Genomic DNA, 72,089 nt, shown 5'->3' on the forward strand with positions numbered 1-72,089 from the left:
GAGCTGATTTAAGTTATAGCTACAGGGCTATCTCATGTGTTTTTTGCCTGTGCAAATCTAAACACAGAGCATGTGCCAAATGATTCCTACAGAGCAGTTCCCTTATATATACCCCTTGTGTAGCTGAAGTGCTGCTTTATCTAGAAGAGAGAGGTTTCCACAAAGACGCACAGTAAAAAGATTCCCCAGACTGTAAATCTGCTTAATGGTGGCTACTTGTTCCCTCAATAAAATAAACTACTGTTATAGTATATATTTGGTACAGTATTAGCAGATAAACAGCTTTTTTGTTTTCTTTCTTTTTTTCTGAAAGGTTGTTTAAGAAAAAGAAAGAATAGCAGAGAGCAGACGTATGTTGTGCCTTTTCATTAAGTCATTTATTTCTCTCTCCCTCTCACTGCCTGTTGTTTCCTGCACCTTCCTGCAGTTTTTATTCTGGGTCACTATTAGGACCCTTTTTTGTGGTTTTAAAAAATTAAGTATAACATTCCTACTGTATTCAGTTTGGAAGTTAATGGGACATCTCTAAGGGATCATATTAATTATTGGCATTTTCAAGTATTGCACCTGAAATTGCTTATCATACGGTCACAGTGCATTAAAAGGCTACTCTAGGCATGCTGATTATTGAAAACTCAATTTTCGCATGTGGATACTTGTTTTCCATAGCACGTTTAGTGAGTTAGTCTTCACTTCTTGGTTGTAGGAAAAATCTTACCTTGTTGTCAGTGTTGCAAGCCCTTGCTTGTAGAAGGATCAGCAGTAGGTAAGAAAACAGCATCACGGGCTTTCTTGAAAACTGAAAATATCATCCAAGACAGAACAAATAGAGTAACTGCAGCAATACCGCACTCCATTTTAACTAAGATAGTAGATACTGTCTTATTCATATACTCCTCTCTCTCTGAGTTTATTTTCTTTTCTGAGGCTACTTAGTAATTCCTTCAGCTTAATGAGCTACCATTTTGGCAACCACTAAGCAACTTTGATTTAGTGATGTGACATTCTTAAAAAGAAGCAGTCGTAAACGTGCTGAGAGAGCTGGCTGCTTGCTCTCTGGCACCATAGCAGGTACTGGCTTCAGATAAAAACACTTGCTTTGGTACTGACAAGAAACTCCACGTTGTTTCTGTGTTAGTCGTACTGTATGTCAACCTCTGTCAGGGTGGAAGTGTTGGCTGTCATCATATGACATTAGCCTAATATGCAGGATCTGATCCAGAATTCAGAGAGGCATTACACAGGCTGATTACCTGGAACAGAGATCAAAGAGTAGGCAGATTTTTACTATGAAGAATCTCCATGATGACTTCCTTCAAATATTGTCTCACTTAAGTTTCTTAATTGCCTTTTAAATGGTTATCCTAATTATAGTACAGATGACTGAAATGAATACACACTTAGGATCTGTAAATTTCTCATGATAGCAGTTTGAGTTAACAAAATTATCTTTTCTTTTCTTTCTGTTTGATTTATAAAAGAATACAGATTTCTGTATTCCTTTTTTTCAATATCAAAAATGTAAAAATAAAAATGAAAATTCCTATTATTCCTGCAGATTGGAAAAGAAAAAAAAAATCTATCCTTTACTTTTTACAAGTGCTGGAGAACTATCCATATATGGTATGTATGAATAGTTGTTCAAGAATTTCCCCTCTTTTATTTTTTGGTATTTTTTTAAGCCTATGATTCATTTTTCACTCTGCGTACTTTAGCTTAATTTTCTGCATGCTTCCTTTCCTTATCTGCTCCTTCCTCCCACACTGCCTGTCTTCTCTTCAGTGCTCTTCCCTCTGTATGCATCTCCCGTACATAATCACCCACTCTTTGCGTAAAGGTTGAATTTCCTCACAGACAGACAATTAAACAAACAAACAAACAAACAAGGGAACTCTAAGAAGAAAGAAGGGAAAACATTAGCTCTTAACTCTTTCATACTTCCACAGTTTATCTCCCCTTGTAATTTCTCCCTCTTTAGAAAAATCCTGTATAGTACCCTTACTTAAATGTGTGTAAATTTATTCACTTGTGGGGACTGACAGAAAAGGGAGATTTTAAATTCAGAATGTTTTCCAAGCAAAAGGAAAGTATATATATGTAAGAAATTCACTTCATGTTTTCAGTCTAATTGAATTTGTTAATCTTTTAAATATTGAAACCATACTTCTTGATGCTTGGAACACAAGCTTCCCTTGATGATACAGTTAAATCTGAAGGCTTATCCTTGGGAACAAAAACTACATTGATTTCTAAATAATGAATTTATAGTACTGAAGACTATTATTATACATTTCCAGAAACTAACATGTCTCAACATTTTTTATTGATTTCTTCTGATACAATTGTAATCAGATTGTTTGTTTGTTAAACCTCATTCACAACCCAATGTAGGCAATGACTATGGAACAGAAGGAGAATAGAAATGACTGAAATAAGTGGTGGGAACAACTAGCTACCTGTTTCATTAAGTACCATCAGAAATCTGGGGTATTTCTACACATGTTCCTTAGCGTAGGAAACAGATTTTGCTACATTGGCAAAATTGTTTGGGGGGTGGGGGGAAGTGTTTATTTTTTATTATTATTTATTTATTTATATATTTTTTGTCATATAGATCTTGAAGTTTAAATCTTTCCATTGTTTTTGGACTACTCCATTTGAGAACATTCTGAAGTGTGACTATTAAAACATTCAGTTAATTATTTGATGGCTTTAACAGGGAATAAATATTATGCTAGCACCCTAATTTTTACCTTTGATGTCAGCTAATGGGAGAGCAGAGTTTCAGGTACTTGTATCTGAAGGCCGAAGTGTTTCTTGGTCTTGACTACAGGAGATGCTCTTCGGACTCGACCTTCTCATTGCAATGATGAACATCTGATCTGCATGATATTGTATTCTCTACATTGAATTCAAGGAACCCTAAAGGTACTTTCTTTTCTTTACTTATGGAATTATATAATATGCAGATTCAGAGCCGTGATGAATTGGTAATTGACATATGTTTGAAGGATGCTGTAATTGGGGCATATTTTGAATTAATTGTTGTAGCTTGGAAAAAAATAATATTTTAAGACAAAAAAAATAGTTCTAGTATTGTAACATAATTTTGCTTAGGTTTTGGCTAAAGACAAACTTTATTTTAAAAGAAAAAATAAATAAAATAAGCTCAGCCAAGGAGAATTTAAGCTCCGTGAAATTAATAGGAGTAACACTAGAAAGCTAAATAAATATTTTCTTAAAATCCCCATCTCAGAAGAAATTCCTGCATAAGTTTCAGTGCCAGCAAGAACGAAACAATTGTACAGAATAGGTGTGCACTATTCTGTTGCTCAGAAGGATCTCCAGTGAAGTTGATTAAGGTGTATATAGTCCAATGTTTCCAGCCATGCATATAATTTTCGTATCTTGCTCTCCTCAGATTAAATATTAAGCCTATATTTTGCCTTGCAGTAAACCCTATTCATAACAGAAGAGATCAAAAACAAATTTTGCGTATGCATTTAACCGTATAACTTCCTATTCATTTTTACTAACTGGAATGACAACAGACTGATAGCATGATATTTCTGATATTTGCTAGCATTTTCTGTAACGAAGGAGGACAATCTTTCCCAGACATTTTGTTTTACACCTAAAAAAAAATCCCAGATTTTTCTAGCTCCCCAGACACATTCTTACCAGCAAGAAAGATATGGCTAAAGAATAAATTATAATTGTTCACCTTTGTGGGGATATGAATAACATGCATATTAGATTTCTCATGCAAAGAGATGCCAAGAAGTTTTTGTGTTCCTGGAGATTTCAGTAGTCTGCAGAGATAAGGGCCATTGATTTGATTTGTTATCTCTTGTGCACTTTTGAAGGGAATCATGATTCCTAGTTTTTAATATTCTTTTTTCCCATGGAATATGGAGAGGCCATGTCAACATATCTAAAACAATATATATGTATATTGTGTGTGTGTGTGTATTTTAAAGCTTTCAGTATTTTTTCTTAAACTATTTGTATTTCAAAGGCTTGATCTAAAACCAAATGAAGTCATATATTCCCAGTGTTTTCAGTGTGCTTTGGATTGTCTATTCTATTTTATATTAACTAAATGTGCATTTATTTATTTTTTCAGTTAGGGTGCAGCTCTCAAAAGATCTGCAATAAGATTTAATTACTAGAAATAAATAGTAACTCTTAATTTGGAATATGTGACTTGAAAGTCATGTTTCACCTTTAAGAAATAAAATATTTGTGTGTTCAGTTGAGCAGTGAGACAGTAATTCTCATCTACTTACATGGGAGTAGCCCTTTAGCAATCTCACATATTGTATGAAAAGGATATCTTGTTTGTATGAAAAGACATGTTTATGCCTGTTTTTTCATAACATTTAACTGGATTTTAAATCTCTCTGCTAACTCACATTGCTATGGTAGCATTCAGTATCAGTCCATGCACTAACTTTTTGGACTGACACCAACATAAAGAGTAAAATGTTAAATATCATAAAAGACATTTGGATAATTTGAGGTGCAACATGAAGCTGAGTGAATTTTAGGTTTTCAGCCAGGCAATTTGCAAATAAGTTCCATTTTCCCCAAATCATTTGCAAATATAGACAGAATTTGCCAAATAATATTTGTAGACTGAAGGAGTCTGTCTAGAGGGATAGGAGGACGGGGAAAAAGAAAGGAAAAGGAGAGAGGAAAAGAAATGCTTTACAAAAACTGCAGTTATATCCTTGCAGAATGTTCTTGGTGAATGACCCATGTCTGCTTGTGCCAGTACCTCTGGCCAGGCAAAGAGGCCTTCCTTTCCTTACCTGCAAGTTCCTGGGATACCTTGGGGACCCAGTGATTCAGCAGAGCCTTTACCACCCATGCTGTCAGTAAGACACAGTTGTTCACTAAATACATTAAAAAAAATGCAAATGACTATAAGAATATATATAAAATGCATTTGGGAGATGTAAGTACATCACCTTATGCCTTGTTATACTCCATTGTGCCCCCAGTGCAGCAATATGAAGTTGCTGTGCATCTTGGCATATGAAATTTCTACCCTTTGTTGTTTTATTCCTATGATTAGGTTGCTGGTTTGAAAGCAACATTTTGTATTTAGATTCTTATTTTTCTTTTGCTTTGCCATGATGTTACATTTAATGCATCTTTTATAACGAGTACATTGTTGTTCTGGAAACCCCATCACCACTCTTAACAGGGTACAACATAATCATTCTGTTTTGTTTTAGAGGAATTATTTTTTGTTGTTGTTGTTGTTTTTATATATTTTTATTTTCCCACCTCTGCTCATTTTTCTTGCTTCTCTGCCCCTACCCAACAAAGATTCACTGTAATAGAAAACAGGCTCGGTAATAACTGCCTGTTATGTTTTTCTTAATGTAGTGTGCAAAATATGACAAGGGTGAACGTTAGTAGATGTAGCAACAATCAGAATGTTTCTTTTATTCTAGCTGCTGTATCCTGTATATGAAATGGTTGGAAAATATGTTAAACAAGCAGGGAAAGTAAGTCATAAATCTAAAGGTTGGAAATTTCAATTGTACATTTTTTTCCTGAATATGGAAAAGGATAGTGGTGGAATGCTGTAGTATCTAAGATTAATGCATTAAAAACAAACAACAACAACAAAACCACAATCACTAATGTATTAAGTTTGATGAATACTCATGGTATAAATAATTCTTTCAATATGCACTGCAATATCTCTTTATCTGCATCATATTGAAAACTGATTGTGATTGCTAGCTCCTTCATCTGGATGCTATTTTAACTAAGAAACCTTAGTTTTAATTTAATTCAATTTAAAACATTTCCAGCTTACTGCTAAAAAACTGTACTAACAAACCATTCAAGTCTGACACACATTTTACAAACTGCAATTACTGTGAAAACATGGTTTAATTTATACCATTACTATACATTTACTTTAAATGTTAATCTGTCACAACAACACATGTATTTATTACATTTTCTGTAGGAATATGATATATTTCCAATCTATATACATAACCTATAAAACAGTTGCTGTCATCCATATACCCTCCTATCTTAGCTTTGATTCATATATATGAGAAGTATCTTCATGCCGATTCTCTTGGCCTTGCTAATCCGAATATATTCGTTCTGGATGCATTCATTTACTGGGCTATCTTTAGTATTCCAAGAAAAGCTGCAGAGTAGTGTATATTCGTTGTTTCAGTTCTATAACTGTATTTGTTTATTTGTAAATCAATATATTTCAAGCCTCAAACTGAGGTCCACGGTGTTGGACCAAGAATCAAAGAATCAAGAATCAAATAATTCCCTGGCTTCTGTTTTGACAGGAACTCCAGGTTTTCTTGCAGACCTTTGCATCACATCTACTCTGGAAAGAAAAGAAATCTCTGTAGGTGAGAAACATGCAACTATATTAGACAAAGCTGCCAAGTAGGCTGACTTAAAAGTCAGTGTCAAGTGTAAATTTAATATACAGGAGGTGACACAGTTGGTATATTTAAATTAGACTTTGAGAACCTGCTTTCCAAAATACCAAGAACTCAGGGCAGAACAATTATCATGATCATATGCATCTAGAATAGATAGATATATTTACTTTGTAAATTAAAAAATGTGTGTAATTGCATAATTGTTTTAACAATAAATGTCCTGCAGTGTATTTGCATATGAAATCTCATATGTGATATATGTTTTTGTGGAAGGAATTGGAAAAAATATGTCCGGAGTTCCATGAAATAATATGTAATCTTCTAGGTTTTGAAGAATAATCTATTACTTCTGCTGAAAAAAAATGCAAGGTTGTTTAAAATGACAGTTTATAAATGTATTTATATTACTAGGTTCCCTTTGTCCTATAGCTCCTATTAATTTATGTCAAGGAGCCAGTCACAGTCCTGCTTCCAAATAGTACTTTTTCAGCATTGCTTTCTGTTGTGTTGTTGGTGCAAGGTGTTTATAGATGTCCTGGCAGCAGATGATGAACATTGTTTTACACCAGTCTTCATTTGACACCTATCTCTGACACATCACTTACCCTGAAAAGAGCTGGGCACTGAACATGAACTTACATTAATAAAACTTTAGAGCATTCACAAAGTAATGAATTTAATCCAGCTCTTTTTAATAGCCAAAAGTTTCCTTTGCTCCGTGTGCCACTTAAAATGTGCTAAACATCAGCCAATATCATTGAGAATTTTTTTTTTTTTTTCCACTTTTCCTGCATGGTCATATATATTCAGTATACATATCTGCATGTTCCGAATGCAATAGCTGACTTATCAATGACATGCAAACTTGATGGAGTTCCTTCATAACTTACATTTCAACACTATAGAAGAATAATATATCTCACAGTTAACATTGTCCACACAGTTGACTTTGGAATCTTTACATTTCTTCAGTGCAGGGAGAAGAAACTTTATTTTTCTAACAGGACAATAAAATAACCTACCCAAATGGAATATTTTAGGTTATGCAGTACTACTTCTGTTTGGTGCTGAATTTTAACTTTCCTTTTAAAGCTTTTCTCCTGAGATGCATCAATGAGTTATTTCCTCTGCTCATCTCTTCAAGAAATAGAAAATGTAAGGCATAAAATGTATTGCCTCAAAGGAAAATTTTCTGTGAATTGCTTTACAGGATACCAGACTGTGAATGTCTAGTCTTGCAGTCGTAACAGCCCTATTTAAAACCTGTAGAACTATCTCTTTCCTTCTCTTCAATTTCCACACTTTCTTTTAGACATTCATAATTAACAACAAATCTCAGATTTGATTTCTTCGTAATCCTTGCCAGAGGCTGTATGGGAGACACTCACTTCACAATCCTGCTGATCAGAGCTGGGTAAATGAGTACTTCTAGCAGGAAGACTTGTGATGTTATATCTTTGAAAAGGTTCAGAAAAGGCTTTTATTTGAGAATAAAGACAGAGGATAGACACTAGCCTGGAAACTTTGAAAAAGATGGGCCTACCTGTCGATCTCTAATTTATTATGTTGCAAAGATTGAAATGTTTTCCCTTGAGCCTTACCCCACAGAGTTAGTATTTATAGGGCATTATGTGAGGTGACCTGTTATGACATGCGGTAAGCATGATGGAAGGGGAAAAATAAACTTCAGTGTAATATAACACTGGGGGGAGCAAGAAGGGGTTGTTCTTCATTGTCAGGCAGATGGAGCAAAGTTCAAACACACCAAAAAATATCAGATTGGTTTCAGAAGTTGGGAATAAATTTCTAGCTGGTGTTTGCACCCAGACAAAAGAAATCTTGATGGATAACTGTTTCATGAATAGGCATGAAGTGCTACAAAGCAACCTTACTTTCTCTTTTCCCTATCAATAAAGGGAGTATTCCCACTCCCAGCTTATGTGTTACTTCTAGACATGCACCAATCTTTCCTGCAGCATCTGTTAGGGACTTGCTTTGAAGATAACAATTAAAAATTTGAAAAGCTGAATTTTTAAATACAGGTGAAATGTAAAATTTATATGGAAGGCTCAGAATGGGGGAGCTTACCAATATCTAAGGGTCTATGTGGCTAAATAAGAAAGAGAATATTTGGGAGTGGAGTGCATGGACTTCAGCACCTAAGTCCTTCTTTGTCCTTTTCTTTGAGGCCCTTAAATCCTTCACTGAAATGATAATAGGAGCTCATCTATCATTTTTTTTTTTTGGGGGGGGAGGAGGAATTCATGGGGATAAATACATTTAGAAAGAGCAAACTGTTAAGGATCTACAATCCAAGAGTCCTGCTAGCTATCTGTAGAGAAATGTTTTGTCTGTGGTATCAATGATTTAGTCCAAGAGAGCTTTGCATCTGGCTATTGACATCTTTCATGGTGACAATCAGCAGAAGAAGCATTCTAATCTGTTAAACAGCTTTTAGAAGAGATAGAAAACAATGGCGTGACTTACACGTAATTAAATAACATTTGAGAGCTGTTTTTTACTGCTGCTGTTTGATCCTCTTTGTTCTAAAAACAAAACAAACTTGCATAGGAAAATAAATGACCCCCCCCCCCTCCACCACCACAAAAAACAGAACATAAAAATTCACCTTCTGTCTGTTAGCTTGCATCTCTTGAATTTCCTTTCCCTGCAGTCTTGCTGCTGGTAAGTTACAGTGGCAGATCAGTGTCTTATCAGACATTCAGCAAATTTTTAGCAGCCTTATGTTGTTTAAAGCATTCCTTTCAGGTTGCAGGCTCAGGGTAGTATAGCAAAAAGGTGGATTTATCTTCACTGGCTCTTATTAGAAGGAAGTCAGGCAAGAAAGCACAGGGAAGAGGAGATGAATAATGCACCAGGGAAGTAACAATAGTTATAATCAAAGGGTCACAGCGTGTATTGTCAGAACTAGTCAAACGTAGTGGAGATGAAGATGCCACCTAATTTTGGACTCTGCATTCATTCTGCGGGGACACATTTCTCCACCAGGTTAGCAAAGGCACCACAGTGGAGTTTTGCGTGTGGCAGATCCAGTTATCATGCTGAAATTAATTTCTCCCATTTGCCTTATAGTCTTTGATATGCTAACTCCAAACGGTGGTGGCAGTCTCTTCCCATAAAAATAACCTTTCAAAACCGATTCTTGGCAACATCAGAGTTCAACACACCATCCCTGTTTTTACAGGACTTGATGTAGTCTTGCTGATTTACAGTCCAATCAGGAACACTTGGATGAGTTTTGATTAAACTTTTGTGGCTTAAATCACTATTTCTTTTCTAATTGCTGTTTCAGTGTGGTTACTTTTGAGAGTGAATTTAGAATATAGACTGAAATGAACCTTGGCATAGTATACACATCTTTCCAGAACAAGGACTTGTACATGGTTATCACCCTCTTTGTCATTGTGTGACTAAATCAGACTTGATCTCTTGACATGGCTCAGTCTCCTCTCAACCTCTAATTATATCTGTTGTTGTTCTTCCTTCAATCTGCAGCAATATGTTAATATCTTTTAGTAGCTGAGCCATTATGCCTAATTAAGGGATTGCAAATAAATAGGGGTGGACAGTTCCAAACATACAATAGCTGTGGATAAATAGAGAGGGACAGCTCTCAACATATGGTAATGAATGCAGCCATAAGGCCTAAAGTATGTATTTTAACTGCCAAATTTTATGAGCAGCTTCCAACTGGTTTCATTTGGCCTCAGCTATATGTCTGACAATCATTGTAAACACAGTTTTTGTGCCATATCATTTTTGTGCTCAATGGCTAGAATTTATGCATGCAAAGTTAATTTGCACTGCTGACTGGGACTTTTCAGAGAAGAAATATTTTACGCATGAGAAGTTGCATGTTTAGTGTGGTTGTTCACAGTACTATTACTTTCCAGACTAACACAAATGTAAACACTATTAATAACTGATACCAAGTCTCAACATTCTCTATATCTTTTTAAAGATTATTTAGTAACGTTCAAGAAATATTTGATTATCCAGTCTTTATCATTTGTAGTTTGATGCAAAATAACCACAGTGGCATCTCAACAGAGAAAAACTATCCTGGGAAGAATTGAATATGCATGGCCTCTTTAATAATTTAATTCCATGTTATATTCTAACGTAAACGAAGGGCAAGAATTTCTGCTCTTAGCCCAAGTGGCTGTAAAAGAAAAGAGCAGCTCAAAAGTGAGCCAGCACTTTCAAGGCCGATGTCTAGCATCTAGGGTTATCCTGGAGATGGGATCTTCCTAGGAAGAAAGGGAACATGTGAAACTTGTGTTTATTGTTCTCAGTATTGCTAGGGAAGGGAAACTTACAAAGGCTGAGAGAAGAGCTGCCAACATGGGGAGGCTGCCCCATCTCTCCAGGCATTAGCATGCCCCAGTGGCAGTTGCAAGCTCTAAGGGTCCTACAAAGAAGAAAAGGGGATCTCTTGGAAAATATACCATTCCTAAATCCCATTGCTCTCTCCTTTTGTATAGACATGTAGAAAGCCTGTCACTTAATTCATTCTCCTACCCCAAATAAAGATCAGCTTAAACCTTAAGTTGGACCTAGTTGTTATTATCTCTGTATGATTGTACTGCCAGTTAACTATTGTTTGCACTTATTTCAGATCAAAAAGGATGACTAACGCTATTTTTATCATTAAACACACAGTTTTCATGCTAACAATAGTGTTTAACTGTGCTAAGCAATTGCATCTGTTTGATTGACTTTTTTTTAAAGCCGTTTTTGTACTTTAAAACCCTTTCTCACCAAATACAGAATTAATAAAACTTGTTCTTAAGGCTTTTCAAGCAGAATATGCTGCACTGATATCGGCCAAATAAGCCTACTGTGCTACATAGTCTGAGTGTCATCATAATCAATCACGAAAGAAATCCAGAAGAGTTAACACGAAGGTTCAGAAAAAAACTTTTTCTTTCTTTTTAAAACTACAATACTTTTTGCTATCTTGATAAGGAGGCTAAAGTTTCCAGGAGAAACAAGAAATACAAAAATGCTATGGTATAGAGACTATATTCTCTTTGTGCAAGGAGTTTTTAAAGTTATTTTTAAAGAAAACATTAAAAACTCCATCTATGTGAAGGATCATTTTTGCTGCATTTTAAATACTACAATTGTGGTACCTGAATACCTTGAAATGCACTCATTACATGAAGTATTCTTTATAACTGGCAACATGTAAGGTAAATTAGTATAATGAAAGCAGATGCAATTTCTTTAATTATACTATTGCAAATCTTAAATGCATTCAGATAAAGAATGAATATGATTTGCATCTGTGAAACCAAGTTCAGGATTTCTCATGAGGCGAATTTGAAACTAATGCAATCCAGTTAATTGGAAAAGCAGAGGTTAGTTTTGGCTACTGTGTGGAAATGTGTTGTCCCCTTCTTTTCAAGTGTCAGACAGAAGAAGCTGGGCCATTCCTCTTTCTTGCTACTACAAATTATTTGTTTATGCCCTTTATAATTACCATTTCTAACTTCCACCTGTCATCTCTGAAATGTAATCTGAATTCAGGAGCCTAAAATTCATTTTTCCTTGTCTATTTTTATGTGCTCTTTTCATTGTCCTGGGGAACTGCATCCCCTAGACAAAAGGAGAGGAAGATGTGACTGTGAGGTGCAAGTGGTGATGAGAGCTCATGCAGAAACTGGAGGTCCAACCTTACACATTTCCAGTCAACTGGCATTTTTACCATGTGTCTCAATCATGAGAGATGGTGGATGGCATGCTATGGTGATTCACTTGATATAATGCTCTCCTTGCGAAAATGTATACTTTAAGCTCTTTAGTTCTGTTTGTCTTCATAATAAGGCTGGCTTGGGCCTTATAGATTGATAGGTTTCCTTGTACCTGCAAGATATGCAGAGTTGGAATGAAACTGCCCCCCCATTACAGTCAATGAGTAAAACTGAGGTTATAACCTGAGTGAAACTCAGGTTTCATTTTGCTTTTTTAATTGGAAAAGAGTATAGATGTGCAATAGTTGTCACCAAAAAAAAGTCCTAACTTACCCTACTGCCATAACTACAGATTTGATTTTTTGTTGTTGTTGTTGTTTCATTGTAAGCTAGAAGAAAATTGCTTTTATCTATTTATTTGGTGGTAAGCATTGCTTGGCAAAGAGTTTTCATGAACATATTATTGGTGATATGTTTTCACTAATGTATTTTTGCTTGTTCCTTTGAGGAGATGCCACATATATCTCATAACTGGTCACATCAGTCACATGGTGGTTATGGTTTTCCTAACTGTTTTAACTAGCATATGAAAGAAACATAAATAAATGGGCCATGACTGCAGAAAAAGGGTGGAAGAAAATCTTTCTGAAGGAACATACAACAAATGGCTTTATACCTTGCCTGTAAATAAAATATTTTTTATTATGTTGTTTTGCTTTTAAAAAACAAACAAACAAACAAATCAACACCCCCCACCCCCACCCCACTCCCAATTGAGAGAGAAAGAGAGAGAGAATAAGTGAGATTTATTGTCTGTCAAGCCAAATTTATGGTCATTTTGTCTTGCTGTTTGCACATTAATTATGTTTCTGCTTGTTATTTGCCTGGATGTTAGTCAGTATAACTAACCAGTATTTTTGTTGAGTTCATCCTTTTGTCAATGATTTATTAACCACAAGGAAAACAAGTTTGGAAGACCCCAGTGAACTTTCTAAATATAGTACTTTTTTCACCTTTTTTTTTAACTAGAAATAGCAAAAGAAAGATTAAAAGTATCTTTTGACTGATTTCTAACATTCTTGGCAATTTCTCTTAAGTTCATGGTGTTCAAAAATTTGTTTTTGAAGGCTGTTGCCGGTGTGATGGCTTGGAAACATCATCTTTTCTGCAGAGAAGCAGAGGTTGGAAGAGAGGTTTTTCAGATATACGTCAAGCTTTTTTATGTCAGACAGTATCATTTTATTTGCATATCTCTGCTAACAATAGCTCTCAATGTACAGAGAATTTTCCTTAAGATGTACTTTTTATCAAGATTGATATTAAAATCCTCAGAGGTGCTGGGATTTAGGAACAAATTAAACAGAAATACAATGATATTACCATTTGGTTTGCTCTGTAGAGGACAACTCCAGAACTTATTCTAAAATAAATATTTTGTTTTCCAAACAATATTTATGTTTGTGTGCAAATAGAATCTTTCAAGAGGTTAGTATCACTTAATTATATACAAGTGCTTAAGACTTTTGGAAAATTGAATTAAAGTTTCTAATATTTGTAATGCATTATAAATTACATCCAAATTCATATAACTATTTTTCTATTATGACACTGTTGCAAATACATTCTCATGATACTGTGTATGCATATATTTGAGAAGCATTATTCTTTCCACTTTAAGGCCTTGATTAAGATCATAAGAGTACCTGACAGCTCCTTTTAGCACCTCTAGTAGATGGATCTAAGAAAATATAGGCTTTGCTACATGCATCCATAAAATTGTAGCATTGGCACTCTGCAAAAGGTTATGGATGTTTTCTCATATTATATTTATTATGCTTATATCCTGAAGCTACAATCCAGGGTGCAGCGTTGACCCTCACCAATAACTGTGCTGAAAGTGGTATGGGTTCCACTTCACACCAAACACATACTATAGTGGCAGCAGGCCAAAGTGTTCAAAGGGTGTTATTTTTAACCAGATTCTGGATTTTGTTGTTTTATGTTGTTATTAACAATTCATGAAGCACTTATTGAAACTAATAAACTGATTGCAAGCTAGAAAAATGAATTGATTAATATGAAATGTAAAATGGAATAGTGATGAGCTCATTTCCATTGTAAATAATGGAAAATAAGTCCAATAACTCTCTGCTCTTTGGACTGCAAATGAAATGAACTTACCTACAAATCAGTCCATAATAGTTAGCCATAACTGACTTACAGTTTTTTTTAAGCCAAAGCTAACAAAGAAGTCACGTTTTGAATATAATTTTTGGCAGCTTGTACACCAGCAAACCACAAATTTAAAAGCGGTTATGTTTAATCGTAATTCTGCTTTCAACGTGTGGATCATCTTAATTTGGAATTTTCCCTACATCTTTATACATCGTAATACAATTTTATGGTAAATCTGAAGAAAAGACAGGTGATGTAGCATAAGGTCCTTTCCCCCCTCCTAATGATGCTGGACTTCCTTTTGACCTTTGCTGATAGTCTTTTCAGCAGGAAAGCACAAAAATGTATGCATCTTTTCTTTACTATAATAATTCAGTCAAGACATGATAGTCATAGAATCATCTAGGTTGAAAAGACCTTCAGGATGATCAAGTCCAGCAGCTATCAACCTGACCTGCCAAGTCCCATCACTAAACCACATTCCTTAGTGTCATGTCCACAAGTCTCTTAAATGCCTCCAGGGATGGGGATTCACCACTTCACTGGGCAGCCTGTTCCAACACTTGATCACCCTCTCCATGAAGAAATTCTTCCTAATGTCCAATCTAAACCTCTCTGGTGCAATTTGAGGCTATTTCCTCACATCCTATCACTTGTCACCTGAGAAACTGACACCCTCCTCACTGCAACCTCCTTTCAGGTAGTTGTAGAGAACGATGAGGTCTTCCTTCAACTTCTTTTTCTCCAGAATAAAAAACCTCAGTTCCCTCTGTCACTCTTCATAAGTCTTTTATTCTAGTCCCTTCACCAACTTGGTTGCTCTGATCTGACCATGCCCAAGGAACTCAATATCCTTCATGCAGTGAGGGGCACAAAACTAAACACAATATTCAAGGTGTGGTCTCACCAATGATGTGTACAAGGGGACAATCGCTTCCCTAGTCCTGCTGGAAAATTAATAGATCCTTTCTCTATTCAGTGACAACAAAATTAAGCTAGTTAAGAGTGGAAGAGAAATACATTGGCAGAACTGAAAATCTCTGGAAGACAGTTAACAAGAAAATAATTCCAGATTATTGAAAATTCTGAGATGCAGACTCGCGGTGTTACATATTGTGAGTGCTAGTGTAATAAGACATAGTGGAACATAAAAAAGAGCAAAATCATTTTGGTTTAATACCTTTTATTCTAGAGGATGACTGCTTTCTATTCTGAAAGTTCCTATATTAGACCAACAAGAGCAATGTTGAAAATTAGTCTACTTCATGAGTGTTTGCAGTAGAGCTGCATAAAAGAAATCTGTTTCAGTTGCATTAATCTTCTGCTTGACTAGACTTTCCACTAGGTTATATACCAAAGTACACTTATCCTATTTATCAGTTTGTATTTGGTTTGTGGCTTTGGTGGAAGTTTGGTTTTTTGTTGCTCCAAACTAAGTTGATTATACATAGCTCTTCAAATTAAGAACTTTTTCTCATACTAGTTTAACAAGTTTTATTTGTAGAACAGTTACTTCTCAGTAAATAACAGTCAATCAGGCCTAAGTGGGGAGAAAAAAAAATAATAATAAAAGCCCTTCAGTGAAAATGTTTAAATATTCAATCAATTCAGTAAAATTCAGATGGGGTTGAATTATAACCTGGCCATCCACAAGACATTTAGTATTCTATATCTCTGGATTACTTATGTCATATACAAAATAGTTCCAAAACAGCTATTTCATATTTTCTTGCTCCTACATGGATTTAATCAAGATTAATTATAGCATAAATCTCTCAGTGCTGACCTATTTAAATTCAACAGGACATGTTTTCAAGGCACAAGGCCAAAATCACAAGCCACCATAAGTTCCTTTTTTTCTCTTCTCTAAGATACATGAATTTCCATAGAAGTGCCACTGATGTGAGGTCTCTGGTGAGTTGGTATCTCACTGTATACACACCTCAATTGATCTGTATGTACTATAAACAAATGGAATGACACATTGAATGTCAGTTTGTATGTTTAGTAGATACTACACATGTTGTTATTAAATAACATTAAATATTTGTAATATCTTCATTTCATTTAAAAAACATGGCACATGGCCACTGAAATGCTGCATGGGCTACTCGTTATGGTTTATATTATCTAGAATTTAAAATGAAATCTGGTGTCAGTAGCCAATTTAATTAACGGGATCTTTTTCATAACTAATAGATGCTTTTTCTTCGGCACTTTCTTTACTGGATTCAAGTTCCTCTGATGACTCATGGAAATAATTGTGGTAGTGGGGATCACTAAATAGACACAGAGCACTGTGTTTGCCAAATGCTTTCCTTAAAGCAAAAAGAATTCCATATGTAACTACAAAGATTGGGCATTTCTCAGATTACAAGAGAAATACTTTGCTCCAAGGCAGCTTCATGGGACACCATCTGGCTTCACAATTCTTCAGAAGTGAGATTTTCCTTGAATAAAATGTACCCAATCAACCTCTCTGAAAATTGTATAATGTAAAAATCCTTCGTTAATTCATTCATTCAGCATTCTTCAGTAGTCCAGGTGAGCCTGTGTGCTAAACCTAGAAATCCTTTCATGCTAGAAATGTATTTTACTTGATTTTAGTGCTTGGGGCTTGGGTTAAACACAAGTCTTTTTTTTTTTTTTTTTTCTTTTTAAAACCTTAACATCCATTTCTTTCAAGGAAGTGATTTCATAAATAGCAAATTACTTTTTTTTTTTTTTAATGTTTTACTTTTAGTAAAAGTTTTCTTTCAGCTTCCACTGCCCTTTGGTCTAACATGGAAGTTTAAGAACTCAAATCTTTGCAGCCCAACTGAAAGCATTTTAAATATTCCTTTCCACGCAATCTATGATATAATACATCTCTATTTAATACAGATAAATGATATCAAGTATGCCCTAAATTGTGATCTTTGCATTTTAAGCTATGACCCAGAGATTTTTGTATTAATTTTTAATGAAGGTTCTGGAGCTGGAGCACACGTGGTACTGGACAATGGGTGACTTCATAATTCAGAGCAAATTTATTCTGAGTACAGTCAGGAATAAATTGGAATAAAAGTTCTAATCTGTCTTCACGTAGATGCAAAGTTTACTCTCAGACATCTGGTTGCAGACATTGAAGCAGTTTTCTATTTTAAGTGTGAGTAGATGTCAGATTGATTATCACTGGGTCTTCTTAAGGTTGAAGGTCTTGCTTTTTAAACCAAAATGGATGGAGGACAGGGTGAGACCTTCCTATTATACATAACACCTTATGAATTCTGATACAGGAATATCAGTACCAACCATAAATTTATTTTAATCTTGTATATAAAATTTATTTATTACTTTATCCACAGCATAGCATTTACTTCTCATAGAAACTATTACACCAAAGAAGTACTTTGCCTAGAAATGATATGAAAACAGAGTCTCAGAAATGTCTGACCATCGTTCATCCCTCTCGCACAGGTAAGAGATGCCATGAAACTCCCTCAAGGGAGGTTTCCCTAAATCAGCATCTGACAAAAAGAGCAGTAGTTTGTGCTCTCAGGAGGTTTTTTTTTTGCAAATCTTGGAGATAGCCAAAATAAATGTTTTACAGGAAAAATGTGACATATGGGGATTTCCAAAACTGCAAGATAGGCTACCATATACTAGTAATTGTAGCATCTCAGCATCATCTCAGAAATTACAGAGAAAAAAAGTCCATGGGCTTAATCCTAAAACATCACTTCTCTGCCATTGTGTTGCAGATTTCTCTTAGAAATTTATGAAATCTATGTGATTTATGTCTTATATGTTTTTCAAAGAAATCAGGCATTAAATTTTTAAAAATCAGGCATTGATCACAGAAATTAACCAATGTGATCTGGAAGAGACAGAAATATAGTAAAGCATGATACCTTCCACATTCTTGATAAATTTTAGCTGAATGTTAACTATTACTACCAAAACTTAGGCCTGATGTTATTTTTCTGAATTCTGACTTTCCTAACTGAGCTCTAAACTTCCACGGTAAACAGAAATTGCAGAGAGAGAAAACAAGCAGTATTGCTATTACATTTGTACTGCTTCTGTCCCTGAATTCCAGCGAGGCCCTGTCACGGCCTCAGTGCTGGTGGTTGTTACTATGGCAATTTGTCCCTCTGTGTGAAGAGGAGGGGACCAGCCCCGCTTCTGCAGGAGTAGGGCTTCTCCGTGCTTCTGTCAATGCTGTCTCCCTCAGATAATTTAATGTGCACGCAGTAACTATTACAGCAGTGGCATGTGATTATTATGTGTATGACATTAGTGCTTAAGTGAGATTGTGGTAGGCACACTTCTTGCCAATTAGAAGAGACTGTTTCTGTACAAAAGAGCTCACAACCTAAACAAAAGAAGCAAAGAGGGATGAACGAGCACTCATATCTTAATTTTGCAGGTGGAAACCAGGAAGAGAGCTTGTCATTTGCTCACGATAGCTTGTGAAGCCCATGATACAGGCAGGAACCCAGGTCTCCTCAGTCTCAGACCAGCACTGCAGATTTAAGATCATTCTTCCTCATTTTCAAAGTTGTTTCATAACTGCCTGCACTAACTTTCTGATTCAGAAACCTCAAGTGATGTTCCCATCAAGGAAAAAAAAAAAAAAAAAAAAGGCTGTTTCTTTTAGCTTTTTGTATGTGATGCCTTAAAACATTAGGCATGCCCTGGCCCACATTCATACCCTGCTCATGCTAATGAAAATCAGGAAAGTATATTCAGGTCAGCAAAGTGAAAGCAGTGTAAAACATATGAGATTAGTCTTTTGCTACTAGGCCTTGATAGCCCAGCAAGTTTTTCTCAGTACCAATACACAGTTTTAATTTGATTTCATTCAACAATGCTAATAAAAGAACACTCCAAGGCGAGAATTTAAAATGATTAATTACAATACTTTAAAAGATGAAAAAGAATCTGTGTGTGTCAGTCAACCTCATGGGGCAAGGAATAATGAAAATGAAATGCACACAGGAATGAGTTTTCTATTGTCAATGATAAAAGTGATAATCGCCTCGAGTCAAAGCAAAATGACAGATGAAAGAAACCTACAGAACATCACCTAAGGGAGCTCCTGAGGCCGGCACTTGGTACCACATATACACATGCTAGACTGATATTTAATGAAGCTCTGATTGACTTCGTAATGAATGCTGAAGGCTCTCTGGAGCATCAAACATCATTTATTTTTGTTTTGTGGGGGATGGGGTTGAGTGGGGAGGTGTGTGGGGGGATCTTTTATTACAAGTTTTCAGGTCTTTAAATGAATGAATTTAAAAGAGGGGGAACATCCCTTTATGAAGCAAAGAAAATTTACCTGAAATGTGAATTTGTAACATTTTTATATATGTAAAATGGAAGAGGAATTACTGCAGGGATAGCCTAAAGTGTTAACGAGCAAAATTAGACTGTTTTTGAAGTCTCTATTATTTATGCTAGCCAGGGATTGTCTGACCCTGGTGATATAAGGAGTAGGCAATGAATTTCTAAATCATGTCTGCATGGTCTGTGGTCAAGCAGCTGAAGGTGAAAAAGAAATTGAAATAGATTCTCACCAATGATTTAGTAGGGATGTAGTGATTTTACTGTATAAATGTGTCTTCTGTGGACCTTTGGGACTGTAGAACAAGATCAAGACGGTAAATAACAGTTCAAGTTATATATTGGGAGTAGTTCTGAAGCCCATAGCACTGACAGGCAGCATTTCCTGTATTTTTTGATCTTAAACAAGTTATCTATGTGCCTTTTGTGGCTCTCCAGAGACATTTTTTGAAGTTAACATCACTACATCAGCTTTTGTCCAACTGATGGATGGCCCAAATTATGTCAGATTTGCCTCTCTGTTCTCCCCCATTTCTTTCCAGCATACTAATGTAATTGCTGCTAGAATCAATTTAGGTGTAATATGGCTTAATACTGCCCCAATCAGCAACTGGTGTTATTTGCATCTGTAAGGCCCCAAATGTGTCATCCTCTAGAGATGTTATAATAAATTCTTATCTCAGTTTCTTGCTACCTTGCCCGGGCATGCAGTGTGCTAAAGACCCAAATAAAAAGGATTCTGGAAAAAAATATATTGGCAAGTATCAACCCATGTTTATTAAAATGGGAAAAAATATTCCTGTATAAAGGAAGAAAACATTGTGAGAGGGATAAGGTCTTCCTTATAAACAAAGGTATTTTTCTACTGTTCAGCTGCTTGAAGTAATAGGAAGAGTGGGAAGAAAGTGCGATATTAGGTTGTTATCTTAGTCTTCAGAAGAAGCAGCAAAATTTTGTTTTCTTTTGTTAATGGAGGAGAGGCTTTATAGTAGTTTATATGGGAATCATTACACCATTGGTCCTTTCTGATATTTATTTTGTGAATTAAAAGTAAAGCTAATGAAAACCAGAAACAATTTCAGGAGAGAAAACAGTCCCTCAACATTTAAAGCCATAAAACAAGAGTATTTGGGGAACAAATAATCAAATATTGCAAGCTCTTTTTCAATGTTAATTGTCACAAGGGAAGGAAATAGAAAGTTATAATTTCTATTGCTTACAATTTATTAATAACATATTCTTGAAACTCAGTAATTCAGTACAAATTGTTCCAAACTGGTCAGAAATAACATTTTTCCAAAAATTATTCAGATGGAGTGGAGAATATTCTGGTGGTCACATATATACTGTGTGGTATAGTTACACCAAGTACAACCTACTAGATCACGATTTGTTGAACGTATCACAGAAGAAGCATGACATCTTCAGTAAGATCCATACTGCCACAAGTATTTAATCTACAGGAATACTTCTATCAGGGATGTTAAGAAATGTTAAGGGGAAAATAAAATATTAAATGAGCAGTCATTTTTGATCATTTCCTAACTGAAAGATTTTCATAATTTGTGTTTATTGTCAAAGTTTCTAGGAAAAAATCTCAAATCCGAGTGTAAATGAGGTAAATTCTAACGTGCTATTGTTGTTGTTTCTCTGGTTCTTGTAAATAAAGAAAAGTGACGAATAATGAAACTTATCCCAGAATAGGTCTGTTGTAAAACCAGAACCTGAGGCCAGGGAAGAAGGTTTGAGAGGTCACATCATTATTCTTTTCCCTAAGCCTAAACATGAAATGCTTTCCACATACGATCAATTTAGCTGAATACATAATGTTTATTAAAAAGAGAAAAATATTCACGTTTTAAACTTCTCTCTGGTTCTAGGTAATTTCTAAAAGAACAACCATCACCAGTTGTTCCCCTCCAAGGTATATCTATTGTGTTTTAATGAAACATTCTTAGCTGGACTGAAATAGCTCTTCTCTTCATCTTCATTTAACATAATGTGTCCTTTGAACAATGAACATATCTACACATACAGAATGTGTCAAAGGTTCATCGAGGAACTGTCTTTTGTAAGGAAAAAAAAAAAAGATCAACCATGGGGTTGTAGTTTAGTCTTAAAGGAGAAAAAATATTTGTGTGCTTCTGTCATGTCTGGTGACTTACTAGGTAAAGGGAAGCAGTGACTCTTGGTTCACAAAACCAGTGGTAGAGAAGTTCCTGTTTACACATTTGAAAGCTGCTTAGTTACAATGGTTCTGGTGGAGAAAAGGAAGGAAAGGGAAGGTCTAGCATATTATCTGATACAAATTCATTCTTGTCTAATGACAATTTTACCCAACCTGGAGGCTCATTAAAGGAGGTGCAGTGGAACTGGAGGCCCAATTTGACTGGTGGGATAAGAGCAGCAAGGAAATGCAGGATAAAAAGTGTGATACTAGTAGTAATCATGACTGGTTTTTGGTGAAAAGAGCCAACAGTTGCCAAAAATAGGATTTTGCAGACTCCATTTTTGCTGTTGCCATAACTTTTCTGTTGGTCCTCTGACCACCATATTAACTAAGAGGAGTAACTAGAAACAACTTCCCCCCATAAACAGTTTACTAAACTACTACTGTATTTTAATGTTGTCAAGGTGTTAGACAAGGGAAAGGATTAATCCACCATTTTCCCTGCAAAGACTAATTAGACACAGATCAGGAGAGTGTCAGTAAATGTATTTACTTGCCATTATTTATTTTTTTCTCAGCAAATTTTTAAAAGCAGAATTCATGCCAGCCATATTTTATGTCTTTAGAATTGCTTTTCCTCCCTTTACTAATAGTTTTTTTTAGTTGCTGTTCTCACTAAATGTTGCAGCTTTATACTGCTGAGACACTCCAGATAAAATATTTTTGAATTTCCTGCCAAACCTATTAAGACTTTTCTGAGTGAATGCCAGCTCTTCAGAGGTTGAACTTTGGGTTTTCACTTGCTTCAGCTAATAGATTTACCTACTGTGCACATAGGACATACAAAAACAACAAAAAGTCATCCATATCATTTTATAAGAAATCTTCTTGTATGACTTAAGTAGAAATAATTTTTAACATTCTTCTAAAAAAGGCATATTTTCCTTTAGCAAATATTACACTTATAGGTGCACCACACTACGCTGCTGGATCTCAAAATACTATACACACAGGTCTTCTGAATTGCTCTATGTCATCCTGAAAACTCATGAACATTTCTAAACATTGAACCTCTTTGAAAAATGATGTAGAGTGAAGGGAAAAAAAATAAAAAATCAGAGTAGCTGCCATAACATGTATATCCTTTACTTCTGGCTTACAAAACATTTGCACAGAACTGCTATGGATCCTATATCTTCTTCCAGCCCACCCTGGCCAGTGCCTCTTACGTCTCCTCACATGGACAATGGTGCAAGCATGATACCAATTCATCAGCATTTGAGAGCCCTTCTAGAGAAAGCATCCAGCATCCACTCCTTAAACTTTTTTTTTTCTTTTTTTCTTTTTTTTTTCCCCACCCATCTCTGAGGTCTGGACGTTTTAGTTTTTCAGTTACACTGGGCACTGGCTGGAACTACAGTAAATTTTACCCTTCTGATTAATCACTCAGCATTGGATTTCCTATTTTCCTATTATAAGCAATGTGGGATCCTTCCATTCCTATCCCAAGTCCTGATAGTTTACCAAATAACATTTTTTTTCCACAGTTCTTTCCCACATCACTCTGAAAGCATGAATAAATACATTAAACTGTGTGTAAATTAGGGCAGTGCAACAAATACACAAGAATAGTTTTCAGGTGTTGAAGAAATGTATACATTTCCCTTTTAGCCCTGACACATTAATGAAGCACCTTCCTTTCCATCAGACTTAATTCTCTCTCTGTTTGGAAGCGTAAGTCCTATTTCAGATAGAATATGGGATAATTGAATATATATTTGTGCCAAGATTTCTTTTGTGTAATTACATTACTGCATAATTTTATGCTCCATAGCTAGGAAAGCATGTATGGCTTCCTTGAACACTTCACCTGTCACCGTGAGAATTTCACTCTTTTCCTGAACAAGCACAGCCTTTATATAAAGTAAACATAAATGAACCAATCCAGGGCGGAAAGTTCCTGAGGCCAGAATAAAACTAACAAAATGTCACCAGTATTTTAAGATGGAGATCCCAGGAATGCATCGCCTGTGGTATGTGATGTATGTTCAAAGGCATGTAATGTTATTTTGTTTAGCCAGAACAGCCTCCCTGTGCCTGGATGCGCTCTGTAACAGACATCTTAATGCCTTGCCTTGCTCCTGCCAATGAAGCTGTGAGTGGGGTTTCCTCAGAGCAGTGATGCTTTCCAGCTTCCCCACTGCAGGCCCATGCCCAGGTGAGACCAACCCCATGGAAGCACCTGTGATGGTTTCCAATACACCTCCTCCCCTCTGGAAAAAAGAGGTTGCTCTGAGCATGACCCCTCCTGCCTGCTGACAGCAAGTGCTGGTTCAACACAGATGCCTGGAGAAGAATTAGTGAAAAGCTTTGTACAAGACTGCAGGGCAAATTCAGGCTCATGGGTAAGTTTATTATGTTCATTTCTTCTGGCATGCAACCATTTATTTATTTATTTATTTCCTTTTTCTGGTATTCTTCTAGTGTTGCATAACTTCTGCTGGAGGCAGTGACTAAACTCACAAGTAAAAAAGCATTCTTCCTGAGAGAAGATGATATGCAAAACCAATATACAATATTTGGAGTACTACCGGGAGGGGCTACAGTGTACCATAATGTGTAATTTATCAACCGGGATGATGCAGTACAGCCTCCTGTAAATTTTTCATCTGAGATATATTACATTCTGAAGCTTTCTTTTCACTTTGGAATAAGTGTTGATTTTAAGAAACAAAATAGATGTCTGAAGAGCAGAGCCTTCAGTCTGACCCTCTGAAAAAGTAGGGACAAATAATAAGCTCAGGGAAAGTGGATTTCTGCATGTATATGTGAATTAAGGAAGCAAGGAAAATATTTGTAAGGCTGTCAAATCAATATAAGATCTTAAATTAGAGTGATACTCAGAAAACAATGGTGATATGTATTACAGTGCTTGCCTTGCAGTGAGTTTCTGTATACATTTGTTCAGTTTGTAAATAAATATTAGCTTTTTTTTTGTTCTCTCTAAGAGCTTTTCCTGCTTTGACTGAATCATGACATTCAGACTGGAGTCATGTTTTCTCTGGCGGCAGCAGCACTGAGATTTCTGAAGCAGATGCTCTGTGATCTTCAGCCACACCTGGATATCCTCTGTCATCAGGTAAAGCCCATACTGCTGAGGAAATCACATTGCCAACAGCCACTTTCTTCAGGGTGGAGCTAATGAACCTTGGAAAACTAGATGCTGGTTCAGAAAAGGAGTGGAGGGAAGTATCTGGGCATTGTGAAGGGGATCGGGTAGCAGTGCAAGGGCTGAGGTGCTCCAGCAGGCACAGAGTTTGTGAGCTGAACTCCACCCATCTTTCACAGGTCAGGAAGAACCTTGGTCCTTTGTGTGCTGCACAGAGTCCTGCTTGCACAGAGAGGAAATGAAGCCCTAGGAGGTTGTTTTCTAATATTCCTAATTTGGTATGTGTTCAGGGAGCTGCATCACTCCTATTTTATGTCAAAATCAAACGTTTATTTGATATTGCTTTTTAATTGTATTTGAATTGCTAAATGTCCTGTGATATGCTTTGTTAAGAATACTGCACATTAATATTAATATTGTTGTTAGCAACAATAATGATCAAAGCTTTTTTCTCAAAATAACCATGCATACTACATTATTCAAACATGAGTATAAAATTGCACATGTAAATACATGCTCCAACTGCAGTGCATGATATTACTTGTCCCCGACACCTCCAGAAAGACAGAAGTAAATTGTGAATGGTATCTTTGATACCCTTACAGCATTGTGATGCTTTGGGAAAGAGCAGAAATACAAATGCTTTCACAAAAGTTTACATTTCAGACTAAAATGAAATAAAGTAATTTACAATCCTCCCCATCACCTTTGCAAGGTGGGAAAAGATCATACATATACAGGCATATATAAAATTACAAAATATATGTCTGCATCCAGTGGGATGTAGAGCAAGAAAAGCCTCATGAGGATCAATATTCTATGCAGGCAAATTGATGCATATGAACAGAGAAGCTGCTCATTTTTTAGGTCTCCTAAGGGAACAAGTTTTAGATAATTATATGACAAAAAGACCTTTTCGGATCTATGAAAAAACACTCCAAAATGTCAAATGCATAGAAGCCATGTTTCACCTGTAATGATACAAGCACCACATTCTGTAACCTTTCTAGAACAGATTTACTAAACACATTAGCTTAATTTTACAGCACTGTAAACGTCTATTGTATTGTACTGTTAGGGAGCTGTGCTAAACAAATACTGGTGTCCTGCTGTATGTCAGAATATTCTGGGATGCTTCAGGACTTTTCATGGAAATAAAACAGTAGGCAGAGCATATTTGGAGAATGCCAGAGAACAGCCAACCCAGGAGTAATTTTAAAGAAAGGTTGACCAAAATTTCTTAAAAATTAGAATTAAAAAATTAAAAACAAAACAACAACCAAAAAAAAACCAAAACAACAAAAACACCTGGAAGGAGTTGGGCATTTTGGGATAGTATTTTCCTAAACATTAGTCTGCTCTCTCTTGGTCTGGGGCTTTCATGTGATGGTGATAAAAGGCAAAGTAGTGCCTGGTTTGCAGAATCCCAAGCAGACCAGTGGGCCGAGCTCAGGTACAGCAGAAGCAGAAGTTCACACAACATCGCTGTCAGAGAGGTATAGCATTTTCAGATTTGGCTTGCAGAACAGGGCAGCAGTTCATTAGAGGGTTTAAAACCAGCTGGTTTTGGCTTAGGTCTATCAATTCATGCACTCCCCAACTATCCTGAACATATTGTCAAAGATTTTATGAAGAAAGATATTAAGAGGGTTCATATACTCAAGGTGCAAAGCAAAGTCACATTATCTAGAAAGCATACTGAAGCAGATAAAATTAAATATATATTTTCCATAGCATAGAATAGGAGTTACAGTGCTTAATAAATCTGTATACCACATTTGGGGATGTAGATACTGACCTTACATATTTATTGTATGTACAGGGTGTATTCCTTTTCAGATAAAGCCTTTAGTATCAGCCTCCTAAGGAATACAAAATTTTGACTTCAGTGCATAATAAGATGTCTGTGGCCTGAGTTCTAGTTCTGTGTAATACAGAAGGTATAATTCTGATTTACATTGGTAACTTTCCTTTTAGACGTGCTTGAACAACTGGCAGAGGTTGGTGACAGTTTCATATCTGATGAGCATATATGCAAGTGAACCATGGGGATACCTGACCATAGGCATGGCTATGGAAAATTGTAAGCCATATCCCTTAACTGCTGCAGCACAAATATGCAACTAAACATAGTCACAGATACTAGGAGCTCAAGTACAATTTCCTTACTCTCAGTGTTATGGAGCTGTTATGGATCTATGCTGCCCACCACCCCTGCCTGCATTATGCCTCTCAGCTGCCTAATAACAGGAGAGTAACCTGTATGGGCTAAATCTATCAGTTACATTAGGTGTATGATGGATTTGAGTGTGTGTATGAAATGTAGAAATGGAGATTACATGAGAGAATGATTAGCAGTAATTCAGAAATAACCTCGTTTTCTTGACTTTGGTTTCATGCTAGGACTGTTCTGTCCTGAATTCCCTCCTATCCAGTTCCCATTGAAAGGAAGTTATTATTTTAAAGTTAAGAAATTTTATTTGACAAACACGATGAAGTATAAATTGCATGGCATCAGTGTGAGTCTGTGAATAACTTATTATGTAGGTGATGTTGTGCTGAGTCATTGCTGAGTATCATGGTTTGTTTGTTTGTTTTCCTGGAGAAGAGAAAGACCTTAAATGCTATTCCTATTTTAATTTTGATTTTAATATTAATTATTTTATTTTGCTTTATTTTATTTCATTGTTTTTATTTTTCTTCATGTAACATGGAGGACAAATGCTCTTTTCCCTGTCTTAGGAACAACTAGCAACTTCTCTTTCCTGCCTCAGTGTTTACACAAGTCAGAGGAGGAACATATTTAAAATAGCTTTAGCTTTATTATTTAGAGATCTATATCAGTAAGACTGTCTGTCTTCTTTTAACATATTTCTTTCTGAGTTCATACTCACGTGATACCAAGCTAATGTGCAATTGCAGATATGCCAGTTGCTTTTGTTTTCCTCTTCTATCCACCAGCACTGCAGAAGTCTGTGGAGTTGGGGCAAGAAAACAAAGCAGACCTGTCTGACCACTTGGAAACTTTCTACTTGTGAATATAGCTGCCAATTCTGACACAGCCAGGGAGAAAGACAACTTCAAAATGTGTTATGTCTGGCTGGGATGAGAGCCAGATTATTAACAGGATGACTTGTTTTGTGAGAGTAAGTGAAAAATTCAATACCACCTATGCTTTCAGTCCCCCTTCTCAGTTCTGATGCCTGGAGTCTTTGAACTGATATTTGATTATTTATGAATGTATAATAACCAAATAGCGGCACTGAATTGAGAGACATTATCTTCACAGTTGACATAGAGGCTCCACAACTGCCCATTTCTCCACTTTTTTAAATACACTTGAATGACAAGCTGCTGATAAAAATAAATACTTTGTGACAAGAGAAGAAATATGACTTGAGGGTGTCAGTGTTGGAATGAATATCACAGAGGTCTTCCACCGCAGTTGTTAAATGTGGAATGGCATCTAAAACTGCACAGCTCAATAAATTGCCATTATATAGGCTATATTTGTAATCAGGGGATGCTATCTCTAGTCTTATAGCTGAGTACATGTATGAGGACAAAATATTTCTAATATCTGAAATGTACTGCATCTAAGCCTCAGCTTTCAGACAACAATGGATTACTTTCAAACAGTATGTCTTCCTAAATCAATGTTTTTCTTTGTTGGTTTATTTTCACACTGTATATCTAACGCTTCATTATTAAGATGTACTTTCTGTGTTTTTTTTTTTTTTTTTTAATTAATTTCATGTAGGAAATGGCAGATTTAAGTTTTTTTGTTTTTTGTTTTTGTTTTTTTTTTTCATTTTGTATGAGTGTTCTGTAAATGGTAAGTGTATGTATACCAGGATGGGAACACAAGTGGCACCACAAGTCAAAAATGATGCTGGGTAGCAAAATTTGCCTTCTATTTGCCATTTAGTTTTCATTTCACAAATTTATACCTAATGATGTTGCATCCTTTGTATAAATAATCAATAATTAATTTATTTTCCTTGGTGGAAGACAATGAATTCCTAGTAATATGTAACATTTTCTAAACTGTTTTTTGTCCATATCATTTCTTTCATCTTTAACAGCCCCTTTCCACCAACTACTAAACTTTCTTCATAGTTTGTGTTTGTTTTGGAAACACTTGCCCCTTGGTCTGATTAATTACTTTGTATACAATGCCAAAGCTTTTTAATCCTCCACTCTTCACCCTTTTACTTAGATTACATTGTTTAAAATTTTAATGAAGATTTATTAATGGTTTTAGGAGGTGTTCTTTTATTTATTTATTTATAGAAATTGCATTATGTCTTTCATAAAATTTGAAGAGACTTATATGGGATTTGCATTATTAATGTTATTATTATCAGTATCATCATTATTAATTCTACCTATTTACTTTTGCTGGTATACTTTTTTTTTTTTCATTTGAATCCTCAACTCACAAAACATTAAAAATACATTGCAATGCATGAATGGCAGGAAAATTGATATGGCAGCGGGTGTCTAGGGCCTTATGCTTTTTCTTTTAAAAGTTACATATGGAAAGAAATATCACCTACATTTACATCTTCTTTAAATGAAAATTCATAATCTAGATGTAGAAAAGTGAGTGAATTAAAGTTTGTAATCTTATATTGCATGCTGAAATTTCATAGTTGAATCTGTGAGTTATGCTAATAAAAAGAAACCCTGCAAAGCGATAATAAATACTTCCAGTGAAACCCATTAGAAATGAAAACAGAAATATAAACAGAAATCTTGCTGACCAGTTTTTTCTTTTCACTTTCTGCCTGCTCTTGAAGTCTGGTATTGCAAAAATATGCAAAGTATAATTTTGTACTATATATTTGGTCCCAGAAGCACACTGCAAACATCTAGCTCTAAAATTACAATGATGTTTACACTACAGATTTCTTTGCTCTCTCTTTTACATCCTATGTCCTGGAACACAAGGCTTGATGGCCAATATAAATATAAACCATATAGTTTAACTGCAGAGGCTATTCTTACTCATAGAAATGCCTAATACTTCCCTCCTGTACCCACTCATAATTCCCTTAACTATGTCAATAATATCCTGTGTCAGGAAGCTTGCAAGTTCATTACACATTGTGCCTGATTCTGGCAAACGATAATTAGTTTAAAATTTCAAATGAAAAGGAAGGAGCAACTAAAAATTCCAAAAACAAATGCAAACCAAAAATGGATCAATATAATACTTCTCTTATTTCCTACCAAATGATTCTCTATTTCTTCGTGCATTGCAAGGTTGCTGATGCTTAAGTAGTATTTTGGTGCTCGCTCAGGAAATTTGCTGCACAAAAGTCAAATACGACCTAAGTATTATTAATAATTTGTTGTGGTGTTTGGCAACATATGTTTGGCAAAGAACAGGAGTAATAAGCTTTGAAGTGTATGCATGTTTTGAGAGGGGATTTTTCACAGGTGCTGAAGCTGCATGGGTCTCAGATGTTCTTAAAGATCTAAGACAACAGAATATCTCTCCAAACCGTTAAAGTTTGAAAAGCAAGTGAACAGATGTTCAGTCCTTTCATTTAATATTTCAAGCAGCTGTGTAACTTCACTGTGTTGAAATTTTTTTTCCCCTTCTCTCCCCCCCCCCCAACATTTAAAAACTAAACTGGGTTTAAGGTCAAGCCTGATGACAGCCTGAGCTGGTTCTGACAGCTGTTTAAATGTTTGTGACATCTGCCTCAGAAGCTGGAATGTGTGTCTCTCTTCTGCCTGAACTGCTGCGCAACGGTTTTGTCATGCCTCCAGGCGGTTTCCTCTGGTGAACAACTCAAGGCGCAGGGAGCTGCTAAAAGTCCTGAGATGTCGGTTGCACACTCTTAACTGCTTCGTGATCTTTTCATCAGGATGGGCAAGAATACAGAGTTTAAACCCTTTATTAGAAACTTGGAGGAAAAGCAAAAGTTCTTGAAGATATTCCTTAACATGTTTGAGGCACATTTTGCTTCGTTTGAAGAGATCTGTCACCACATTCCTGACGATAGGTGGCTAATTCCGCAGGGTACTCAGTCACAACATGACATTGTCCTTTCTTCATTCAAAAGCCTGTAACTAAACAACTTCTCAAACGGCATCTCCCCATAAGGTTTGCAGCATGAGCAGACGACTGCAGAAATTCTGGCAGCTTGCTGATTATTCCCTAACATTGGGCTCATCTGTTTCTGTATTTAATTCTCAAATAAGTCTTAAGAAGGCAGACTTCAACATAGTCAGGAAATCAGCAGACAAAACCTCACAGAAGAACCTTAAGAGGAAGAAGGCCTGGAGAGACCTAGCACCTCCTTAAAAGCTCATTACTAAATTCAAACCACCTAGTGCATGGGAAGGATGGAAAGCTCCACAGAAACAAATTGGTTAAATTGTGATCTGAAATTCATTTCTTGTCTTCTTTCAGACAGCTCCCACTGACAGCTTGTGTAATGCTGACATTAAAGGATATATTTCTTTCAGGGTGTTTAGCAAATTGCCACTTAAGGTTGGGCTTTGTGCTGATCATCTGCTTCTGTGTTACACTGCAGGATAGCTTTCTCAATGCAACATATGAACTTTTTTATTTTTATTTTTTTAAGTGGAGAAAACCTTTGACTATCTTTCTATGCACTTGTATGAATGATGTCTTACTTGCTGGGGTGTTGCAATTTGACACAGGATAGTAGAGAGAGCTACCATTATTTATAGCAGTGTCTTGTTGTTCCCAAATCCGTGACCTAGTGTCTCATGCTACAGGGGAGCAATAAAAAGTATATCATCTGCAATGAGAAATCATCCCGAAATACTTACTTCAACAGTATGAAGTATCTAAGGAAGGACTTATACAATGTTTTGTTTTCTGTTTTGTCCTGTGAAGATTTCATGTATGATATGGTCAAAGCTTTGCTGTCCTCTTGTTTGTTTTCCTGATGAAATTGTTTGTCCAGTGTCATTGATTTGTGTTACCGTGAACTGGATCTTATCTGTCCCAAACTCAGTATTTTCTCTGTGAGCCCCTGTCATCACTTCTCTCAGCACCGATGTGTTTCATCAGAATTGATGCTGCTATTCCTATGTCATCAGTTATTTTCTGGATTCCTGCAAGGTTTCCAAGTAGTCTTTGTTCTTTAGCTGAAACACTTCGTTCACTGACCTTACTTCAAAAGGTAAGCAGAGAAATGTGTTTCTGCCCCAGGGTGTACTGAAAGCGTACAGTTAATATCATTCTTCATGTAATCTGATTTGTCAGTATCCATCCCTCCTACTGGGATTACTTTTAGCAGGCCAGTTGGCTTTGACCATTTGCTATCACAACTTAGCTTTCCTGAAACTGCTGGAACTCAGGTATGTTCAAGTTTACCATTTTTTGTCTGTTGTGATGCTGTTAACACACAGACCGAATATTTTTGTCTATACTCCCCTGTTTCCTTACCTGCTGCTTTGAAGAGGTCTGTTACTGCAAAAGTACAGTTGTGCCTGGCACAGATGTCTGATGAATGCATATATATGTGGTGCTCCTTAAGGGAGACTACTAATTCCTGGAAGACTTTTGGGTGTGGTCAGTGTTCTGTGAAGTTTAATGTCTGCTTTGCCTTAAAACCTTGTGTTTGAGATACACTGGTCTCTGAGATACTCCCAAAGGGTCAAAGATCAGCTTTTCTTCAGCCATTGGCCTTGTTCAGGTGACTTCAGAGTTTTACCTGGGACTCCATTACAGCAGAGGTAGTTCATTTGGTTTCTTTATCTGGAGTGGGATATGGAGTCTATTTTAAAAGCTGAAACTCAGCTGCTATGGTTAGCTTTGAGTACATTTCTTGGAGTACTTTCTGCATGTGCTGTAGAGTTTGTCCTATTTTATGATACTGCACCCACAAGAGATTAGTCACATCTGAGTTCAGCCAGGGATTTGTGGCTTTTTCCCTGGGGTGTATTTGTTGCTTTGAAAAGCAAGAACAGTGGTTACACATGCTGGATTTGTGACAGAAAATTTGAACAAACTTGTGGTAATGTTTCTATCCATGTGTGAGGCATGCAGGTTTTTCTACTGTGACTCAAGGGCCCCTGGGCCCACATGGTTCTGCCTATGCAAATTTCAGACTACAGTGCAGACCTGATCTCTGTTTGTGTGGCACTTCAGTTCTGCAGATTATGTCTTTCTGCACGCCCAGATCAGCCTTCCTCAGACACCTTTACGCAAGTGATTTATCAGTGACACTGAACACAGTTTTATCTCTAAGCATGTAATTGTCAGTATTTTCTGATTCAAAATTTCAGGCTTTTTGCCCCAGATCTGTTACTTTCTTCCTATCTGCTCTTCTTGGTACTGGTGAGACCAGAACTGATATAATTCAAACACAGCCTTTTGTTTGTTTGGTTGGTTGGTTTTTTGTTTTGTTTTGTTTTTCTTTCATAGATCACAGTATTTCTAAAGCATTGTTAAGGCATCCTCTGGACTGGGATTATTTTCAGTTTGTTGCTTTGATAATGTGATCTAAATCCCAGAATCTCCTGATCTAGTGAGTTCAGCACAATGGCTACCTTCAAGTGCTACCCTGTTTATCAGCTTTTGCCAACTTGTTCAACGTGGGTATGTGGGATGCAGAAAGGGAGGTGACTTATCTCTCCTGCTGCTCCATACTTTTCCTCTGTTTTGCTTTTCAGGTTATCTGCACTGTTTTTTTTTTGCTTACATTCATACTTTTACTGTCCTACAAAAAACATAACAGAGCTGCTCTCTGACCTGCCTCTGGTCACTATATTGCCTTCTCTTCCTCAGGAACATGGACATTGGTAGCACTAATATGCAGTCTGATCTAAAACTCCATTTTAGAGTAATAACAATGGCTCCTATGGAGACTCCAACTAAGCAGTCCCTTATCTGCTATCAGACTCAGGAGACATGTGACATCCCTGCTGGGGATTATACCTAAGTACATCTAGAGAGACCATACCAGCATAAAAAGCTAATCCTCCTTGACCTACAGGCTACACCTCAAAGGATAACCATGTCACTAATGCTTAAAGCAGGCATAAGCACCTTCTGGAAATTAACTTACTTTAGATTAGGAACAATTTGGTAGAACAAATCTACATTTAGTGATGTCACACATCACTGAAGTTTCCTTGGTCTGCTACTAACAGAATTGTCATAAGCAGGAAACATCCATAAATAAATGTAAACACATTTGTGTGAAATAGTCCTGTAAAGTTGCGTTGGATTTCTTGCTGTTGGTTTTCTCCCAGTGTTCCAGTACTACAACATGTCCTTAAAGAAAAACTGACATTTAACAGTTGAGGCTGGAAAGTCAACACAAGCATATATAGAAACACATTCTTGCCTTCTCTCATAGCATCACTCAGTAACATAAAGAAAAACAATCAGCAAATAATAGATAGAATATACAAAAACTGGAAGTGGATTCAGGTTTTTCAGATGTAGTTAGGGCACTAGTCCTACCACCACCCACTAAATACTGGGTTTTGTATGACAATGTGATCAACTAATTTCAGCTCAATAGCTTTTTTAATTGTTAAGTATTTATGAGTATATTTCCTCTATGGAAATATCAGGTCTATGAAATATCTGCTGGTTATCCCAGGACAGTTTACTCATTCTGTCCCTACTTACTCATTTTTAGTTGTAAATTTGTACAAAACTTAACTAAAATCCACTGCCTTCTTCCCCAGCTGTAGTGGCTGTAAACACCACAAACATCATCATTAGAAGATCGTTAAAGAAACTAGACAAGATTGAATGAGGTTGTGGCCCATATTAAAATATGGTTGTTGCAAAGCTGTAGAAAGTCTGGTTCAAAGGGTCATCTCTGAGGTGAGATGCTGAATATCATCATTTTTTCCTATCAGTCCAAGATACGGCACTCTGGGTTTTGTTAAATTGTTCCCATGCTCTGTAATTCATTCTACAGCAAAGCTATTGTCATAATGCTGTTGACATAATACTGTAATGATGATATCTACCAAGAACTGTGTTGTTTACCAAGACAGAAGTGTCGTTGATTTCTGCTTTCTTATCATGATGACCCCAAACCCTCTAATGCTGTGTTCACCATCAGAATAGGATGTTAGAAGAAGAAGCAATGCTAATATGCAAGTGCATACAGTATCCCTGTTTCTTCATTCTTTTGCACAACTTCTGTTACCCATTTCTAACCAACTGCTAAGATACATCAACTATTTCTAATAGTGCCACCTGGTGAAACCTACAGTAATGTTATAGTATATGTTTGCTATACTTCTGAAATAAATATATTACTTTCTCTGGTGCTTGCTTATCAGTTTGTATTCAGAAAACACTTTAAATTTTTCAGTTTAAATTAGGTGACATTTTACAGCTTTTACAATTAAATTTTGGCTTGCAACTATTAAATTTACTCTATTTCCGATATCAAATTATTTGAAGTGATTCCATCTTTTTTTTTTTTTTTTTTTTAATGAGTGCCAGGTATTTATAATTATGCAATGGGGAATATACATATATAAAATAAGTATGCAAAGATTTTTTTTCCTACCCTGTGTACCTCTAACTAAAAGCAGACTGCAGCTAAAGCCTCTGAATTTATCGCAACAGCATGTATTCCAACTATGTGAATGGGTCCCTCTAAATGATCCATTTTTTTCAAGTCCTCAAACAGGGGCTAAGTTCCACAGTTAAGAATCAGGTCAAAGAGAGTAATGTCTTTCCAATAAAATAGTGCAATTTTCCCTAGTTGCAATAATAACAGTTTAAGACATAATGTGAATTGTATGGTTCTGAAAACCATGACTATAATCTCCAGACAAATTAAGGGATAGTACTTCTGTGAGTAATTCAGTAGCTGATACTTGCTCTTTTATTCAAAATAAATGTAAAATGAGCCTACCCCAAATTTTAAAAAGAAATACTTCTGATTTTTTTTCTCATTCCTACTTCAATGTTACATGGCAATCTAGAAGAAGATTTCTCTACAGCTATATTGTAAGGCATGTATACTTAGAAAAGATTTATCTCCCTTTTGGTTACTACTGGGCAAAAAGTGAAATAACGTATTCACAAACATGATTGCTAAATCCAGCAATTTGATTCAACCATGTTTGTACTGGACCTCCTTTACTTTTCCATGTACTTTGAGGAAGCTGTCTTTTGTTAAAATAAATGTTTAGGTAAGAACTGTTCATGTAAATATGGCTGTATTAGCACACCAAGAGGAGTGTTTATATGCAAACAAGCACATACAAACAAGTATGTATATGAGAAGCACTTTTAATCTCCTTTTCACTCTTTTTCAATGCAAATACAAGAATGAAATGAAAATTGTCTGTAAAATAGAAATAAATCTGATTGTTCTTTTCATATTTGTTAGTCCAAAACCTAGAGCTAACATACATATTTAAATGTCATTCAAAGCCCAGAATTTAAAAGTCGTGTTACTTTCCATGGGATTTAAGTCATCTAGTGGATGAAATACATTTTATGTCTGGGTGTGACAAAAGACAAAAAGTGCACTACAGTTCTCAAATAATAAAGCGGATATTCTGAATGGTAGAGTCATGAGCCCAGTACGTTTGAGAATTGCTACTTGAATAACCATGAAAAATTAAAATGTTTATATGGAAAGTGTAGGCAATTCATAGACAAACTGCTACCTGCAAAAAGACAGATAAGCATAACAAATATTCATAAAGTGGCCATGTTGAATACTGATGTCCAATAGCAATAGTTTAAGACTTTTTTATTTTATATTTAGACAGAGTTTATATTTAGAGTCTGAGTTCTATTCTTGCACCTGTAATTACAAATTTGGAAAAATACAGAACATAATTTTGTAGTGCTAGGACACAAAATCAGTGAGCAATATTGCCCATTTGTTGCAAAAAAGATATGCAGAAATACCAATTGGTGGTAACAGAGCTCCATGATTATTTCCAGAACAGATTTTCAGCTCCCCCTTCAGAGAGAATTTTTTGGTGCTTATGCTAGCTCACATTAGAATTTGGTGATTTGGAAAATCCTTGAATTAGGAAAGAAACCGCTTAATTAATGCATGGATTGATTTATACAAAGAATACTTCAGGCACTTTTTATGTACATAAAAAAATATTGTTAAGCAGTACAAGCTCAAGGTATGTGAGTCAACATCTGGAAGACTTATTTAAACTTAATTATGATTTTATTTAATAAATAATAAACTGTAGGCAGTTGTGCAGTTTTAGGAAATAACAGAGTAAAAACTTTTTCTGATGTAGCTATACTTTAGGGTAAAACTGAGCCATCATATCAATAAGAATTACACCTTCATATTTCAAAGATCTACTTGTTAAATCTTTGTAAAAGTAGATATTATACTGAAATCATCAGAGAAAAACTATGCATTGTAATGGAAATGTTGATGAAAATACGCCCATTTTAAAATTGTATGTTTTATATTAGAATGCAATCTAATTAAGTTCACATATGATAGATGATAGATGCTTTCTGAATTGAGGCAATTCCCTACCCAAAGAATTAGCATAAATTTTTACCTCTGAGGTGAGCTGGAATGATAAAGAACATTAAAGCTGCTGATGGGCTTAGCTATTTTTTTGTTGAACACTATCAGAAAACGAATAATAATATAACAAAACTGAAAAAAATAATCACACATGCGGAAGTCCCTCACTAATTTTGTTCCAGAAAGTACAGAATGTTGCTGTGCATTGTTTTCCATTCTGCTTTATGTATATGTTGAAAAGGAAAGATTCTGTTTTTTTTTTTTTTTTTTTTTTTTTTTCCTTCCTTTTGTTGTGTCACTTGCTATTAGATACTTCACTCTGGTGATTTGAAATGCATTTGGAGAAACTGTTTTCTGTAGATCTGTATGCATATGCTTGCACAGAGGGAAATGTATGTAAATGAGGAAGTATTTGCACTGATTATAGCAATTAAATCAAAAATACAGAGGAGAAGAAGAGTTAAACTGCATATGACATTGCTGTGAAAAGATTACGGTGTCAAAAGGGAAGGACATAAATTACAGTATGCCTACATAACTTAAGAAAAAGCAAGCCCATTATTATTGATAGTTTCTGGTTTTCACACAGATGCACAGACACATGCATACACATATTATAACATATTTTACAGCTTGAAACCAACAAATAAATTCCAAAAATACATTGTGTAAATCTGACTGCAAAAAATGAGTCTAGAAAGCAAATGTCCCACTTGTAGGATTGTGGTTTTGGCTTTTTATACATGATATATTTTTTTCAAAAATACCAAGTTATTTTCATTTATAGACCTATTAATGGTACCAAAGTTGTTTAAAAACCAGCCAGTTAAAACGTAAATATTTTTGATCTAGAAATCAGGAAAATCTTAGTGTTTGACAGAAAGAGCCATCCAGTTCAAATTGTTTTATTCCTGTATTTCCTCTTTCTATCCACTGCAAATGTCCCCAGTCTATCTGACACAAATCTGGAAGATATTCCTATCTTGCCTTTTTGCCCTTAACAGTAAAAGCTAAATCTCTGAGCCAACGTATGTGTCCAAGTTGAGAGTCCATGGCTGTTAAAGCCATAATACCTAACTGAGTTTTACTTTTTGCTCTACTTAATTAGAATTATCTGAGAAATAAGAATATCATGTCCGGAAATACAGAGACCTATCTGGAGTGTAAGGTAATTCATCTCATATTTTCAGTTGAAAACCTTCCTCAAATTTTCAAAATGAACTTGAGCAAGACAAATATTTTTGAAAGTAAATTATTTGTCAAAAGTAAATAACGCCATTGTGATTGACACTATTTAAATGACTACTTTGTTAAAGAATCTATTTCTCATGCCTAATATTGTGTTAGAAACTTCCATTCACCTATAGAGTCTAACAAAAGAGAATGTCAAATAAATTTAAGAGCAAAGTATATTGAGCATTTCCTCCTAATTATTTTCTTTTCAGTACATCAGAGTACATACACTTTAAAAGAGAAAGAAATCATGATGGCTTCTACTGTAGTGGGAAAAGGGAATAGCCATAGACTAATCACAGAACAAGGAAACAGAGAACTTATTTTCAACAGTTGATCCATTTTAAATGTAAGCTCACCTGCAAACTTTACATGCAATAAGAAGTGGAAAATTCTGACTCAGAATGTATCTCTGCATAGATAGGCAGACAGACAGACAGACAGTGATAGACTCCCGATCCATCCCCATCGATTTCCCTCCCAAATAGCTAAAATATACACTATGGAAAAATCACATTGATTTTTCTGTACTTTGGGTAAGAATATACCTTTTGCAAAAGAAATATGTGGGAAGAGAACATTTTTAATTGGTAGAAAGGAGCAAAATAAAAATTGTAAATACTTACTGTACTGTGCACTTTCACAAGCTGCTATGGGCAGTGCAGATACTATGGTACTAGTTTATACTTCTTCTTGAGCTCCAAAGTACTTTAGTACTAGAAGCATAACCATCTGTAAATTTTAAAGGTCACAAAGGAAGAATATAGGACACATTTAAAATGGAAACTCATCTTCAATGTCTAGTAGGTCTTCATGTCAATTTGGGGATCTGGGACACAAACAACGGAGATACAATTTTTACAGTGAAGAAAGAGAGCTCTAGAGCAACCCTTTCTTGACTTAGATGACTTAATCTCAATCCATAGCACAGTGGCTAGAAGATTTAGATAAATGAGGCACCAGTCTTCAGCTATTCTGTGAAAAGTTAGCTCTGGTATTAAGGCTCATATTATGGTTACATGCAGAGAGAATTTATTGAACCAAAATTCCAGTAGTGCAGATATAATATTGAAGCTGACATATACATTAGCTTTGTGTTATTGATGTTGTGACTTCTATTTCTTTGCACCTTAAATGCAATATGAATAGCACATAGAAATTCAGCTGGCATCAAGTTTCCCAAATTGATCACAAGCTAAAAATCTAAATCTTAATTTATTTTTCAAGGTTTTCTGTCTTTGTGAATAAGATGGGCTGTTCTTCAGAAAGACATTGCATAGGAAGGTGGATGCACTAACAATCCTTTTAGAGGAAAGACAGGCAACCAAATTTTTACACATGCTTTCCAAACATGAATGAAAATTCCTGTAATTCATAATAATCAACATATGATTAATATAGATCATGTTTCCCTTAAATTCTATTCCTACTTCCAATAGAATGGGTAATAGAGATAAACTTCTGTCCAAAGTTTCATGTACTGGCAATAGAGAAGAGAGTAGAAACAGTGTTATCATATTGTGTATATGAATGGAAACAAAAATCGTGCCACAGTCAAATGAACACTTAAAATACCACATAGTAATAGTGTCCTCTAATTTCAAACTGCTAAAATAAATTATCGTATGGTGACTATATGTATATCATATATACATGTGTGTATGTATAAAATTAGACATATAACTGTGAATTGCAGTTCCCTCTTTAGGTATTCTCCCTGTTATATATTTAAGTCACTATAAAATTAAATAAAGTGTTTTAATGTATGTCTGGCATTGTAAAACCCTAAATTCGCTAAGAATACTATTCATATTGAACAAATCTGATTTCCTAGTGCCAGTGGTGATAAAGTACCTTTTCTAATAATAAGTCTGTAGAGTTTCTCCTATTGGTTATTTGCAAAACCCCAAAGTGAAAAAACAACCTGATTAATTAATCTCCATGAACTCCATTTATATGAACAGGAAGGCATACAATAAGCAACTCCCCAAACACTGAAGATACATTTTAAAATAATCTTTTCTCTTTAAAGTCCAGAAGACCACTGCATGTTTGATATATACTCTACTCAAAATGTTGAGATATGAGGGTTGCATCTAAGTGAGTATGGTAAGCAAGCTTCATATTTTCGTATTTATTTTATCAAAGACATCTCCAAATACTTCTAATTTAATAAGAGACCACTTTCCTAGGGATCTGGATACTTAGGACATCTCATTCTGTCCAGGTAAGAACAAGAATGATGAAACTTGTACTAAACTTTGGAAACTGATATTAAACTCTTCAACAGAGTAGGAATCCAGTTGCAATTACATTTTTCCTAATGTACCTGTTTAGTTTTTTATTTTTACTGTTCTTAAAAATAATTTTTAAAAAATTATTTTTATCCATGTGATTTATTTAATTTCATAGACTATTGTGTTCACATACAATCGCTGGTCCTATTAAATTGTGTTTTACAAAAATTTCCCTAACATTTGCATGTAGTGTTTGAAAAAAGTGTGTGTTGGACAGAGGGACACATTTCCACACATATATTCTTCATTTTTCCTGCACACTTCTGACTTGGGGTAAAGAGCTTGTTCATAAAATGGAGTTTTATATTCCGAGGAAGCAGAATGTGTTTGCTTTTTTTATTAGAAAATTTAAAATTCCTTTCTCATCATGATCTGTAATCTGACATGCTTATAAATACCCTGTCACACTCTGCCTTGCACATTCCTAATCTTTTGTTGATAGTCATATTGACTTCCATTTACACTGCTTCACTCATGCCCATTCATACTGAATCAGGCTTTGTGCTTGGTTGATCACACTGAATGAAAACCATTCTTTGCCTTTCAGACTTTTATATTCATAACCATTCATATTTCTTTATTCATATTCTCTGCTTCACACATTCATTGTGTATTATCTTAAGATATTTCTAGCCTGCGTAGCCTTAAAAATTTAAGACCTGATTTAGGGGAAAAAACATGCATGAAACCGATATATACTTAAGAAAAATCCTCTTTCTGATTTTTCTTCTTTCATAAAAAGAAAAATGGAAAGTTTTAGTGAACTGGAAAAAGTGTGGAGAAATGCTAAAGTGGGATATTTGTTATGCTACTCACCTAGGGCTAGTTGCTGAAACCCTTATAATAAATAGTTCACCATCTGAATGTATATTGACTGAGTTGGTCAACTCAAAATGAAGTGCATTACACAGTGTGGCTAAGGTTGGCAAAGACTGTCACCCCAGCCTTTGGAGATTTTAATTGAAAAATTAGTTTAAGTGTGTCAAGATTGTACAGTCTAATTGGTAGCCCTAAACTGTGTGGTTGGAGGGTAGGAGGTAGGAGGAGGAGGGTCATGTGTTATGAAGAAGATCATTTTTGCTTGAAGTGTTTTGGTACCAAAGGCCCTTACTTAAGATTTTCTATAATACAGAGGAGTTGATATTTTTGTCAGTATAGAATTGATATAAAAATGCAAAGAAAGATTCCTTCAACCTTCCTGTCTGAATAGCACTTTGCTGGCACTCTCTGGAATATTTGTGATATACTCAGAGTTGAGTGGTACTGTGCATGACAAAAGGCTTTGATGTCATATGATCTCATTTTACCTGTTTATTCATTATTTGGTTTGTAATTTGCCACATGTATACTTCAGTTAGAAAACAAAACAAAAAACTATACTGAACCTATGTGTTATACTATTAATTTGTAAATGACAGTGTATTTGAGAAAAGATTTATATATTTTGCAACTTTGCATTTTCAGTTAAAGCGTAGTACAGCTTATTTGTATTGGTTGCACTATAACCAGCCATTTGTCTGTAAGACATAACAGCAACTTCATGTAGTTGAGCAAGGTGCTCTTATTTGTGTTGAGAAACCAAACCAAAATGATGCACTTTGTTTTTCCATCCTGGGTAAATGAGGTATTCACCATGTCTAAAGTGTCTTCCTTCCAAGGGGCACCAAGACAGGTACTAGCATGAGGAAATTTTTGTCAGGAAAGGAGTACCTGAGTGATGTCTCAGCATTTGCTCCATTGACTTCCAGTGACTGTCTGTGGCTAACATGAAGCTGAGCAGAAAATTAGGAGAAAATGCTAGAGTAACTTTATTGTCATGGGGATACTTACTGAGGCAGCTGCCACATGAACTTTCAAAACCTTTCTAAACCAGACTGAAGTTACTGCTGCTCCCATAAATCACGATAAGTTAGAGGCCATTGCTGTTTAAACTATGCTTAATGTGCCACACAGTGTGTGGGCCCTTGTTTGTCACATACTTTTTCACTTATCCTATTACGTAAGAAGGTCAAAATAACCCTGTATTGTACCATATTGAATAGGTACCATTAAAAGGACAGTAGCAGTGAAATAAAGCATCATTTAGCACGTGGTAATTTTAAAGGCCTTTTAAAGCCTCTTAAAAATAAAACTGCAGCTGTCAAGGGTTGTAGTGAGGCAGTGGAGGTTCAGCAGGTGTTCCAGAGGACAAACAGCATGCACTCCTGGGTGGCCCCTCACCTCATACAAAGGGCACAGGGAGGGAGGAAAATCTACATATCTACATATATACATACATATAGATACTTTCCAGCTCCCCAGCTGGTGTAAGACAAGATGGCTTAATGTGTGCCCTGACAATAAAAAAAAGCTGAGGATCTCCTTCACTACTGTATCATACACCTGTTCTTCATTGACTTGGAGTAACAGTAGTTTCATAGTCCCACAAAGCCATTTGCTAATTGCTTGAGTAGTGGCTGTAAAGGCCTTGGGTTTTTCTTAGCAGAGGTGAGGGGTGTTTTCGGGTGGGGGTGGTGGTGGTGGTTCTTCTCCTGAAGTAAAGGGTGCAAATGTCAAATTAAGCACATAGTAGCATGCATGGTTCAAAATTTTTTAACCATTGTGGACTGTCAAACAGCTTCAGTTGTTCCCAGAAGAGAACAATATAACTAGCTGATATGAATAATGTTTGTAAATCTGAGTAATAGCACTTCCTGAAAAACAATGGCTTTTTCTGTATATGTCTTTTTATTACCTGCAGCTCTTTCATCAGCCACCATCTGCTCTTTGATTCGGCTCTTTCCTTTTTCCCATGCTAATAGCTGTTAACACTGAACCTGCCTGTTACAGTTCAGGCTGTAAACAGCATGAAAATATTCAGCGTTGCTGGTGTCAAGAATCTTCAGTACAGTCTCAGACTTTAAAGGGTACATTCAAATAAATAGAAGATCATTTTTCTGTCATGTTTCAGCTTGACATTCCTGAGGCAGCACAAATAGCCTGCTCAGTAAAGTGTAAAAAGCATTGAAGCAACAGATGAAAAGTTTGTTTTCTGTAGTTCTGCTTAGTAAAAATGAAATATATTTTCATGATAGATAGCAATACTCCTTCATATACATATTTCTCTACAGCCATGAATGTACAGCTTCCTGTTAGAATTCTTGCTCAAATGGTCTTCTTTCTGAAAACAAGAGAGGGGAAAAAGTATCCTTTTAACATAGAACACCAACCCAAAATCACCAATCCAAATGTGCCCATGCCAATTAGGCCACTAATTCATCTGTTGCACCTTTTTTTTTTTTTTTTTTTTTTTTTAAACCGCCTGTTGCACATACCACATCAGCTTTTGTCCATTTGCAAAGCCGAGTGCTGCACTCATCCGACCAGGCCAGGATATTCACAATAGTTGAGGTTATTCACCGTCAACTGGAATATCCAGCCTCTGGATATCAACAGTGACACTGATGGGACTGGTGTGGCATTAAGAGAACTTTTTTTGAAGTGAGGCACAATCAAGCTACCTGTGTATGCTCAAGACAGGACTGTTCTCACTGTTCTTGTTCTGCTGCCATGTGCACATTATGTCAGGGATCAGAGGTATTAGCAAATAAATTAGCATCTAAATGAGGCATTCTTGATATATAACAGCCTGTAGAACATGACTTCTCTGTATCTTTGAGTCAATGAATTTGAATTTGAATTATGTCTAAACCAGCTCTACCATAGCAACTTCATTAATTTGGATCAAAGGCTCATCAAGGATAAATTCATGCAAACAAATTCAGTGACTTATAAAAGTTTATCACTGATAGAAGTTTATTTGATAGACTAGACTTATATCCACTCATTCATTCTTCATTCAGTAATATAGGTTTTAAAGAGCAAAGTGAACAAAATCTGTTTGCCAAGAAAAGAACTGGCAGACCTATTAATATAGATCTTATAATACAAAACGCTGAGCTGAAAATTACAGTCCATAAACCTATACTTTAACTGATAAATGGAAAGCCATTGTTCTCTCTGTTCCTCATTTCATTGTCCTGATGGGTGACTGTAATTCAGCCGCTGCAGAGTACCTGATGCAGCACTGCCAGAGTTTGGATATCAGGTGAAGAAATAAGTACCTGAAACCAAACACCTGTAGCATAGGTTTTGATAAATGCCATCATAGTTGTGCGGGAGGAAATGTAGGGAGCTGTTTTATTTTGTCTGCCATCTACTAGAATGTCAGTGACTCAATATTGTGGCTAGTCTGTCTGGACAAACGAGGTTTACAAACTGTTTGTCTTGCTGAAATGATGTAGAGTAGTCCAAACAGAATGGTGAGTATGACACTGTACATACAAATAGGTCCCCTCTGAGTGCAAGGGCTATTTGCTAACATCTGGAGACTTTCTGGTGGACTTTCTGGTATGTCTTTATATATCTTTATTCCAATGTAACTTGCTTTGGGATTTGAGATCAACTGACTTGTTTTATTGTGGTGGATATTTTTCAATTCTCAACTGACACATAGAAGACGATGTGTTGACTTTTTCATAACAGAAAATGAGTGCAATATTATAGATGATCTTGTTAATAGGATACGCCTTATTCTCTGAGCATGCACATTATCACAGTTTTCAAGCAAGTAATCATTAATATTAATTAATGTATCCTCATCTCATATCCTATGAAGTATGGAAGTTTGATCCCTACTTCACATGAGGTGTTTAAATGTTGTAAATGTCTCTCTTAACTCCAAAACAATCCTTCTTTCTCGTGCTCCAGATTCCCCTGTTCTTTGATGCCTTGTTCTACCTTCCATCTTTATTTTATCTGTAGCTTCCATATTATTCCTCTCTTGTGAATCTGTTACTCAGGAGCAGAGTATGCCACTGAAAAGGAACATATATATAAATATATGTTTTATTTCTTTAATTATCAGATGTTAAACACTGATATTATAAACATTGATATTATAGCTCTAGTACTTTAGATTCTATTTCTAAATTAATTAGGCATTATTCAAGCTGTTAATTCAAAATAAGTTCTATTGTGTGCTTTTTAGTTAAAAAATACTGACTGCTGAAAGTTAAGTTTTGTGAGAATTTAACATGTTAATTTACAGAATACATCACTAAAGAGTCCTAATGTTAATGAAGTTCTTAATTATATACAGGTACAAAACGGTTGCAATTTATATGCAGACATAAATATACAGGCACATATGATATTAATAAAAGATGTGTGAATATGTATGTTTATACGCAAATCTAATTGTACCTATAGGTATTTTAAAATATATTTTTCTATATAGTGTTATGTAAGGTATATGTTCTGAGTACTATAAAAAAACAGCTATGTTACCTACAGAAATAAACAATATATATTTACACATACACCCCACCTTCTGCAACACACCTTATGCATACATATATACATACATGTGTTCATACATACTAACATGATTAGCACTTTTCTATCATTGTTAGTAAGGATTTTTAGTGATAGCATTGAAAGACACTTAACAAATAAAACATGACAGGCATTGCAGTTTTGGGCAATTATACTACACCTCAGGTGGTGTTAATGGCACTAAGCCAAATGACTATAATCACACAAGAACTCTAATAATCTCCCTGCAATGTTTTGGTTTGAGTGTCTTGCTGCTGATTTTGAAATGTCATTTGACACATAAAAATAAAGAAAAGAATTGGTTCTCTCCAACTTAGTGGGGATACAGTCATGGGAATGTCACCAATGTCAAAGAATCAGAAAGGTTCAAATGTGTTCTGAGCTGTAAGTTTTTTCAATTAATTATACCAGTATTAATAGATGTCACTGTAGTTTATACTTTTAAAGTGTGAACTCTGAAATAGAATAGATGGTCTAATAAGAACATGATTTTGATTCTTTACAGGCAAGAACAAATCCAGACAAGATTTGGAAGAGCTCTTTCATCAGATCAAAATATTTATAATGTCAGTGCCAATCAGGTAGAATTTCTATACACTATTTTTTTTTTTTTTTCATTTATGAATATGATATTTCTGGAGCAAGTGTTTGTACAATGCTTTGGAATTCCATTGCTTTTAAAAAGTACAACGTGACTTTGCAAAAAATAGTGTTACTTTTTTCTTTTTTTGGTAATAATTTTGGGAAAAAATCATGGATTATACAGACCCAGTTCCACAAAAGGACTTTAAAACATAAAACAGGCAGAATAGAGATTGCAGCAACCTGACCTAGAGCTTAATTCTCAAAATCCCTCACCAAACGTATTAGTGCTTATTTCCACAGATACTCAGTGTTCCTGCGCATGGCCATAGACATACCAGTATGGTAAAGCTATGAGGGAAGGATAAACCTTGTCTTTTGGCTGAGGAAGTGCAGAGATATCTGCCATTCTTCTTGATGACAAGTTTCTCTCTTTTGAGAGGGTGTCGCATTCAACTCCTAAACTGGAAGATGTTCCTGCTTTTAAAGATATAACTGAATTTCTCTGAGTCACAGACTGGGAGCACTCCCTTGCAAGTGCTACAGACTGGTATACAAAGGCGGCAATCAACCAGCTCTGCCTTCCTGTGCCTGAGCTCCCTAATTGCTGGGCTGCAGTCCCTAGAACAGTCAGCCGTGATCATATTCTCACTTAAACATGCATACTTTTTCTCTCACACAACATCAAATATGTTAAATCTCCTTCTTCCCCTGTTCACAGATGATGGATCAATGCACCTTCTTAGAGAAACAGCTGTATTCCAAAATTCAGCCATAGGTCTGTATATGAAACGTATAAAGTATGACATGCTTCCTGATGAAATAGTGAGTTAGAACTAGGCCAACAGAGATATCAGTCAAAATAGTTATTAAGTGCCAATTACTTTGTTTAGTAATTCACTAGTACCTAATGAATTTCACCAGTACCTAATGAATTTGCTCATAGCTGTCTCCTTTAAAGCCAATTAAATGCCTGAACAGACCTTCCATGTTTAATAAACTAATACGAATGATTCATTTATAGCATGTGCATTTTTGAATAATTACTAAGCAGCTGTTCTTATCTCCAGTATTTTTATTAAACCTCAGCAATCAGTTTTAACAATAATTCAGTATTTAAAATGCATGATCTTGAAAACTTGTTTATATTAATTTGTTTCTTCTTTCGAATAATTTTATTTCAGTACACACTGTGATTTGTCAACATGTATAGAATTTAATTTTAGTTGCTAGTAATAAGTTACTTAGAATTTAATAAGTACATTGGAGGACAATGGATTTTCTTCTTATCTGTAAAGTATTACTATGTTAATTCTGCCCAAGGATTCATCCAGCCCAGTATTCTGTTCCAAAAGTGGTCATGAGCAGACACAGAAAGAAAAATCTTTTTCCAGGTGCACACCCAGGTTTTGCAAGAGCCCATGTGAAATATGAATCCATAACAACCCTTACTGCCCCTTGTCTAGCTCTCCCCCAGTTCTTTGTGATGGGTTTTAGTTCTTGCTTTGGAAGGAACAGTTTATCATCAATCTCCATTCCCTTTCTTCTTGCCACACCTGTTTCAGCAGATCTCTGCACTTTCCTCCTCCAGTCTTTGCTCCTCCAGACTGAAGACACCAAGTCTTCTCAGTTATTCAAAGTAGCACACTGCATGTCACCCCCACAAAATGCACAGTAATGCCCTGTGCATATCTCTGTTTCCTTGTTTGTGAAGTGAGAACAATTGTACTTTTCCATCTTTTTCAAGCACTTTGGCATGTAAGAAAGAATGCTAATCTGTTCCACTTACATACCCTTTCAAACACAAAATTATTATTATAATAGGAATCTTCTCAGGAGATATTCAAGACTTGCCCGGATGCTTTCCTGTTCAACCTACTGTAAGGAACCTGGTTGTAGCGGGGGCGGCGTGGACTTAATGATCTCCAGAGGTCCCTTCCAACATCTACAATTCTGTGATTCAGTGATTTTTAATGCTAAAATTAAAACAATGAGGTTTAATTTGTTTCTACTTCTTTGGCTTATTTGATTAGTGGTTATTCTTGTCAATAAGAAGGCATTCAATACAGGTTAATATAGTAGACGTTAAATAGTAGATCTTAAATTATATATTTGTCTTATAACTAATATTTGAATGGGTTTGGCAAATGAACAGGTGTGCAAAACATGCAAATGCATACAAAATATAGACAGGTGTCAGATGCCGGAACATAATATTAAGCAATAGAGAATGCATGTTTGCTCTTTTGTGAATGAGATTTAGTAGAACCAAAAATGAATGCATGAGATATTCTACTTCCTGCTGGTAAAAGGTAGATTTCTGTGGATACAGTGAGGAGGACTCTAAATAAATGAGAGGAAATTAAATCAGAAACAGGTCAGCTCAGATTCCTATCTTATTAAAAACAAATGAATTTGCATAATGTGTTTTTCTTCTTGCTAGACAATCAGTGCTGTGCAGTCTGTGATTTGTCCTTTGGAAGAAGGGTCACTGAGAGGAGTCCATTAGATTATTCCTAACCTGTTAGCAGAGAGGTTCAGTGCTGGGAACTAACCTGAGCTGGCACAAGAACAGCTGTGGGTCCTAACAGGTGGATAGCATGCACAGACTGTCTCGAACGTGGACAAAAACACAGGCTTTATGTATTTCTAATCAGATGGTGTATTAATCCTCATGTACAGACATGCAGGATAACAAATAGCAACACACACTTCAAAGCTCTTGCTGAGTAGCAAAATGAAGGGATGATTGACAGAAGCTAGAGCTAAAAAAACAATTTTAGATATCAATTCTTTTCTTGTTTTTTCCCTAAGTGAGCTACGTAATGATGCAGAAAGACTAATTAAGTTAATGTGCTGTTTTCAGGAATTTTCTGATATTGCAGATGCCAAAATTTGTCCTTCATTATACAATTTAGGATTTCAAGGGTGTGTGCTGTATTATAGAAGCTACCCTGTCCTTGCTAGCCTATCAAATCTACCATTCTTTAAAAAAAAAAACACAACTATTTTGACCTTGACAGTCAATTATTTTTATGATTTATTAAATCAATGGCTGAATGTTTAAAGTAATTACTAGGTTTTAAATACATATTTAGCACAGCAGGAACAGAATAGGTATGGCTTTATTTCTACTGAAAAGAATTCATTTTGCAAACTGAATTTCCTCAAATTTCTTTCCTTCCTGGTTTCCAAGTTTGATTCTCATTCCTTCAAACAATCTTAATGTCAACTAACTAAAAGAACATATTAATTATAAACGTTTTGTATACAGTCTAAGCCAGTACCTTAAGATAGGACCCCTTATTGTCAATGAAAAGATATAGGAAGCTTTAGGAGAAAAATCCATCCTGTCTTCCTTTATCATGTATCTTCAAATGATGTTTAACCCACCATCCCTTGATAATGTCCACTTCTCTTTGTGAGGTTAACAAATTAGTTTGGCCTACTAATTAGCCCCAAGAAAAATATTTAACTTTCAGACATTCAAGATCAGATGAATCACATCTCATTTGGACCCCTTTCCTTTGCAAAGGTAAAGGTCTGGTCTTCTGGAAGGATAAATTTAAGCAATGAATGAGTAGGAGGCTCTTTGAGTAGTCTTTCTACTAGGATGATCACCTTTCCTCCATCAGAGACATGACATATTATTGAAGAGGGTTTCCTGAGAGTCAATGTAAATAACATATTTATTAGTACATTTTGGCACTATAGGAGTAATAACCCATTGAGTAAGTGGCCCATTCTTCATTTCTTCTCTTCCTTGAAGGGGACAAGAGGGCAAAGAGGTTACAAAGGGTAAATTTCTGCCTCTCTTTGATCATCCCAAGGTACACAAATAGGTGTTTTATTTTTATTTGTTTGTTTTTTTTTGCTTTAACCCATATGGAACAACTCAAAGAAGGGCGCTCAAAGGAAGAATTATTCCTCATTTTGTAGTGTTTTAAAACTTTAAACAAAAACAGCTCTAATCCATATGCCATCATAGATATTGATTGTACATATTAGAATGAAGACTGATGGAGTAAAAAGATTAATACATTTGCTGTAATGTGTTTATGCTTCCTATTTGCAGTTACCTAACATCCTGCTATTCTGTCTGATGTAGGAAAAGTGTGGTATATCTAAAGCAAGCATTTATACTGTTTAGTGTAAATATTTTTTGATATTTGATATTTCATGGGAAATTGGTATAAGCCATTAAAATATCTAGTTCCCAACTTACTATTTCAGGGAAGCCTTACTTAAAATGTTAATAAACTGGAATGTCAACAGCAATGAAGAGTAAGTTAACTACAATAGGAGCTCTGGGTTTATTACATACTTTCTCTAATGAAAAGGAGCCAATTATTTTTGAGGTGTGCAAAATATCATTTAATTGGCTCTCTAGAAGTTTTGTAGAGTGAGAGAAATGTAAAATTAATCAAAATCTTGTTTTTAAAAATTACATAGAATGTAATGCATTGTTATTTTCCCTGAATTATGAAGCTCAAATGCATCTTCCTTTTTAGAGCCAGCAGTACACAGTAAGAGAGCGGAAAAGCTGCTTGCAGATTTTATACTTAGAAATCCTTTAATTATTTTCTTGGCTTGTGTACTCAGTTAAACTGGGTAAACTGAAATGGAAAGACACTCTGTCCTGCACCCCATGTTTGCTCATCTTCCAGTTATTCAGACTCAGGACCTGTCTGAACAGGCCCAGGTATCACAGTTCCCTTTCCACTTTAAGCACAATCAAGAGTGGGTTTAAGTACAGATCTTGCTTGAAGATGATAAGGAGTTAAAGTGCAACGGGGAAACACCCTTGACCTGTAAGCTGAGGAGAGTGTTTTCTTCCTCCTGTTTAAACTCCACAGTCATTCAGGGCCAATTCAGAAGCATGGGAATGCTAAAAATCATTAGCACTTCTTGGCTGATACTAATTCTAATCATAGGCTGTCATTTCAGGAGCTCAACAAAGAGTATGCATGGTTTTGTGAATTTTATAAACATTTACACATATACATGTAATTTCATTTATTTATTTGTTTGTTTATTTTTAAGAAGACTAAGGAAGCCAATCCATTGTTATAAGACCTTTCTTTACTACTCTTCCCCAGTATTTCTACTGGCAAAATAACATATCCAAAACATAGAAAAATGTCATGTTTGCTTAAAAACTTAGTTTAAGAGCTCCAAAACTTCAGCTTAGTTCAGTATGAAGGTGTGTCTTATGAGCTTCACTTATTGCAGGAGGATTACAATGTGTGCACTGTAATGAAAGAATTTGCAATCCTCAACAATTTGTTGTTACAGAAAACATTAAATTGTAATAGGTTACTTTCCATGTATTAAAAGTACCTGAGATTTTAGCATTCAAAACAGCAAAGATTTTCCCCCTTTCATTGAAAGCAATCATCTCCTTTAAAGGATGTCCATAATGATTGAGGTAAAATTCATCATCATAAGAAACAACAGGTGGAAAGCCACGCTGTGCAATAAGAAGAAAAATGTTTTTGTCCCTTTGCACTATTTAACATCTTTGTAGGTTATTTTCTCTAGCGTATGTTTTACTTGAATGTTTTATGATTGCATAGGAGATTTTATAGCACAGAACTTCTGCAAAGGCTTGCAAAGTACTAAGATGAAATGAGTTTCATTTAAGAATATCGAATATGAAACACTGTGAAAAATAAATCATTCCTTATTTATTTATTTATTTATCTATTTATCTATCTATTTATTTATTTATTTATCCTGTATATATCCTGCTCACTTCTTATTTTTCTCTTCTGTATCACAGGCTTGTTTCTGTAAGGAGCAGTATAAGTTTGTGTGAAGTTGGGTATTCTCATCTTTGTGAAAGAGAGCATGATAGAAACTTCAAAATCTTTCCACTCACAGCACTAGAATAATTTCCATTGTATTTTAAGCATGGTTTTTTTTCATCATTTTTCTTCCTTCACTGCAGTAATTGTCCTTCTGTCTGACATTTCCTCTAAGGTATTTTAACCCTGTGGTAAATAAACTATTACAAAACAGGTTTTCAAAGTTACTGTATGCTGTGACTATTGTGTGGTGGGTTCTAGAGAGAGTTGTATGATGATTTGGTAATAGGATTGTTTTCCTACGTTACCAAGACTAGAAAAAAAAAAAAAAAAAAAAGAGTTCAACTTTCAAAGTAAGCCTGAGAAACGGCTGGCTAATGGCACACTTACCAAGTAGGGGAAACTGCTGAAAAAGTATAGTTTCCCTTGTGCAGTGAAACTGGAAACATCCCACATCAACAGTTTCAGTAACCCATGGGATTAGATGGTCCTGTTTCTAATGAAAAGGAGGTGTGTAGTTTGTTTGCTTCTTTGTAACTTTCCAATTGCTTAAGGTTTTTCATTTTTCAGGAGAGGAGTTCCATCTTTTTCAGACCATAAGAAATGAAATGAAATGAAACTCACTGACCCTTCAGAGTGCTAAGAGTAGTTTCTGTGGCAACGATCTCCCTTTGACAGCTCTCAGAATGTACCTTTGCATCCCATGACTTATTTACTGTTTCAGTAACGCAGATGGCAAAGTTGAGATCAGCAAGTCATGCAATGTCCACTCATAATATAAAGCATAAAAATATAAGTATCAGAAAAGTTTATGTATGCAACAAAAGAGGAAAACAATAAAAAATTTAGATAACATTCAGATGATTTATTGAGTCAGTCCATAAAGCATTGGTAAATCAGTGAACAGACCTATTCAGATAACACAGTCTGCTCAAATAACCGTTTTGCTGGTTTGAAGCATTATGTTTAAATTTCTTAAATGAAAAAACAGGCTCACTTTTCTGCTTTATCCTCTTTTAATTATGCTTTCATTCTGTACCTGAGCCAAACATCTGCACACCTGTGCTGCTACTGCTTTCTTTTGTTGTGCAAGGACATACACCAGAATTAGATGTTCCATATGATTAGAAATACATAAAGGCTGTGCTTTTGTCCATGTTTGAGACAGTCTGTTCATGCCATCCACTTAGGACCCACAGCTGTTCTTGTGTCAGCTCGGGTTAGTTCCCAGCACTGAACCTCTCTGCTTACAGATTGGTGATGACCTAATGGACTCCTGTTAGTGATCTTTTTCTTTTCTTTTTTCTTTTCTTTTTTCTTTTCTTTTCTTTTCTTTTCTTTTCTTTTCTTTTCTTTTCTTTTCTTTTCTTTTCTTTTCTTTTCTTTTCTTTTCTTTTCTTTTCTTTTCTTTTCTTTTCTTTTCTTTTCTTTTCTTTCTTTTCCTTTCCTTTCCTTTCCTTTCCTTTCCTTTCCTTTCCTTTCCTTTCCTTTCCTTTCCTTTCCTTTCCTTTCCTTTCCTTTCCTTTCCTTTCCTTTCCTTTCCCTTCCCTTCCCTTCCCTTCCCTTCCCTTCCCTTCCCTTCCCTTCCCTTCCCTTCCCTTCCCTTCCCTTCCCTTCCCTTTCCCTTTCCCTTTCCCTTTCCCTTTCCCTTTCCCTTTCCCTTTCCCTTTCCCTTTCCCTTTCCCTTTCCCTTTCCCTTTCCCTTTCCCTTTCCCTTTCCCTTTCCCTTTCCCTTTCCCTTTCCCTTTCCCTTTCCCTTTCCCTTTCCCTTTCCCTTTCCCTTTATTTTTCTTCTTTCAGTACTGAAGATAAATATTTCAAAAGCCAGTAGAAGTTCTAGAATACAGGAGAAATCCTACTAGTCTTGATAGAACATTGGTATGGGGTCAACTTTTGGAGTTTTAAGTATGATTTGATAACAGGGGAATATGAAATTCTGACAGGAGCACTAAGAACAGGATGAATTATGAGTCAAATGCCTAAGGAGCCCAGGTCTATTTTTGCAGAGTATTTAGATGCCTAAGAAAGCATTTTTATACATGCGTAGCTACCTAGTGGTATCAGCCAGAAACTGGAAGACTCAGGACTCATTTAAAAATTGTGTTTGGTGTAAGACAGTTATCTGGAATGCTATCTCAAAGGAATCTCTGAAGCAAAATTCACAAGGAAGCAGCAAATGAGATGTATGAGCTTCTAGATGTTTCCATCCTCACTGACCTAGTTAAATAAACATCTGAGTGGCTCTATTGACTGGATCCTAAGACAGGTTAGGTAGGTGAGACTGACTGAGGTCTGTGCACCTGTTGTCACTCACATCAATTGGTGACATTTATGTTCATTTTTCCTTTAAAAAATGAGATCTAGACTTCTGCATAATGCAGTTAGGAATATATATTATTTGCTTGAAATAGCAAATACTCATTACTGAAATATAAGGTGTTATGAATATTGTTATTTTCTTTACCTAACATTCTTTTAAGCTAATGAAATATGCTCTCTATGCCCTCTCTGGGACCACTTCATTTGGATAAAGTTATGGAGGAAAAAATACACATGAAGAGCATTGTTAAAAATAGAAAACAACTTTCTGATAACTCCTCTCATAGACTTAAATGCAGATGTATTTAACCTGTTCACAGACACAGTCTACATAAATAGGTACATCTTTCATATATAGACCTTTGAATTATCATTATTATTATTATTTTTTTGCCAAAAGAGAATTTGTTACATGCAGATGTTTCATTCTAATTCTTGATGTTTAATCAATCCACATTGTCTTTGGAGATATAGTTGTGACTTTTCGCAGAAAATGTAATTGCAATGACTGTTCCAGATTGGATTGAAAAATTAATGACAGGAAAAATGATATATTGGTATTTATTATCATCATTGATATTTCAAGAGTTGGAGAGAGCCAGTAACAGATCTGAAAGCTGTTTGAATAAGTCCTTGGTTGAGCTGGTTCCAGTCTTGAATGACTAACTTCCATCTCTTACCTATTATCTTTGCAGAATATTCACCTTGCTTTTGGAATTGTGTTTATCTGATTGCTTCAGGCAAAATTAGATTACTGACCTCATCACTTGAAGTTTTGTTTTATTCTCAGCAGAAAGCAGTTAGATCAAACTCATACAAAGGATCAGCAATGAAGTTGGTTATGGGGGAATTTTATTTTTCATTTGCTTTTTATTTTCCTTTTATTTCTTTGGTGAGACAGTTTTTACTAAGATATGAGTGAAAATTGAAAGCTAGGTGAAATAGTGGTGAAACAATGCAGCTATTACCTAAGAAAAAGAAGAGAAAAAATGTGCAGATATTTCCCTGATGCTACATTAATTTACTGTCAAAACCTTTGTCTTTGAAAGTAACTTATAATACTGAGTATTTATAAGCTCAGTAGGCTTTTGGTTGTGGAGCTGAGACAGTCTACATACATATTGTCTGGGAAAAAAAATTGTATGTACAACATAAAATGATTAATAGAATTGACTGAATTGTTCATGTAACGTTTCAATAATTAGAATAAAAGTGTTTCTTTATTCTCTTCTCATGATTACTACTGAGCTACTCACATACAAGAATACCTAAAAATATGGATTATTTGGAAGTATTGCCATGGTAAATCAAATCCCAATTTCCCATTTCTGTAAGTGTCCAGACTGAATGATTCAGAAAGAAGTATGAGGAGTCTCAGGCAACTGCGTGATCACTTTTACCAGTGGACTCTGCTCCCCATACCAATTAGATTCAGATTGTCACAGATCCTGAGACACTATAACCAACATGTTACTGGTGGACAACTGCTGACAAATAAAAGGAGGGCAGCAGTACTACCTCAAAATCAGAAAGAAAATGAAACAAAACACAATCACAACAGTTAATTCTTTTTCTTTTTTTCACCCCTCTGATCAGGGATGTTGACTGAGTGCTTTCCACATTAAATTACTTATCATATGCCCTGATCAAATGCAAATTCCTCTTCTGTATTTCACCTAAAGCAAATATGTGTCATCTAAAGCTGAAGTACCTCAGCTGGTACATGCATCCCAAGGCAGCAGAAACAGAGATAAAAACCTAACTGTCAAGGGTGTAAACTATTTCACTGCAAATCACTTCAACAGAAACATTAAGCTAATGTGCTAATCTCACAAGTTTTATCCTCCGCCCTTTTTCCTGAAGTGCCAGCCATCTAACCTTCTCCTGACAACTTCAGCTTTGAGTGTAGCTGGTACAAAAGAAAGTAGCATGGAGACAACCTTTCTACAAGTCTGGAGATAGCACAGAAGCAATTGAAATTTCTTTCATATCAAGGAGTCTTTGAGCTCAACAGAAGTAGCTATGCCAGTAATGCCTCACTAGTCTGCACATAGTCTTTGCATTTTTGTTCTAACAAATTGTACAGCTTTCTTAACTGTGTTATTCAGAAACATTCAATTAAAGGCTTTCCCAAAGGGTAGGCTAAGTTAGTTTTTGTTGGCTTCAGAATAAGGAGCCATGATCAATGTATTCTGACCATAGATACACATGGTTGAAGAGGTGAGAAAACAGAGCTGCGATGGAAAGCCATGGTTGGAGAATTTGCCAAATTATGGCTTGGTACTGGTGCGACATGGCAAGCTGGGAGTGACAAAAGCTGCTTATAAGGAAGAAACCATCACCCTCTATACTTTCCCTCTGAAGGAATTAATACACAGTGGTTCTTCCACCAGCAGGAGCAAATCTGCCTTTCCCAAGCTATGCCCCTAATGGCAGAAGAGTTCTAGGCATTTTCCATTCCTGGCTTACTACCCCAAGCTACATACTTTGTTCAGATATATTTAGAACTGGCCCTGATTCAAGGTTCTAATTAACTGAATAGTTTTCTACAGTTTGCATTTAAATAAAGCTGCCCTGGCATATTCAGGTGCTGCTACACAGAATCTACGGAAAGGTCAAAATATTTTATCCCACATAGGTGATGATTAACTTCTTCAGCCCAGTTCACAGACAATTAAAATTGCATAAAATAGTAACTACCTACAGTTTTGGGGATTGTTTGATTGTTTGCTTTTATTTTGTTTTTCACAAATATTTGATTTGTCTAATTTTAATTATATGTGCATTTGTGGAAATTGAATTTTAAATCTCAACACACAAAATCCATGGAAACCATAGTTTCTCTGTAAATGCCTACATGCCAAAGAGTTATGCCAAAAGGAACGGAAAAGCTATCTGAGCACAAAATAAAAACAAACCATGAATAACTAGTTCATCTGCTATAAACTACATAATTTAGCCTGGAAATTCAGAAATTAAATTCATATTACAAAATAAAACAGGAATTATATCATGCAACATGAACAGAGTGACATTGATTAGAATAGAACATTAAATTATGTAAGGATACTCCACAATATCCCTGTCATTATGTTAAAAAAGTTACTTAGAGTGATACCTATAAATTGTGTTTTGAGAATAGGCCCAAGACTATATTCAACATATTATAATACAAGTTTACTTCATTTTAACTCAGTATAAGAGAAAGTCCTTTTCTCAGACTTTTGCAACAATACTGTAAGCCTAGCCTGTGAGGATGATTGGCACAAGAAGGAAGAGGGAATTATTCAGCTGTGATTCCCTGCACACATCTGCAATGTTGCTGAACACATACAAACAAGTGTATAAGAACCTTCAGAGAGGGGATTTTTATGATGGTTCAAAACTGTATTATGTCAAGCCTCTTGTGATTTCTTGCTGTCCTTTAAACACAAGCTTTCACCTTTAGCACTGAGACTCTGACTGCAGCCTTGCTTCTTTCTGCTTTATTTAATTTCTTTTTCCTATGATTTTTCATTTCCTCAAGTATTATAAACTGGGGCAATTGAATTAGATTTCAAGTGCTTAATGATTTAAAGTCAGAAACGTTTCTTTACTAATTAGCAGTTCTTTCTTCGTCTTCCTTCTTTTCTTTTTTTTTTTTTTTTTTTCCTGAGCGATGCAAGATGGGTAGGAGCACTTTTGCTAAATATCAGAGGAGTTTTTCTGATTCAGGGTAAGGACAAAATCTAGCTTATTATGTATTTGAAGAGGAAGTACACAAGAGCAAAAGTCAGCTTTATTTTCAGTTCTCCCCCACTCCCCACCCCCAACATTGTGGGTTACTGAAGTGCAACGAATAAATAAATATTATTTCAGTGATGTAAAACTCGTCATTAACACAAAAGATATGTAAAGTGCTAAAAGCGCATACTAGGGGTGCAAGAGCCTTCAGACAGTGGTGTTAGAGTTCAGTGATTTATGAGTGGGAACCAAAGGACAAGACAGGCCAGAAAAGAGAAGTGATGAGCCATTTATTACAATTACAGTAAGAAAAAGATCAAGTGTACAAATACATTCCTGGGTGAGTCCATTGTCTTATTCTTGTAACTGATGCCATTTTGGTGAATGAGTCTCTTGCCAGGAAAGTTATGCTTGATTTTTTTTTACATTTATGTATGTGCATATAAATATTTACTGATGTCCCTGCAGATATGTAACCATGACCAGGGCTATCTAATTTCTTAGGTTTTAGTACCAACTGCATCTGTGAAAGATACAAAGGTACAAAGATGACCATAAGTTTCACAAAGAGTCAGTTTGAAATCATTGTTTACTTTTGTAGATAGTCTTGTCACACTATGCCCATTCTCTTCAGAGCAGAACTAAGGATGAATTTATTACACCAGTGCATATCTCTATCTTATCTATACGTATGTATGTATAGCTGAAGTGTCAAAGGCAATATTGAATGAAGTTAACACAAATTCTTAAATATTTTACAGTACTTGTTTATGTAGCAGTTTTTCTCTGTTGCCAGCAGAAGTTCACTGTGGTACCAAGTAGCTCATGGTTAAAGTGTTTAAGGGGGAAAAAAAAAAAAAAAAGCAAAAGTCTGTAGTATCCCGATACAGGTTTTGGGCAGCTCTTCAGAGCTACAATTCTGTCTTCACAATGAAAGCTTTGGGAGCTCCCCTTTTCAGCTGTGGGACCATGAGATCCTGCAAAGCTAAACGACAACCCATTAAATGGCTAAATTGTGCCACAAGACAATTACAGAGATTTTGCTCTGCCTGTTTTCTTCAATCAGTTTTCTCACTCGTTGATTGATTTGTTGCGATAGACTGAAAATAGGAAGATAAAAATTGGAGATTTTAGCTAGAAATAAGTTACATTTTAAAAGTGAAGTGTGGAGAGGCAAAAGATACCAGAGAGGAAGAGATTTAACTGACAAATTCTGCTAGTTAAAACTGTTAAGTGTTAAGAAAAAAAAAATAAAACAAAAAAAAAACAGTTAATTAGATGGAAAAGGAGGAGTAAAGTTCCAGTTTCAGCCACTTCATTAATTTCCATCAGTCCTCCAAAAGGTTTAGAGATTTACTGCTAAAGTTAGGGAAAGAAAAAAAGATAACTATTAGCAACTTCACATGGACAGTTTTGACCAGGACACAAACTGAGATCTAGCTGCCCTTGGATAACATCATTAAGTGTAAAAGTAGGTCAGAAAAAATACTTATACAAAAAATCTACCGTAAGGTAGAAATGGCCTCGTGTGAAAATTAATTAAAAATTAAACTTGGATAGCTTTTGAAAATAGTAAGCATATTTATATGTATATTTTTGCTTTAAGACCTCTGAGAATGTCATCACAAGGACTGATTCTGCTCCTCTTCCTCTGGAACATCAGGAGTAACATTGTGATGGAACAGTAGTATGTGGCTACCCTCAGTAAAGGGAAACTGGACACAGGCTGTACAAATTTCTATTTCTTAATGCCAATTAAATTTAACAGTAGTTGCTGAGCATTGCCTGACACCTTAAACAGTGTCCATTGGTACAATCAGTGTCCAATTCCTATGAAAGGAATAGTGACAAAAAAGTGATAAAAGATATCAATGTTAGGGTAATATGGGTAAATTTTCTATCCCTTTTCATTATTAGTTTGTAATTTATTATCCATTATTTACACCATCAATGCAGGATTCCCACTGCATAGTGTGCATGTTAAAGTACAATTTAGAAAGGCACAATGCCCTTAAAACCTTATCATTAATTTTCTGCATTTCCTGACTTTTCATCAATTTGATGTTACCTGAACATTAATTGAATTGAGCAAGCATTCAATTCATTAATTACATTGTTACATGTAGTATCAAGGAAAACACATTTCCAGAATCCAATTTCCTGCAAAGGAGGACATTTGCCAAGCTTGAGGTATGCTAATACTTGTGTTTAAAATATTTGCAAATGATTTTATGACCATTAATAACACTGCACTTCATCCACATGCAGATAACCCTCTGGAAAAAAATGCCATCTGTTCCTTTCAACAATATTTTAATGGTATTTATATATGGCTCTAAGAAGGTTCTTCCATAAGATTAAAATCTTAGATTTGTCACAAAATGGATTAATTTTTGTTGCCATTTTCAGATCTCATTATATTTTTGGCAGAAAGCAAAATAGTTTTGTGTCATTTTCTGTTCCTTTTACAATTTTGACACTGATAATGCTTTGTAAAGATAAATTTACATCAAGTATTGAGCCTTGTGATAATTCACTCTTATGGCAGGACAGCACTGATTAGAACTGCAAATTCTACAAAATCAGTTGACATCTCCACATCAATATCACAGGAGGTGGTATAAGTATTGTTTGTTTCTCATGGTAATTTATATGCAATAAAAAGAAGAAAAAAATTTTAAAAAGGTGTGTTAAATAACATGGATGAGAACACATTTACTGATGATTCCTGAGATGACTTGTATTTAGAGAGCAAATATAAGAAAAGGCAACAATGCAGGAAAGCATTATTTATGTCCTTATGCAAGACTGAGCTGTGTAGCATTTAAAAACCTCATAATGCATAATAGGGAATTATTATCCTAATTTTGCAGATAGATAGAAATTTGACCAACGATGTGTCAGACTGACTGAGAAAACAGCTGTTTTTTAACAAAACTGGAGTTCCTCCCCATTCCCTCACCAGAAGTCACTGATGAGTCAAAACGGTGAACTGTCCATAGGAGCACTCCTACAAATTAACACATAAATCGGAGCAAACCAGGCTAGGAAAGACTTCCCTTCAGTGTTCTGCGAATTTAGTACATTTTAGGTGAAATGACCTGATAAATATGAAATAATATGGTAATGTTAAGTATTTTCAGGGTCAGTGATCTCTTTCTTTTTCCTGTTAATGTAACCTTTGTATACCGGTATATTGTACATTTTTGTCAAATCAAAGGGTCGGTAACTTTTGGCATTGCCATAAGGTGATAATGGTGGATGCTGAGAGATTACATGGACCCAAGGGGAACTTGGACAAGTTCAAACTAAAATGTGACCCTGAAAATCCTGGGCAACAAATGACAGAATTTTGGGATAGTGGGAGACTTTCATATAAAGTTTAGTGTTGTTGTTTTATGCTTTGAAGTCTTCCACTTTCAGCTGTGTTTTGAGACAAGATACTGGAGAAATGGTTCTGTCTGACCTAAAGCAGCTATTGTTACTTTCTCATGTTCTAGTTTATATTCACTTCCTAGTAGTTATCACTACTCAGATCCTCTTATTTTTTCTCTACTTCACACAAATCTGGTCATAGAATAATTTTAAAATTCTGCTTACTCCCATTTCTCACTTCCTTGTAGAAAAAGAAAACAGAGTGAGATTTAAACACACACAGCACAGATGCTGTCATAACAGAAGCTAAGCCATTTTTTCCCTTGATTTGAGGTTAAAAAATAAATAAAAGGAGAGCACTGAAAGACTTGCTTCTTTTGAAAGTAAAAATAAGATCGAAAAATACGTTTACAACTTACTTCAAGCAATTGATTGCATGTAATAGTTGAGAACCCCAAATAACAGGTCAAATTGCTAACCTTCAAAAATCTTTAAATTTACTCTGAAGACAACATATGGTGCTCGAAACACATTATGACTGAAGAAAGCTAATATAAATAGAATTATTTGTGTATAATGCCCTATCAATGAAGTATTTCAAAACCAAAAAAGCAATTGCTTTAGAAGAGTATTCCATGCTCTTATTCAGCATGACCTTGTTAAATCCCTGAATATTTCACTGTTGGTACATCTCTAATCCAAATAAGGTATTGCAAGGTGTAGTGTACAGCTATTAATGCAGACACAATAAGATGACAGACGGAAAATGTTTGAAAAATGTTACACCTGGTTTTGAAGTGCCACAACCCATTGCTTTATATACGCCTATAAAATATTAACTTAAAGGTGCATGCTTAAGGGGTAAGTTTTGGCATACTTGAAAAAAATCTGTCTATGACACAAAAAATAGCTACTTATTCCCCCTTATTTCACAGCTGGAATAACTCCCTTGAAAATTTAGCTTTCTTTCCTTGTCAGTCTGGGTAATCGTTAATGCAAAGACGTATATAATATAACATTTATATACACACACATACGCACAAGTACACATACAGAAACAAAAAATCCTAAACTTTGACAATAGGAGTTAATAGGCTCAACTACATTCTTGTGCATCTTTCTACAAATAAATACAGTATATTTATAATAATATTTCTAACTGAAATACTAAATACTGATCTATAAAGTGATATGAAAAAATTTACTTGAAACTAATCAAATGCTTGACTTAAAAGAAAATAATAATAATAATAAAATAATAATAACAACAACAATAATAATAACAACTTGGGAAGATTGCCTAATGAGCAGAATAAAGATGTGGCTAGAAAAATGTAAAGCCAACATTTGCTATGTTTATTTATTTATTTATTTAAACTTTCTACGTTTCTTCTTTCTCTACATAAAAAAGCACCTTGCAGATACACTTTAGATTTCATTAGAAAGAAACTGTGTTGGTAAAACTAATAAACACTGGACTAAGTCCTAAAACAAAATGAAACAAAAATGAAAAAAATGAAATGAACAAAAATGAAACAAAATAACAACCAAAAAAAAAAAAAAAACAAGAGAAAACAGCAACACTCCCTCAAAAAAAAAAAAAAGGAAAGAAAAAAAAAGAAAAAAGAAAAAAAAGAAAAAACAACCCACTAAAAACAAACCTGGACTCAGAGTCCAGTTAATATTAAAAAAAGTGTTTTTTTTTTTTAATGCTATGTTTCTATGTTTACTTTGTTGTTGTTGTTATTTTTCTTTACAAGTGTTGCAGCTTCATGTCATGCAGCAATGTAAAAAGATCAGTTTTTTTTTTTTATTTGCTAGGCAATGTTCATGTATAATTCTATATTATCATTCCATATTATATCCATTCTTAATCCTGATTTGTGAGTTGAAAGCAGAGGAACCAAAAAAGTAATGACCAAAAATTCCCCAAGTCCTCAGAAAACCTGGGAAGGAAAATAAGAGCTCTGCATTCACCTGTTGTTTTTTTCCAACCAGACAATACCATAGGACAGCCATACAGGCTGCTTTGAGAACTTCTGGCATTGCTTTTTCACTACATTAATGAAGACTGTGGTGTTGCTTTTTTAAAAACAGAAAATCCATAATTAGTAATGAATCCTATTACGCTTAATAATTTCATGTTTCATACAATATTCCATTGGCCCTTCAAACAACTCAGAGTTATTCACTCAGCATGTAATAAGACTTCTTCATACTAAATTACAACAATATGTTGGTCCCATATATGCACCAAAAATGGTTCGTATTTTCAAAAAACAATAAGCTTTGTCTTAAGAAAGTACAATCCTTCATAACTCTACACCAGGTTGCATACCATCTTGTGCTTAGCTTGATTACCTAGCTTTAAATAATACGAGTATATGAAAACTGGGGCTAAATTCCTTTCATGTTTTACTATTATATGTAATCCAAAGAATACGTTCTTATTCCAGCTAAAGGAGAATAGCTACTGCTAGAGGGATTGTTTGCATGATCTCCCGTATTTCAGACCTAATCACCTTGTTGATAGTGCCTGGAAAAAAAAAAAAAAAAAGTAATTGAGTGGAATTGTACATTAACTGTGATGGATCATGTGACTGATATACAAGTTTGGCAGATATGCTTGTAGAACTTCTCCCTGGATTAAGATGTACACATAATTAGTAAATTGTTAAAGAACTATAGTATGCCTGCAAACAGATCTTGAGATATCGGATGCCTCCATGTATCCATCAAGAAATGCATCATAACTGCGGTTATTAATTTTTGTACCGAGATGTCTATGTATGGCCATCGTATATACTTTGCATGCATTATCTGTCTGTCTGCCTATCTAATTATTTTTTTTTTTGTAAATCTAAGCATGTAATTATGAATGCTGAATATTTCTATGTTTTGGGGCTTCATACAGGTAAAAGATGCTTGGCATCTTGTGGACTGGGGCTCCATATGTACACAAAATTTTCTAGTGTAAAAAAAATCCATAGAAGGTTGCTAATTAGGTGATTTTTTCCAGCATTTGACAATCCTAATTAAAATACTGTTAAAACAAGATAATGGTTACTGAATTTTTATGGTTGTCTAATCTTGCTTCCTCCATATTAGTGTTGTACAAGTGTCTGTGTAATCAGACACATGACAAATTTAACATTTCAGACTTTCTGCTAAGTGTTTTTTGTCTGTCCCTGCTTTATGTACAGTTGAGGCTTTTTTCAGCCTATGCCTTTTTTTTTTGGCCACATGGTGTACTATTGGTGCTTTTTTTTTTTTTTTTCATTAGTCTTTCAAAAATCCAGACAAATGCAGTTCTGTGCCTTTCTTTTAGTCTCCTGACCCTTAAACATTGCCTTCTTTAAAAGAAGAATTATGATCTGGTTCCAAGGAATCCAGCTCTTCCTAAAGCAAGACATCCAGGGCATTGATAGCTGTTGTATCACTTGAGTCTTTTACAAGGTTCAGATGGTAAATATTTAACTACACCTCGTTGTTGTCTCTCCTTCTGCCTTTAACAGTATTTCATGGAGTGAAAGTGTCACAGCAGTAAGCTATGACTAGGCTGTATCATCTTCTCTTTTCCTTTTCAATGTGAAGATAGTGGCTGCAGCCTATTAAAACGTCATGTTACCAAATCTCGTCGCTTAGCTCTCATAAATTCCCTTCCCTGTAAAGATAACAGTTTTGTTTTAATTGCCTAATACAAATAGTAGTAAAGTTTACTAATAAACATAATTGATTTTCTTGTGTTTGGCAGGAAACTTAAGGCTCTTAACGTACTTTGTGGTATCATGCAGTTGGACATTATGTTCTATTTCTCAGTCAAATTAAATAAAAACTCTTTCATGAAGAAAAAAATGCTACACTTCTATACATTAAGGTCTGCTCCTATGGAGAATTCAGTAACAGTGACATGTAGGTGGATCTCAGGAAACTAGGTCTCTGTGCAAAAGTATAGACCAAGCAGACACTCAACAATTGTAAAAGTCAGGAAATAGTCATATAAACCTTAAGCTAAGTGCTCTGGAAATGCACAAAACTATTGTACCCTTAACAATGATTAGCACACTGACAGTAATGCATCATGTTGTTCATCCTTAATTCATATCCTTCCCTGTTGTACTGTTTCTGTTCCTTTCCTTTTCTGTTCACATGAGCAGTAAACCATCCATGAAAACAACGTCGCAAATGAAGCAGCGCCCATTGGGGAATAAACAAACCTGGCTTTCTATTGATCTGTATGCTTTGAAAATTCCCTTTGGTACTCTTTTAAAATTAATCTATTTTGGTTACAATTTTTCTGATGAAAGAATATAGCATTAAGTTTGTCCTTTGAGAGACTCTCAGAATCTTTTATTTCAGATGATGAAGGACTGCATTTTGCTGTCTACTGCTGGCTCTTTTTGCAGTGATTAACGCCCAACAGCTCCCCAAACAGAATAATTTAGAAGAAGAAGAAAAAAAAAAAGATTCCATAGACAAATATTTAGGATAACATGACAAACATAAGGAATACAGTTCGTACAAAGCAAACTAACAAACCAAAAAAAAAAAAAAAAAAAAGAGGAAGAATAGTAGAGACTTTTTATTTCTTTGGGATTAGACTTAATCTATTAGTTTTTGGACTTTAAGTCTAATATGGATCCCATTCAGTAAGATATTTAAGCAGTATCGGAAGTGCTTGAAGTTAGACACATGCAGTCTAACTCTGTGTTGCTCAGTGTTAAGATAATGTAAAAAATAAATAAATAAATAAACATATTTTAGCTTTTTTTTTTTTCTTTCCTGTTCAATCTTCAGTTTCAAAGGAGTTACTGTCTAGCCCCATCTTCAATCACCAGACACAATTATTACAGTACTCTTTCTCCTAAAAATAAATGATACAGAAGTAATGTGACAACCCGGTGACCAAGGCAATGACAAATGAAATGTTTTTAAGAGTGACCATTCACTATAAATCTCACTTCTAGTGTACAGTTTATATTAGACCTTGTCAGTAAGTAAATCTTGTTATTTCAGAAATCTAATCATTGCCAGAGTCCTTTCGAAGCCTTAGAGAAACTTATTAGCAAAGGATTTATGGCAATTCTGAATTGCTTTCAGAAAGGTACATTATATTTGCAGCTGTGACTCAGCGTGTATAACAGCTGTCCCTACAGTGTCCTTGTACTATATTGGTGTCGTCCTGGCAGCACTTTAAAATCTAAACGCATCTGTTCAACATTTAATTTTTGTACTCAGCTGACTTATCTGCATTACATTTTTGCATAGGAGGTTTCATTCATTTTTTACATAGATGTCAAAAAAAAAAAAGAGTAAACACCACCACCAACAACAAACCACAGCAACTCTGCTTATGCCACAAAGCCTTTGTCCACAGCATCAGTATTAGCTGGTCACAAGACCACATACAGACATTTTAGGTAAACCACTTCAGGTAGATTAAAAACAAAAGCAGAGTTCTCTGGATTTATGCAAATCTGATTGAGCAGATTAAATGCTTAGAAACAACTTCATTTAGTACTGGAAAATTGCCATTACTGTTTTACTAGTGCAATGACAACTTATAGCATATATCTAAGTTGAATGCATCACTAAGTCTGACATGCTAAGTCATTCCCTTCCTCTGTCATGGGCATAATGTGATACTAACAACAGCCAACGCATGTCAGCCTTGCTTTGTTAAAAGCAAATGATCTGCATGAAATACTATAATTTTTTAATTTTATTTTTGAAGTTGGTACCAACTATGAAATTGGGAAAAGATGATTAAAAGCCTGTTGCCTCATCACCTGTTGACTCATAAATCTGAAGACCATTTCCGATTCCAGTTGTAAAGGAAAACATATTTTGTATAAAGTAATTCCACAAGCAAAATGGTGATGCGATGGAATTTGAATTTTGAAAGTGTCTTTTGCATTATTTACAGATTGACAATGCATCTGGAAGCAATGGGGATTTGGGGAACTAGCATTTCCACATGTAGAAAACCAGAAAATCTAAAGTCAGCAGATTGGCTGAGGGGCAGCTGAAATACCATAAATTCTTTACTAGCTACACTCTGCAATCACATACACTTAAATAAGGTCTTGAAGAATCTGAAATAAAATTCTAGTTATTTTGCTACACAAGCAAAAAGATGTTTCTATAGCAGCATGATGTTGATTTACCAGTATTGCTGTGAAAAAAAGCACCAGTAAATTCTGGATGTGCCAAGGATTTCAGGTTCCCAAAAGCTCCTGACATCATCAGCTATGAAGACTGTGATCTTTTTCTTTTTTCTTATTATTAAAAGTCATAGCAACATATAAGAGCCTTAACTGCAAAATTTCAAAGATCTTGCAAAAACTATAATTTTATGCATTTGCATTTTTCTAAGTATATTAAATGAGATTTTTATGTATGATCTTCATTCCAGACCAAACACATTTCAACAAAGGAAATCTAGAAGAACTGCTCTCTTTCTTGACAGTTAATACAGGAGTTTTGATCATAAAGCTGAAGTCAAGTCTGACTTTTAAAGTTCTTTTTTATTCTTTCTTATTCTATTAATGAATAAAAAATAAATCAATATATATGATAACTTATAACTACATTGTAAAACTTTGGATTTTATCATAAATTCTTGAGACATTTCGCATCCTAGGAACTGATATTTCAGAATTCGTAAATGAAAAAATAGTATCTTGTATTACACAAAGTGTTATTTCTATTTGACAGTAGAGAATCATGAAATTCATGGGATTTACCAAATTCTGTTTTATGCTTGCATTTCTGGGCAGTTATTTGTCCATGTTAGTTTCCTGGCTCTCTTTTTGAACTAGGTTTTATTTGCTTTAAACAACAAAATATTGCTCATCTCATCTCTTCTGTCATCTGTTTACTACTGGTCTACCATTCCCAGTTTAAGATCAGAAAGTTATTGACATACAATTTTATTTTTGCAAGAACATGAACTATCTTCCATATTCCAATCTACCTAAGTTACAGTTGTTCTATGAATAAAATAGTACAAGAGAGCAATTAACTTTTTGAACCATAGATCGCAAACTCTTTCAAGTCGTCCTTAGAACTATTTTTATTCATGGACTATTCAACTATTTTTGCATCCAAGAATTGGATTTGGATTTTTTTTTTTTTCAATTACAGACATCTACATTCTAAAATGTTACACTAAAATTCATACAATACTTGAGTATAAATCACAGGGCTAAAGAGACTAAACCAAATATAGACTTTAAAATAATGGTTTTAGGTTAACAGTAAAAACAATATTTATGTCAGAAGAAAATGTAACCTGAAGGTGCAAATCAACACACTCAGCAGTATATTGTCACTGACTGGTACAGCAGAAGATCAAGATGATATTTCCTGTAGTTCTTGGTTACTTCGTATAATGTTGAAGCCCAGCACGACTTTTATTGTTGAGTCATGAAACCAGTCTCAAAGGACAAAGCTTTTTGTCCTTCCTCTCTTGAGGATATATACCCAAAGAGCTATCTAGTTATTTTATTTTTGCTGGAGGACAATACAGAAAAATTTTCATCTTTTTTCTCACCTTGAAAATGATTTAATTTCTGAGCCACTTAAAAGTTTTTGCCAGGGCTTCCTGAATTAGCCTGGTTAACAAAAACAAACAAACAAAAATTCTGTATATATGAAGACAAACAGAAATGCAGAAGTGCAGCTGTTCTGGGGAAAAAAAAAAAAAGAGGCCAACAGTCCAGCAACTGATGTTGTTGTTGTCTGTTAGATATTTCTCTGAGGAATCCGTGTGGAGTGACACCAATGATCTCTCTGGAACATATCACTCCTCCTTTCAATCTCTGCAATGATGAACTAGTTCTTAAATGTTCTTTAGGGAATGGAAGACATTAGGAAGGGAAGAGAGTAACACTAATTCTTTCTCAGAACAAAACAACGCAAAAAATGATTCACTTTTTGAAAGAACTAACTCTGCTCTGAACCTTTTGTGCACAAATTGTTGAAGGCCAAAGCGTTCAATGTCAAAGCAGTACAATTCCTGACAAGGGACATAACAGTAGTTGTTAATTGCCAAAGGGCTTTGTATAGGCAGCCCTTGCAAAAGATATATACACACACTATCCCTGTTACTGTCATGGCATGTACTGTATAAAATTTATTGAACCTTAGTTGTTAGAAGCCCTGTGATCCAGAGCCTGTTATCTGTGTGCAGACAGGAATAAAGCAGGAAGACGTGGTTATGCCTTTAGGCTGATCAGCTGCAAGGAGGTTGGCAGGAGCTGGAGCTACAGAGGGACATCTCCCCTGTGCGCATACATCGCTCTACTCAGTGAGCAGGTTGAGCATGCTGGGTATAATCAGTGCAGGCTGGCTTCTTGGCAAGGAAAGAAAACATCCAATGGACAATCATACACTGAAATAGATGTACTCCATCGATGCGAAACCTGTCACCGTGTATGATCTAGGATTACATTTCCCCAGCTGAAGCGTAGTTATTGCTTAATACTAAAACAAATAGAATTATGGAGTTACTTCAGAATAAAATAGTTCCATAGTGCTTTGATAGCCACAATTATAAGAGCTGCCATCCCTGTATGATATGTAGAACAAACCATATGAATTTTCTAAACTTTACAACTATCTGTATTTGTTCTGTGCTCAGGGGGAAAAGAAAATCCAGATGTATCAGTCTTTTTCCCCTCCCTAAATATTGGTGCTTGCACAGCTTAGCTTTCCCCAAAATAAACACCTGTATCAGGGAACTTAAATCTAGGTTTGAACTACAGAAGTAAAACTAAAATCAGTGAGATGTCTGAAGAACTGTTAAAAAATTAGAAAAACCCAAAACCTATTTTACCCAGATCCTATGTATCAAGCAATTTTAGTTTTTATGTATTATTTAGTAGTTTAGAAGATTTCTTGGCTCTACCTCTATTCTCTTGTGTTATGCTCACCTTTGAGGGTGTGCCTCTGAATCCCAAGGTCTGCAGCACCCATCTTCAAGAAACTGGGAAGTATCCTTTAAACTGGGAGGTGTAGGTATTACATCAATTTTTGCATATCCCATGGGCTTCTCTGTCAGAAGCATGGCATTCACGGTGGAGTGTCTTTCTCCTCAGTCTTGGATCTGCCCAAGGCTATTGCACATTTTCTTAAGGCAGTCTGCTCCTTGCATTTTTCCCCCACTGGTTCCAAGCTACAGTTTTGTGATCCTGGTCCATTCCTTATCAAAGACACACTACAGCTTCCCATGGTCCCCATTATCTGAAAAGGTGTTTTGTTTGTTATGTAAGGATGTAAGGACTGCACAGGTTTCCGAGATCTTCACCACATTTTGTATTCACAGAGATAAGCTTAAACAAGTTAGGCAATAGCCTTCTGACAGACAGACAATTACTATTGCAGCTGAAGACAAGCTAAAATGAACTTAGGCCAAGGTGAGTTTTAGTAAAACCAGAAACAATCATATTTACAGAGCTACAACAGTGACTAGCAGCCAGGTCTTGATCCATTTCCATTTTGTCAAATCTGGTTGTGGCATTTAAAGTTAGCAAACCGGGCTTTTGTTGTTGTAAGAGCACTGGCAGATGAAGAAACAGATGTAAAAATGGTCAAAGGTAGAAACAAATCACAGGTTAAATGAAGAGAGAAGTGCATTGAAGGGATTTTTGACACTTAAAAGGCATGAGAAAGACTCGGGTGCTTATCTAGTTTAGTCCTTGAGTCCTGTGTGTACATGTTAAATATTATAAACAAATGCATATATCTAGGAATTTGCTATAAAACTACTGCACATATCTTTTAAGAAAAAAGAAATAGTTTAATTTCTTCTAAATGTGAGGACTGCAGACCTTGCTTATGATCCAGTTGCATTTCCCTAAATTAGAAGCCCCTTAAAACTA

General features: G+C 35.3%; 1 long non-coding RNA gene across 1 annotated transcript; it reads left to right on the top strand.

Annotated features, from left to right (window-relative positions):
• The first annotated feature begins 24,055 nt into the window (after positions 1-24,055).
• LOC118251583 (uncharacterized) lies at positions 24,056-47,742 on the top strand. Its single transcript, XR_004779862.2, has 6 exons — positions 24,056-24,238; positions 24,842-24,972; positions 25,182-25,280; positions 27,964-28,148; positions 46,905-46,980; positions 47,703-47,742. It is a non-coding gene; the product is annotated as an uncharacterized LOC118251583 (long non-coding RNA).
• The last annotated feature ends 24,347 nt before the right edge of the window (positions 47,743-72,089 follow it).

This window comes from Cygnus atratus, chromosome 4 (assembly GCF_013377495.2).
Source record: "Cygnus atratus isolate AKBS03 ecotype Queensland, Australia chromosome 4, CAtr_DNAZoo_HiC_assembly, whole genome shotgun sequence".
Taxonomy (NCBI): Eukaryota; Metazoa; Chordata; class Aves; order Anseriformes; family Anatidae; genus Cygnus; species Cygnus atratus.